Here is a 72089-nt window from a genome sequence, read left to right on the forward strand (position 1 = left end):
ACCCTCCCCTGTCCCAGACTGACCCAGATTTCCCTCACCGTCCCCTGTCTCAGACTGACCCAGACCCCCCTCACTCTCCCCTCTCCCAGACAGACCCACACTCCCCCTCCCCTGTCCCAGACTGGCCCAGACGCCCCTCTCCCTCCCCTCTCAATTACTGACCCAGACCCCGCTCACCCTCCCCTGTCCCAGACTGACCCAGGCCCCTCTCACCCTCCCCTGTCCCAGACTGACACAGACCCCCTCACCCTCCCCTGTCCCAAACTGACCCAGACCCCCTCACACTCCCCTGTCAATTACTGAACAGACCCCGCTCACCCTCCCCTGTCCCAAACTGACCCAGACCCCTCCCACCCTCCCCTGTCCCAGACTCCCCCACCCCCTCACCCACCCCTGTCCCAGACTGACCCAGACCCCCTCACACTCCCCTGTCCCAGACTGACCCAACCCCCCTCTCCCTCTCCTGTCCCAGACTGATCCAGACCCCCCCTGTCTCAGACTGAACAACCTCCTCACACTACCCTGTCCCAGACTGACCCAGAACCCCCTCACCCTCCCCTGTCCCAGACTGACCCAGACACCCCTCACCATCCCCTGTCCCAGACTGACCCAGACCCACATCACCCTTCCCTGACCCAGACTGACCCAGAACCCCCTCACCCTCCCCTGATCCAGACCCACTTCACCCTCTGCTGACCCAGACTGACCCAGACCCCCCTCACCCTTATCTGTCGCAGACTGACCCAGAACCCCCTCACCCTCCCCTGTCGCAGACTGACCCAGAACCCCCTCACCCTCCCCTGTCCCATACTGACCCAGACCCCCTCTCCCTCCCCAGTCCCAGACTGACCCAGACCCCCCTCACCCTCCCCTGTCCCAGACTGACCCAAATCCCCTCAAACTCCCCTGTCCCAGACTGAAGCAGACCCCACCCTCCCCCATCCCAGCTGACCCGGATCTCCCTCACCCTCCACTGTCCCAAACTGACCCAGAACCCCCTCACCCTCCGCTGTCCCAGACTGACTTACACTCCCCCTCCCCTGTCCCAGATTGGTCCAGACCCCCGTCACCCTTCTCTGACCCAGACCACCCTCACCCTCCCCTGTCCCAGATTGACCCAGACCCCCCTTAACCTCCCCTGTCCCAGACTGACCCAGACCCCCCTCACCCTTCCCTGTCCCAGACCCAGACCCCCTCACCCACCCCTGTCACAGATTGACCCAGACCCCCCCTTACCCTCCCCTGTCCCAGACTGACCCAGACCCCCGCTCACCTCCCCTGTCCCAAACTGACCCAGACCCCTCTCACCCTCCCCTGTCCCAAACTCACCCACCCCGGTCCCGGACTGACCCAGACCCCCCTCATACTCCCCTGTCCCAGACTGACCCAGACCCCACTCACCCTCCACTGTCACAGACTGACCCAGACACCCTCACCCTCCCCTGTCTCAGACCCCGCTCACCCTCCCCTGTCCCAGACTGACCCAGACCCCCCCTCCCGCTCCACTGTCCAGACTGATCCAGACCCCCCTCACCCTCCCCTGTCCCAGAGTGACCCAGACCCCCTCACTCCCCTGTCCCAGACTGACCCAGACCCCCTCACTCCCCTGTCCCAGACTGATCCAGACTCCCTCATACTCCCCTGTCTCAGACTGAAGCAGACCATCCCCCCACCCTCCCCTGTCCGAAACTGACCCAGATCACCCTCACCCTCCCCTGTCCAAGACTGACCCAGATCCCCCTCACCCTCCCCTGTCCCAGACTGATCCAAACCGCCTCACACTCCCCTGTCTCAGACTGAAGCAGACCCCCCTCACCCTCTGCTGTCCCAGAATGACTCAGACCCCCCTCACCCTCCCCTCTCCGAGACTGACCCAGACCCCACTCACCTTCCCCTGTCCCAGACTGACCCAGACCACCCTCAACCTCACTGACGCAGACACCCCTCCCCTGTCTCAGACTGACCCAGACCCCCTCACCCTCCCCTGTCCCAGACTGATCCAGACCCCCTCACCCTCCCCTGTCCCAGACTGACCCAGACCACCCTCCCCTGTCTCAGACTGACCCAGACCACCTCACACTACCCTGTCCCAGACTGATACAGACCCCCTCACCCTCCCCTGTCCCAGACTGACCCAGACCACCCTCCCCTGTCTCAGACTGACCCAGACCACCTCACACTACCCTGTCCCAGACTGACCCAGACCCCCTCACCCTCCCCTGTCCGAGACTGATACAGACCGCCTCATCCTCCCCTGTCCCAAACTGACCCAGACCCCCTCACACTCCCCTGTCAATTACTGACCAGACCCCGCTCACCCTCCCCTGTCCCAAACTGACCCAGACCCCTCCCACCCTCCCCTGTCCCAGACTCCCCCACCCCCTCACCCACCCCTGTCCCAGACTGACCCAGACCCCCTCACACTCCCCTGTCTCAGACTGACCAACCCCCTCACATTCCCCTGTCCCAGACTGAAGCAGACCCCCCCCTACCCTCCCCTGTCCCAGACTGACACAGACCCCCTCACCCTCCCCTGTCCCAAACTGACCCAGACCCCCTCACACTCCCCTGTCAATTACTGACCAGAACCCGCTCACCCTCACCTGTCCAAAACTGACCCAGACCCCCCTCACACTCCCCTGTCCCAGACTGACCCAGACCCCCCTCACCCTCCCCTGTCCCAGACTGACCCAGACCCCCCTCACCCTCCGCTGTCCCAGACTGACCCAGACACCCCTCACCCTCCCCTGTCCCAGACTAATCCAGACCCCCTCACCCTCCCCTGTCCCAGACTGACCCATACCCACCTCACCCTCCCCTGTCCCAGACTGACCCAGAACCCCCCTCACCCTCCCCTCTCCCAGACTGACCCAGACCCCCCTCACCCTCCCCTGTCCCATACTGACCCAGACCCCCTCTCCCTCCCCAGTCCCAGACTGACCCAGACCCCCCTCACCCTCCCCTGTCCCAGACTGACCCAGACCCCCCTCACCCTCCCCTGTCCCATACTGACCCAGACCCCCTCTCCCTCCCCAGTCCCAGACTGACCCAGACCCCCCCTTACCCTCCCCTGTCCCAGACTGACCCAGACCCCCGCTCGCCTCCCCTGTCCCAAACTGACCCAGACCCCTCTCACCCTCCCCTGTCCCAAACTCATCCACCCCTGTCCCGGACTGACCCAGACCCCCCTCATACTCCCCTGTCCCAGACTGACCCAGACCCCACTCAACCTCCACTGTCACAGACTGACCCAGACCCCCTCACCCTCCCCTGTCTCAGACCCCCCTCACCCTCCCCTGGCCCAGACCCCCCTCACCCTCACCTGTCCCAGACTGACCCAGACCCCCCTCACCCTCTGCTGACCCAGACTGACCCAGACCCCCCTCACCCTTATCTGTCGTAGACTGACCCAGAACCCCCTCACCCTCCCCTGTCCCATACTGACCCAGACCCCCTCTCTCTCCCCAGTCCCAGACTGACCCAGACCCCCCTCACCCTCCCCTGTCCCAGACTGACCCAAATCCCCTCAAACTCCCCTGTCCCAGACTGAAGCAGACCCCACCCTCCCCCATCCCAGCTGACCCGGATCTCCCTCACCCTCCACTGTCCCAAACTGACCCAGACCCCCTCACACTCCCCTGTCAATTACTGACCAGAACCCGCTCACCCTCACCTGTCCAAAACTGACCCAGACCCCTCCCACCCTCCCCTGTCCCAGACTGACCCAGACCCCCCTCACACTCCCCTGTCCCAGACTGACCCAGACCCCCCTCACCCTCCCCTGTCCCAGACTGACCCAGACACCCATCACCCTCCCCTGTCCCAGACTAACCCAGACCCCCTCACCCTCCCCTGTCCCAGACTGACCCATACCCACCTCACCCTCCCCTGTCCCAGACTGACCCAGAACGCCCCTCACCCTCCCCTGTCCCAGACTGACCCAGACCCCCCTCACCCTCCCCTGTCCTAGACTGACCCAGACCCCCCTCACCCTCCCCTGTCCCAGACTGAAGCAGACCCACCCTCCCCCATCCCAGCTGACCCGGATCTCCCTCACCCTCCACTGTCCCAAACTGACCCAGAACCCCCTCACCCTCCGCTGTCCCAGACTGACTTACACTCCCCCTCCCCTGTCCCAGATTGATCCAGACCCCCGTCACTCTCCTCTGACCCAGACCACCCTCACCCTCCCCTGTCCCAGACTGACCGAGACCCCTTTCACCCTCCCCTGTCCCAGACTGACCAAGACACCCCTCACCCTCCACTGTCTCAGAGTGACCCAGACCCTCTCACACTTCCCTGTCGCAGAATGACCCAGACCCCCCTCCCCCTATCCTGTCCCAGACAGACCCAGACCCTCTCACACTCCCCTGTCGCAGACTGAAGCAGACCGACCCCCCATCCTCCCCTGTCCCAGACTGACCCAGATCTCCCTGACCCTCCCCTGTCCCAGACTGACCAAGACCCCCCTCACTCTCCCCTGTCCTGGACTGACCCACACCTCCCCTCCACTGTCCCAGCCTGGCCCAGAACCCCCTCCCCCTCCCCTGTCAATTACTGACCCAGACCCCGCTCACCCTCACCTGTCCAAAACTGACCCAGACCCCTCCCACCCTCCCCTGTCCCAGACTGACCCAGACCCCCCTCACACTCCCCTGTCCCAGACTGACCCAGACCCCCCTCACCCTCCCCTGTCCCAGACTGACCCAGACCCCCCTCACCCTCCGCTGTCCCAGACTGACCCAGACACCCCTCACCCTCCCCTGTCCCAGACTAATCCAGACCCCCTCACCCTCCCCTGTCCCAGACTGACCCATACCCACCTCACCCTCCCCTGTCCCAGACTGACCCAGAACCCCCCTCACCCTCCCCTGTCCCAGACTGACCCAGACCCCCCTCTCCCTCCCCAGTCCCAGACTGACCCAGACCCCCCTCACCCTCCCCTGTCCCAGACTGACCCAGATCCCCCTCACCCTCCCCTGTCCCATACTGACCCAGACCCCCTCTCCCTCCCCAGTCCCAGACTGACCCAGACCCCCCCTTACCCTCCCCTGTCCCAGACTGACCCAGACCCCCGCTCGCCTCCCCTGTCCCAAACTGACCCAGACCCCTCTCACCCTCCCCTGTCCCAAACTCATCCACCCCTGTCCCGGACTGACCCAGACCCCCCTCATACTCCCCTGTCCCAGACTGACCCAGACCCCACTCAACCTCCACTGTCACAGACTGACCCAGACCCCCTCACCCTCCCCTGTCTCAGACCCCCCTCACCCTCCCCTGGCCCAGACCCCCCTCACCCTCACCTGTCCCAGACTGACCCAGACCCCCCTCACCCTCTGCTGACCCAGACTGACCCAGACCCCCCTCACCCTTATCTGTCGTAGACTGACCCAGAACCCCCTCACCCTCCCCTGTCCCATACTGACCCAGACCCCCTCTCCCTCCCCAGTCCCAGACTGACCCAGACCCCCCTCACCCTCCCCTGTCCCAGACTGACCCAAATCCCCTCAAACTCCCCTGTCCCAGACTGAAGCAGACCCCACCCTCCCCCATCCCAGCTGACCCGGATCTCCCTCACCCTCCACTGTCCCAAACTGACCCAGACCCCCTCACACTCCCCTGTCAATTACTGACCAGAACCCGCTCACCCTCACCTGTCCAAAACTGACCCAGACCCCTCCCACCCTCCCCTGTCCCAGACTGACCCAGACCCCCCTCACACTCCCCTGTCCCAGACTGACCCAGACCCCCCTCACCCTCCCCTGTCCCAGACTGACCCAGACACCCATCACCCTCCCCTGTCCCAGACTAACCCAGACCCCCTCACCCTCCCCTGTCCCAGACTGACCCATACCCACCTCACCCTCCCCTGTCCCAGACTGACCCAGAACCCCCCTCACCCTCCCCTGTCCCAGACTGACCCAGACCCCCCTCACCCTCCCCTGTCCCAAACTGACCTAGACCCCTCCCACCCTCCCCTGTCCCAGACTCCCCCACCCCCTCACCCACCCCTGTCCCAGACTGACCCAGACCCCCTCACACTCCCCTGTCCCAGACTGACCCAACCCCCCTCTCCCTCTCCTGTCCCAGACTGATCCAGACCCCCCCTGTCTCAGACTGAACAACCTCCTCATACTACCCTGTCCCAGACTGACCCAGAACCCCCTCACCCTCCCCTGTCCCAGACTGACCCAGACACCCCTCACCATCCACTGTCCCAGACTGGCCCACACCCCCCGCACCCTCCCATGTCCCAGACTGACCCAGACCCCCCTCCCCTGTCTTAGACTGACCAACCCCTCACACTCCCCTGTCCCAGACTGACCCAGACCCCACTCCCCCTCCCCTGTCTTAGACTGACCCAGACCGCTCTCACCGTCCCCTGTCCCAGACTGAACCAGACCCCCTCACACTCCAATGTCCCAGACTGAAGCAGACCCCGCCCTACCCTCCCCTGTCCCAGACTGACCCAGATTTCCCTCACCGTCCCCTGTCTCAGACTGACCCAGACCCCCCTCACTCTCCCCTGTCCCAGACAGACCCACACTCCCCCTCCCCTGTCAATTACTGACCCAGACCCCACTCACCTTCCCCTGTCCCAAACTGACCCAGACCCCTCCCACCCTCCCCTGACCCAGACCCCTCCCACCCTCCCCTGTCCCAGACTCCCCCACCCCCTCACCCACCCCTGTCCCTGACTGACCCAGATCCTCTCACACTCCCCTGTCCCAGACTGACCCAAACCCCCTCTCCCTCTCCTGTCACAGACTGATCCAGACCCCCATCCCCTGTCCCAGATTGACCCAGACCACATCACCCTCCCCTGTCCCAGATTGACCCAGACCACATCACCCTCCCCTGTCCCAGACTGGCCCACACCCCCCGCACCCTCCCATGTCCCAGACTGACCCAGACCCTCCTCCCCTGTCTTAGACTGACCAACCCCCTCACACTACCCTGTCCCAGACTGACCCAGACCCCCCTCACCATCCCCTGTCCCAGACTGACCCAGACTCCCTCACCCTCCCCTGTCCCAGACCGTCCCATATTGCCCTCACCCTCCCCTGTCCGAGACCGACCCAGACCCCCCCTCACCCTCCCCTGTCCCAGACTGACCAGACACTACCCCTCCCGCTCCCCTGTCCCAGACTGACCCAGACCCCCCTCACCCTCCCCTGTCCCAGACTGACCCAGACCACCCTCCCCTCTCTCAGACTGACCCAGACCCCCTCACACTACCCTGTCCCAGACTGACCCATAATCCCCTCCCCCTCCCCTGTCTCAGACTGACACAGACCCCCGTCACCCTCCCCTGTCCCAGACTGACCCAGACCTCCCTCACCCTCCCCTGTCTCAGACTGACCCAGAACACCCTCACCCTCCCCTGACCCAGACTGACCCAGAAGCACCTCACCCTCCCCTGACCCAAACAAGCCCAGTCACCCCTCACCATCCCCTGTTCCAGACTGACACAGAACCCAATCACCCTCCCCTGTCCCAGACTGACCCAGACCCCACTCCCCTGTCTCAGACTGACCCAAACCCCCTCACCCTCCCCTGTCCCAGACTGTCACAGGCCGCCCTCACCCTCCCCTGTCCCAGACTGACCCAGACACCCCTCACACTCCCCTGTCCCAGACTGACCCAGACCCCCCTCACCCTCCCCTGTCCCAGACTGACCCAGATCCCCCACATCCCATCCCCTGTCCCAGACTGACCCAGACCCCCCTCACCCTCCCCTGTCCCAGACTGATCCAGACCTCCTGACACTCCCCTGTCTCAGACTAAAGCAGACCATCCCCCCACCCTCCCCTGTCCCAAACTGGCCTAGTCACCCCTCACCCTCCTCTGTCTCAGACTGACACAGAACCCAATCACCATCCCCTGTCCCAGACTGACACAGACACCTCTCACCCTCCCCTGTCCCAGACTGACCCAGATCCCCCTCACCCTCCCCTGTCCCAGACTGACCCAGACCTCTCCCCGTCTCCCATGTCCCAGACTGACCCAGACCACCCTCAACATCAATGTCCCAGACTGACGCAGACCCCCTCACCCTCCCCTGTCCCAGACTGACCCAGACCCCCCTTCTCTGTCTCAGACTGACCCAGACCCTCTCGCCCTCCCCTGTCCCAGACTGACCCAGACCCCTCTTCCCTGTCTCAGACTGACTCAGACCCCCTCAACCTCCCATGTCCCAGACTGACCCAGACTCCCTCACTCTCCCCGGTCCCAGACTGACACAATCCCCCCTCCCCTGTCTCAGACTGAACCAGACCCCCTCACACTCCCCTCTCCCAAACTGACCCATACCCCGCTCCCACTCCGCTGTCTCAGACTGACCCAGACCCCACTCACCCTTCCCTTTCCCAGACTGACTCAGACCCCCCTCACCATACCCTGTCCCAGACTGACTCAGACCCCCTCACCCTCCCCTGTCCCAGACCGATCCATATCCCCCTCACCCTCCCCTGTCCCAGACTGACCCAGACCCCCCCCTCCCGTTCCCCTGTCCCAGACTGACCAGACCCTACCCCTCCCGTTCCCCTGTCCCAGACTGACCCAGACCCCCCTCAACCATCCCTTTTCCAGACTGACCCAGACCCCCCTCCCCTCTCTCAGACTGACCCAGACCCCCTCAAACTACCCTGTCCCAGACTGACCCATAAACCCCTCCCCCTCCCCTGTCTCAGACTGACACAGGCCCCCGTCACCCTCCCCTGTCCCAGACTGACCCAGACCTCCCTCACCCTCCCCTGTCTCAGAGTGACCCAGAACACCCTCCCGCTCCGCTGTCTCAGACTGACCCAGACCTCACTCACCCTCCCCTGTCCCAGACTGACCCAGACCCCCTCACCCTACCCTGTCCCAGACTGAGCCAGAACACCCTCACCCTCCCTTGACCCAGACTGACCCAGACCCACCTCACCCTCCCTGACCCACACTGACCTAGACCCCCATCACCCTCCCCTGTCCAAGACTGACCCAGAGCCCCCATCACCCTCTCCTGTCCCAAACTGGCCCAGACACCCCTCACCCTCCCCTGTCCCAGACTGACACAGAACTCAATCACCCTCCCTGTCCCAGACTGACCCAGAACCCTCTCCCCTGTCTAAGACTGACCCAAACCCCCTCACACTCCTCTGTCCAAGACTGACCCAAACCCCCCTCCCCCTCCGCTGTCTCAGAATGACCCAGACCGCCCTCACCCTCCCCTGTCCCAGACTGACCCAGACCCCCTCACGCTCCCCTGTCCAGACAGACCCAGACCCCCACACCCTCCCCTGTCTCAGACTGACCCAGACCCCCCTCACCCTCCCCTGTCCCAGACTGACCCAGACCACCCTCCCCTCTCTCAGACTGACCCAGAACACCCTCACCCTCCCCTGACCCAGACTGACCCAGAAGCACCTCACCCTCCCCTGACCCACACTGACCTAGACCCCCGTCACCCTCCCCTGCAAGACTGACCCAGAGCCCCCATCACCCTCCCCTGTCCCAAACAGGCCCAGTCACCCCTCACCCTCCCCTGTTCCAGACTGACACAGAACCCAATCACCCTCCCCTGTCCCAGACTGACCCAGACCCCCCTCCCCTGTCTCAGACTGACCCAAACCCCCTCACCCTCCCCTGTCCCGGACTGACCCAGAACACCCTCACCCTCCCCTGACCCAGACTGACCCAGAAGCACCTCACCCTCCCCTGACCCACACTGACCTAGACCCCCGTCACCCTCCCCTGCAAGACTGACCCAGAGCCCCCATCACCCTCCCCTGTCCCAAACAGGCCCAGTCACCCCTCACCCTCCCCTGTTCCAGACTGACACAGAACCCAATCACCCTCCCCTGTCCCAGACTGACCCAGACCCCCCTCCCCTGTCTCAGACTGACCCAAACCCCCTCACCCTCCCCTGTCCCAGACTGTCCCAGGCCGCCCTCACCCTCCCTTGTCCCAGACTGACCCAGACACCCCTCACACTCCCCTGTCCCAGACTGACCCAGACCTCCCTCACCCTCCCCTGTCCCAGAATGACCCAGATCCCCCACCTCCCATCCCCTGTCCCAGACTGACCCAGACCCCCCTCACCCTCCCCTGTCCCAGACTGATCCAGACCTCCTGACACTCCCCTGTCTCAGACTAAAGCAGACCATCCCCCCACCCTCCCCTGTCCCAAACTGGCCCAGTCACCCCTCACCCTCCTCTGTCTCAGATTGACACAGAACACAATCACCATCCCCTGTCCCAGACTGACACAGACACCTCTCACCCTCCCCTGTCCCAGACTGACCCAGACCTCTCCCCCTCTCCCATGTCCCAGACTGACCCAGACCACCCTCAACATCAATGTCCCAGACTGACGCAGACCCCCTCACCCTCCCCTGTCCCAGACTGACCCAGACCCTCTCGCCCTCCCCTGTCCCAGACTGACCCAGACCCCTCTTCCCTGTCTCAGACTGACTCAGACCCCTTCAACCTCCCATGTCCCAGACTGACCCAGACTCCCTCACTCTCCCCGGTCCCAGACTGACACAATCCCCCCTCCCCTGTCTCAGACTGAACCAGACCCCCTCACACTCCCCTCTCCCAAACTGACCCATACCCCGCTCCCACTCCGCTGTCTCAGACTGACCCAGACCCCACTCACCCTTCCCTTTCCCAGACTGACTCAGACCCCCCTCACCATACCCTGTCCCAGACTGACTCAGACCCCCTCACCCTCCCCTGTCCCAGACCGATCCATATCCCCCTCACCCTCCCCTGTCCCAGACTGACCCAGACCCCCCCCTCACCCTCCCCTGTCCCAGACTGACCCAGACCCCCCTCAACCACCCCTTTTCCAGACTGACCCAGACCCCCCTCCCCTCTCTGACTGACCCAGACCCCCTCAAACTACCCTGTCCCAGACTGACCCATAAACCCCTCCCCCTCCCCTGTCTCAGACTGACACAGGCCCCCGTCACCCTCCCCTGTCCCAGACTGACCCAGACCTCCCTCACCCTCCCCTGTCTCAGAGTGACCCAGAACACCCTCCCGCTCCGCTGTCTCAGACTGACCCAGACCTCACTCACCCTCCCCTGTCCCAGACTGACCCAGACCCCCTCACCCTACCCTGTCCCAGACTGACCCAGACCCCCCTCACCCTCCCCTGTCCCATACTGACCCAGACCCCCTCTCCCTCCCCAGTCCCAGACTGACCCAGACCCCCCCTTACCCTCCCCTGTCCCAGACTGACCCAGACCCCCGCTCGCCTCCCCTGTCCCAAACTGACCCAGACCCCTCTCACCCTCCCCTGTCCCAAACTCATCTACCCCTGTCCCGGACTGACCCAGACCCCCCTCATACTCCCCTGTCCCAGACTGACCCAGACCCCACTCAACCTCCACTGTCACAGACTGACCCAGACCCCCTCACCCTCCCCTGTCTCAGACCCCCCTCACCCTCCCCTGGCCCAGACCCCCCTCACCCTCACCTGTCCCAGACTGACCCAGACCCCCCTCACCCTCTGCTGACCCAGACTGACCCAGACCCCCCTCACCCTTATCTGTCGTAGACTGACCCAGAACCCCCTCACCCTCCCCTGTCCCATACTGACCCAGACCCCCTCTCCCTCCCCAGTCCCAGACTGACCCAGACCCCCCTCACCCTCCCCTGTCCCAGACTGACCCAAATCCCCTCAAACTCCCCTGTCCCAGACTGAAGCAGACCCCACCCTCCCCCATCCCAGCTGACCCGGATCTCCCTCACCCTCCACTGTCCCAAACTGACCCAGACCCCCTCACACTCCCCTGTCAATTACTGACCAGAACCCGCTCACCCTCACCTGTCCAAAACTGACCCAGACCCCTCCCACCCTCCCCTGTCCCAGACTGACCCAGACCCCCCTCACACTCCCCTGTCCCAGACTGACCCAGACCCCCCTCACCCTCCCCTGTCCCAGACTGACCCAGACACCCATCACCCTCCCCTGTCCCAGACTAACCCAGACCCCCTCACCCTCCCCTGTCCCAGACTGACCCATACCCACCTCACCCTCCCCTGTCCCAGACTGACCCAGAACCCCCCTCACCCTCCCCTGTCCCAGACTGACCCAGACCCCCCTCACCCTCCCCTGTCCTAGACTGACCCAGACCCCCCTCACCCTCCCCTGTCCCAGACTGACCCAAATCCCCTCAAACTCCCCTGTCCCAGACTGAAGCAGACCCACCCTCCCCCATCCCAGCTGACCCGGATCTCCCTCACCCTCCACTGTCCCAAACTGACCCAGAACCCCCTCACCCTCCGCTGTCCCAGACTGACTTACACTCCCCCTCCCCTGTCCCAGATTGATCCAGACCCCCGTCACTCTCCTCTGACCCAGACCACCCTCACCCTCCCCTGTCCCAGACTGACCGAGACCCCTTTCACCCTCCCCTGTCCCAGACTGACCAAGACACCCCTCACCCTCCACTGTCTCAGAGTGACCCAGACCCTCTCACACTTCCCTGTCGCAGAATGACCCAGACCCCCCTCCCCCTCTCCTGTCCCAGACAGACCCAGACCCTCTCACACTCCCCTGTCGCAGACTGAAGCAGACCGACCCCCCATCCTCCCCTGTCCCAGACTGACCCAGATCTCCCTGACCCTCCCCTGTCCCAGACTGACCAAGACCCCCCTCACTCTCCCCTGTCCTGGACTGACCCACACCTCCCCTCCACTGTCCCAGCCTGGCCCAGAACCCCCTCCCCCTCCCCTGTCAATTACTGACCCAGACCCCGCTCACCCTCACCTGTCCAAAACTGACCCAGACCCCTCCCACCCTCCCCTGTCCCAGACTGACCCAGACCCCCCACACACTCCCCTGTCCCAGACTGACCCACACCCCCCTCACCCTCCCCTGTCCCAGACTGACCCAGACACCCCTCACCCTCCCCTGTCCCAGACTAACCCAGACCCCCCTCACCCTCCCCTGTCCCAGACTGACCCAGAACCCCCTTCACCCTGCCCTGTGCCAGACTGACCCAGACCCCCCTCACCCTTCCCTGTCCCAGACTGACCCAGACCCGCCTCACCCTTCCCTGTCCCAGACTGACCCAGACCCCCCTCACCCTTCCCTGTCCCAGACTGATCCAAACCCCCTCACACTCCCCTGTCTCAGACTGAAGCAGACCCCCCTCATGCTCTGCTGTCCCAGACTGACTCAGACCCCCCTCACCCTCCCCTCTCCCAGACTGACCCAGACCCCACTCACCTTCCCCTGTCCCAGACTGACCCAGAACCCCTCACACTCTCCTGTCCCAGACTGACCCAACCCCCCTCTCCCTCTCCTGTCCCAGACTGATCCAGACACCCCCCCTGTCTCAGACTGAACAACCCCCTCAGACTACCCTGTCCCAGACTGACCCAGACTCCCTCACTCTCCCCTGTCCCAGACTGACACAGACCCCCTCATCCTCCCCTGTCCCAGACTGAACCAGACCCCCCTCACCCTCCCCTGTCCCAGACTGGCCCGCACCCTCCCATGTCCCAGACTGACCCAGACCCCCCTCCCCTGTCTTAGACTCCCCCACCCACTCACCCACCCCTGTCCCAGACTGACCAAGACCCTCTCACCCTCCCCTGTGCCAGACTGAGCCAGAACACCCTCATGCTCCCCTGTCCCAGACTGACCCACACCCCCCTCACCCTCCCCTGTCCCAGACTGACCCAGACACCCCTCACCCTCCCCTGTCCCAGACTAACCCAGACCCCCCTCACCCTCTCCTGTCCCAGACTGACCCAGAACCCCCTTCACCCTGCCCTGTCCCAGACTGACCCAGACCCCCCTCACCCTTCTATGTCCCAGACTGACCCAGACCCGCCTCACCCTTCCCTGTCCCAGACTGACCCAGACTCCCTCACTCTCCCCTGTCCCAGACTGACACAGACCCCCTCATCCTCCCCTGTCCCAGACTGAACCAGACCCCCCTCACCCTCCCCTGTCCCAGACTGGCCCGCACCCTCCCATGTCCCAGACTGACCCAGACCCCCCTCCCCTGTCTTAGACTCCCCCACCCACTCACCCACCCCTGTCCCAGACTGACCAAGACCCTCTCAGCCTCCCCTGTGCCAGACTGAGCCAGAACACCCTCATGCTCCCCTGTCCCAGACTGACCCAGAGCCTGCATCACCCTCCCCTGTCCCAAACTGACCCAGACCCCTCCCACCCTCCCCTGTCCCAGACTCCCCCACCCCCTCACCCACCCCTGTCCCTGACTGACCCAGACCCTCTCACACTCCCCTCTCCCAGACTGACCCAAACCCCCTCTCCCTCTCCTGTCCCAGACTGATCCAGACCCCCATCCCCTGTCCCAGATTGACCCAGACCACATCACCCTCCCCTGTCCCAGACTGGCCCACACCCCCCGCACCCTCCCATGTCCCAGACTGACCCAGACCCTCCTCCCCTGTCTTAGACTGACCAACCCCCTCACACTACCCTGTCCCAGACTGACCCAGACCCCCCTCCTCTTCCCCCTCCCCTGTCTCAGACTGACCCAGACCGCTCTCATCCTCCCCTGTCCCAGACTGACCCAGACCCCCTCACCCTCCCCGTCCCAGACTGACCCAGATTTCCCTCACCCTCCCCTGTCTCAGACTGACCCAGACCCCCCTCACTCTCCCCTGTCCCAGACAGACCCACACTCCCCCTCCCCTGTCCCAGACTGGCCCAGACGCCCCTCTCCCTCCCCTCTCAATTACTGACCCAGACCCCGCTCACCCTCCCCTGTCCCAGACTGACCCAGGCCCCTCTCACCCTCCCCTGTCCCAGACTGACACAGACCCCCTCACCCTCCCCTGTCCCAAACTGACCCAGACCCCCTCACACTCCCCTGTCAATTACTGACCAGACCCCGCTCACCCTCCCCTGTCCCAAACTGACCCAGACCCCTCCCACCCTCCCCTGTCCCAGACTCCCCCACCCCCTCACCCACCCCTGTCCCAGACTGACCCAGACCCCCTCACACTCCCCTGTCCCAGACTGACCCAACCCCCCTCTCCCTCTCCTGTCCCAGACTGATCCAGACCCCCCCTGTCTCAGACTGAACAACCTCCTCATACTACCCTGTCCCAGACTGACCCAGAACCCCCTCACCCTCCCCTGTCCCAGACTGACCCAGACACCCCTCACCATCCACTGTCCCAGACTGGCCCACACCCCCCGCACCCTCCCATGTCCCAGACTGACCCAGACCCCCCTCCCCTGTCTTAGACTGACCAACCCCTCACACTCCCCTGTCCCAGACTGACCCAGACCCCACTCCCCCTCCCCTGTCTTAGACTGACCCAGACCGCTCTCACCGTCCCCTGTCCCAGACTGAACCAGACCCCCTCACACTCCAATGTCCCAGACTGAAGCAGACCCCGCCCTACCCTCCCCTGTCCCAGACTGACCCAGATTTCCCTCACCGTCCCCTGTCTCAGACTGACCCAGACCCCCCTCACTCTCCCCTGTCCCAGACAGACCCACACTCCCCCTCCCCTGTCAATTACTGACCCAGACCCCACTCACCTTCCCCTGTCCCAAACTGACCCAGACCCCTCCCACCCTCCCCTGACCCAGACCCCTCCCACCCTCCCCTGTCCCAGACTCCCCCACCCCCTCACCCACACCTGTCCCTGACTGACCCAGATCCTCTCACACTCCCCTGTCCCAGACTGACCCAAACCCCCTCTCCCTCTCCTGTCCCAGACTGATCCAGACCCCCATCCCCTGTCCCAGATTGACCCAGACCACATCACCCTCCCCTGTCCCAGACTGGCCCACACCCCCCGCACCCTCCCATGTCCCAGACTGACCCAGACCCTCCTCCCCTGTCTTAGACTGACCAACCCCCTCACACTACCCTGTCCCAGACTGACCCAGACCCCCCTCACCATCCCCTGTCCCAGACTGACCCAGACTCCCTCACCCTCCCCTGTCCCAGACCGTCCCATATTGCCCTCACCCTCCCCTGTCCGAGACCGACCCAGACCCCCCCTCACCCTCCCCTGTCCCAGACTGACCAGACACTACCCCTCCCGCTCCCCTGTCCCAGACTGACCCAGACCCCCCTCACCCTCCCCTGTCCCAGACTGACCCAGACCACCCTCCCCTCTCTCAGACTGACCCAGACCCCCTCACACTACCCTGTCCCAGACTGACCCATAATCCCCTCCCCCTCCCCTGTCTCAGACTGACACAGACCCCCGTCACCCTCCCCTGTCCCAGACTGACCCAGACCTCCCTCACCCTCCCCTGTCTCAGACTGACCCAGAACACCCTCACCCTCCCCTGACCCAGACTGACCCAGAAGCACCTCACCCTCCCCTGACCCAAACAAGCCCAGTCACCCCTCACCATCCCCTGTTCCAGACTGACACAGAACCCAATCACCCTCCCCTGTCCCAGACTGACCCAGACCCCACTCCCCTGTCTCAGACTGACCCAAACCCCCTCACCCTCCCCTGTCCCAGACTGTCACAGGCCGCCCTCACCCTCCCCTGTCCCAGACTGACCCAGACACCCCTCACACTCCCCTGTCCCAGACTGACCCAGACCCCCCTCACCCTCCCCTGTCCCAGACTGACCCAGATCCCCCACATCCCATCCCCTGTCCCAGACTGACCCAGACCCCCCTCACCCTCCCCTGTCCCAGACTGATCCAGACCTCCTGACACTCCCCTGTCTCAGACTAAAGCAGACCATCCCCCCACCCTCCCCTGTCCCAAACTGGCCTAGTCACCCCTCACCCTCCTCTGTCTCAGACTGACACAGAACCCAATCACCATCCCCTGTCCCAGACTGACACAGACACCTCTCACCCTCCCCTGTCCCAGACTGACCCAGATCCCCCTCACCCTCCCCTGTCCCAGACTGACCCAGACCTCTCCCCGTCTCCCATGTCCCAGACTGACCCAGACCACCCTCAACATCAATGTCCCAGACTGACGCAGACCCCCTCACCCTCCCCTGTCCCAGACTGACCCAGACCCCCCTTCTCTGTCTCAGACTGACCCAGACCCTCTCGCCCTCCCCTGTCCCAGACTGACCCAGACCCCTCTTCCCTGTCTCAGACTGACTCAGACCCCCTCAACCTCCCATGTCCCAGACTGACCCAGACTCCCTCACTCTCCCCGGTCCCAGACTGACACAATCCCCCCTCCCCTGTCTCAGACTGAACCAGACCCCCTCACACTCCCCTCTCCCAAACTGACCCATACCCCGCTCCCACTCCGCTGTCTCAGACTGACCCAGACCCCACTCACCCTTCCCTTTCCCAGACTGACTCAGACCCCCCTCACCATACCCTGTCCCAGACTGACTCAGACCCCCTCACCCTCCCCTGTCCCAGACCGATCCATATCCCCCTCACCCTCCCCTGTCCCAGACTGACCCAGACCCCCCCCTCCCGTTCCCCTGTCCCAGACTGACCAGACCCTACCCCTCCCGTTCCCCTGTCCCAGACTGACCCAGACCCCCCTCAACCATCCCTTTTCCAGACTGACCCAGACCACCCTCCCCTCTCTCAGACTGACCCAGACCCCCTCAAACTACCCTGTCCCAGACTGACCCATAAACCCATCCCCCTCCCCTGTCTCAGACTGACACAGGCCCCCGTCACCCTCCCCTGTCCCAGACTGACCCAGACCTCCCTCACCCTCCCCTGTCTCAGAGTGACCCAGAACACCCTCCCGCTCCGCTGTCTCAGACTGACCCAGACCTCACTCACCCTCCCCTGTCCCAGACTGACCCAGACCCCCTCATCCCTACCCTGTCCCAGACTGAGCCAGAACACCCTCACCCTCCCTTGACCCAGACTGACCCAGACCCACCTCACCCTCCCTGACCCACACTGACCTAGACCCCCATCACCCTCCCCTGTCCAAGACTGACCCAGAGCCCCCATCACCCTCTCCTGTCCCAAACTGGCCCAGACACCCCTCACCCTCCCCTGTCCCAGACTGACACAGAACTCAATCACCCTCCCTGTCCCAGACTGACCCAGAACCCTCTCCCCTGTCTAAGACTGACCCAAACCCCCTCACACTCCTCTGTCCAAGACTGACCCAAACCCCCCTCCCCCTCCGCTGTCTCAGAATGACCCAGACCGCCCTCACCCTCCCCTGTCCCAGACTGACCCAGACCCCCTCACGCTCCCCTGTCCAGACAGACCCAGACCCCCACACCCTCCCCTGTCTCAGACTGACCCAGACCCCCCTCACCCTCCCCTGTCCCAGACTGACCCAGACCACCCTCCCCTCTCTCAGACTGACCCAGAACACCCTCACCCTCCCCTGACCCAGACTGACCCAGAAGCACCTCACCCTCCCCTGACCCACACTGACCTAGACCCCCGTCACCCTCCCCTGCAAGACTGACCCAGAGCCCCCATCACCCTCCCCTGTCCCAAACAGGCCCAGTCACCCCTCACCCTCCCCTGTTCCAGACTGACACAGAACCCAATCACCCTCCCCTGTCCCAGACTGACCCAGACCCCCCTCCCCTGTCTCAGACTGACCCAAACCCCCTCACCCTCCCCTGTCCCAGACTGACCCAGAACACCCTCACCCTCCCCTGACCCAGACTGACCCAGAAGCACCTCACCCTCCCCTGACCCACACTGACCTAGACCCCCGTCACCCTCCCCTGCAAGACTGACCCAGAGCCCCCATCACCCTCCCCTGTCCCAAACAGGCCCAGTCACCCCTCACCCTCCCCTGTTCCAGACTGACACAGAACCCAATCACCCTCCCCTGTCCCAGACTGACCCAGACCCCCCTCCCCTGTCTCAGACTGACCCAAACCCCCTCACCCTCCCCTGTCCCAGACTGTCCCAGGCCGCCCTCACCCTCCCTTGTCCCAGACTGACCCAGACACCCCTCACACTCCCCTGTCCCAGACTGACCCAGACCTCCCTCACCCTCCCCTGTCCCAGAATGACCCAGATCCCCCACCTCCCATCCCCTGTCCCAGACTGACCCAGACCCCCCTCACCCTCCCCTGTCCCAGACTGATCCAGACCTCCTGACACTCCCCTGTCTCAGACTAAAGCAGACCATCCCCCCACCCTCCCCTGTCCCAAACTGGCCCAGTCACCCCTCACCCTCCTCTGTCTCAGATTGACACAGAACACAATCACCATCCCCTGTCCCAGACTGACACAGACACCTCTCACCCTCCCCTGTCCCAGACTGACCCAGACCTCTCCCCCTCTCCCATGTCCCAGACTGACCCAGACCACCCTCAACATCAATGTCCCAGACTGACGCAGACCCCCTCACCCTCCCCTGTCCCAGACTGACCCAGACCCTCTCGCCCTCCCCTGTCCCAGACTGACCCAGACCCCTCTTCCCTGTCTCAGACTGACTCAGACCCCTTCAACCTCCCATGTCCCAGACTGACCCAGACTCCCTCACTCTCCCCGGTCCCAGACTGACACAATCCCCCCTCCCCTGTCTCAGACTGAACCAGACCCCCTCACACTCCCCTCTCCCAAACTGACCCATACCCCGCTCCCACTCCGCTGTCTCAGACTGACCCAGACCCCACTCACCCTTCCCTTTCCCAGACTGACTCAGACCCCCCTCACCATACCCTGTCCCAGACTGACTCAGACCCCCTCACCCTCCCCTGTCCCAGACCGATCCATATCCCCCTCACCCTCCCCTGTCCCAGACTGACCCAGACCCCCCCCTCACCCTCCCCTGTCCCAGACTGACCCAGACCCCCCTCAACCACCCCTTTTCCAGACTGACCCAGACCCCCCTCCCCTCTCTGACTGACCCAGACCCCCTCAAACTACCCTGTCCCAGACTGACCCATAAACCCCTCCCCCTCCCCTGTCTCAGACTGACACAGGCCCCCGTCACCCTCCCCTGTCCCAGACTGACCCAGACCTCCCTCACCCTCCCCTGTCTCAGAGTGACCCAGAACACCCTCCCGCTCCGCTGTCTCAGACTGACCCAGACCTCACTCACCCTCCCCTGTCCCAGACTGACCCAGACCCCCTCACCCTCCCCTGTCCCAGACTGACCCAGACCCCCTCACCCTACCCTGTCCCAGACTGACCCAGACCCCCCTCACCCTCCCCTGTCCCATACTGACCCAGACCCCCTCTCCCTCCCCAGTCCCAGACTGACCCAGACCCCCCCTTACCCTCCCCTGTCCCAGACTGACCCAGACCCCCGCTCGCCTCCCCTGTCCCAAACTGACCCAGACCCCTCTCACCCTCCCCTGTCCCAAACTCATCCACCCCTGTCCCGGACTGACCCAGACCCCCCTCATACTCCCCTGTCCCAGACTGACCCAGACCCCACTCAACCTCCACTGTCACAGACTGACCCAGACCCCCTCACCCTCCCCTGTCTCAGACCCCCCTCACCCTCCCCTGGCCCAGACCCCCCTCACCCTCACCTGTCCCAGACTGACCCAGACCCCCCTCACCCTCTGCTGACCCAGACTGACCCAGACCACCCTCACCCTTATCTGTCGTAGACTGACCCAGAACCCCCTCACCCTCCCCTGTCCCATACTGACCCAGACCCCCTCTCCCTCCCCAGTCCCAGACTGACCCAGACCCCCCTCACCCTCCCCTGTCCCAGACTGACCCAAATCCCCTCAAACTCCCCTGTCCCAGACTGAAGCAGACCCCACCCTCCCCCATCCCAGCTGACCCGGATCTCCCTCACCCTCCACTGTCCCAAACTGACCCAGACCCCCTCACACTCCCCTGTCAATTACTGACCAGAACCCGCTCACCCTCACCTGTCCAAAAACTGACCCAGACCCCTCCCACCCTCCCCTGTCCCAGACTGACCCAGACCCCCCTCACACTCCCCTGTCCCAGACTGACCCAGACCCCCCTCACCCTCCCCTGTCCCAGACTGACCCAGACACCCATCACCCTCCCCTGTCCCAGACTAACCCAGACCCCCTCACCCTCCCCTGTCCCAGACTGACCCATACCCACCTCACCCTCCCCTGTCCCAGACTGACCCAGAACCCCCCTCACCCTCCCCTGTCCCAGACTGACCCAGACCCCCCTCACCCTCCCCTGTCCTAGACTGACCCAGACCCCCCTCACCCTCCCCTGTCCCAGACTGACCCAAATCCCCTCAAACTCCCCTGTCCCAGACTGAAGCAGACCCACCCTCCCCCATCCCAGCTGACCCGGATCTCCCTCACCCTCCACTGTCCCAAACTGACCCAGAACCCCCTCACCCTCCGCTGTCCCAGACTGACTTACACTCCCCCTCCCCTGTCCCAGATTGATCCAGACCCCCGTCACTCTCCTCTGACCCAGACCCTCACCCTCCCCTGTCCCAGACTGACCGAGACCCCTTTCACCCTCCCCTGTCCCAGACAGACCCAGATCCTCTCACACTCCCCTGTCGCAGACTGAAGCAGACCGACCCCCCATCCTCCCCTGTCCCAGACTGACCCAGATCTCCCTGACCCTCCCCTGTCCCAGACTGACCAAGACCCCCCTCACTCTCCCCTGTCCTGGACTGACCCACACCTCCCCTCCACTGTCCCAGCCTGGCCCAGAACCCCCTCCCCCTCCCCTGTCAATTACTGACCCAGACCCCGCTCACCCTCACCTGTCCAAAACTGACCCAGACCCCTCCCACCCTCCCCTGTCCCAGACTGACCCAGACCCCCCACACACTCCCCTGTCCCAGACTGACCCACACCCCCCTCACCCTCCCCTGTCCCAGACTGACCCAGACACCCCTCACCCTCCCCTGTCCCAGACTAACCCAGACCCCCCTCACCCTCCCCTGTCCCAGACTGACCCAGAACCCCCTTCACCCTGCCCTGTCCCAGACTGACCCAGACCCCCCTCACCCTTCCCTGTCCCAGACTGACCCAGACCCGCCTCACCCTTCCCTGTCCCAGACTGACCCAGACCCCCCTCACCCTCCCCTGTCCCAGACTGATCCAAACCCCCTCACACTCCCCTGTCTCAGACTGAAGCAGACCCCCCTCATGCTCTGGTGTCCCAGACTGACTCAGACCCCCCTCACCCTCCCCTCTCCCAGACTGACCCAGACCCCACTCACCTTCCCCTGTCCCAGACTGACCCAGAACCCCTCACACTCTCCTGTCCCAGACTGACCCAACCCCCCTCTCCCTCTCCTGTCCCAGACTGATCCAGACACCCCCCCTGTCTCAGACTGAACAACCCCCTCAGACTACCCTGTCCCAGACTGACCCAGACTCCCTCACTCTCCCCTGTCCCAGACTGACACAGACCCCCTCATCCTCCCCTGTCCCAGACTGAACCAGACCCCCCTCACCCTCCCCTGTCCCAGACTGGCCCGCACCCTCCCATGTCCCAGACTGACCCAGACCCCCCTCCCCTGTCTTAGACACCCCCACCCACTCACCCACCCCTGTCCCAGACTGACCAAGACCCTCTCACCCTCCCCTGTGCCAGACTGAGCCAGAACACCCTCATGCTCCCCTGTCCCAGACTGACCCACACCCCCCTCACCCTCCCCTGTCCCAGACTGACCCAGACACCCCTCACCCTCCCCTGTCCCAGACTAACCCAGACCCCCCTCACCCTCCCCTGTCCCAGACTGACCTAGAACCCCCTTCACCCTGCCCTGTCCCAGACTGACCCAGACCCCCCTCACCCTTCTATGTCCCAGACTGACCCAGACCCGCCTCACCCTTCCCTGTCCCAGACTGACCCAGACTCCCTCACTCTCCCCTGTCCCAGACTGACACAGACCCCCTCATCCTCCCCTGTCCCAGACTGAACCAGAACCCCCTCCCCTGTCTTAGACTCCCCCACCCACTCACCCACCCCTGTCCCAGACTGACCAAGACCCTCTCACCCTCCCCTGTGCCAGACTGAGCCAGAACACCCTCATGCTCCCCTGTCCCAGACTGACCCAGAGCCTGCATCACCCTCCCCTGTCCCAAACTGACCCAGACCCCTCCCACCCTCCCCTGTCCCAGACTCCCCCACCCCCTCACCCACCCCTGTCCCTGACTGACCCAGACCCTCTCACACTCCCCTCTCCCAGACTGACCCAAACCCCCTCTCCCTCTCCTGTCCCAGACTGATCCAGACCCCCATCCCCTGTCCCAGATTGACCCAGACCACATCACCCTCCCCTGTCCCAGACTGGCCCACACCCCCCGCACCCTCCCATGTCCCAGACTGACCCAGACCCTCCTCCCCTGTCTTAGACTGACCAACCCCCTCACACTACCCTGTCCCAGACTGACCCAGACCCCCCTCCTCTTCCCCCTCCCCTGTCTCAGACTGACCCAGACCGCTCTCATCCTCCCCTGTCCCAGACTGACCCAGACCCCCTCACCCTCCCCGTCCCAGACTGACCCAGATTTCCCTCACCCTCCCCTGTCTCAGACTGACCCAGACCCCCCTCACTCTCCCCTGTCCCAGACAGACCCACACTCCCCCTCCCCTGTCCCAGACTGGCCCAGACGCCCCTCTCCCTCCCCTCTCAATTACTGACCCAGACCCCGCTCACCCTCCCCTGTCCCAGACTGACCCAGGCCCCTCTCACCCTCCCCTGTCCCAGACTGACACAGACCCCCTCACCCTCCCCTGTCCCAAACTGACCCAGACCCCCTCACACTCCCCTGTCAATTACTGACCAGACCCCGCTCACCCTCCCCTGTCCCAAACTGACCCAGACCCCTCCCACCCTCCCCTGTCCCAGACTCCCCCACCCCCTCACCCACCCCTGTCCCAGACTGACCCAGACCCCCTCACACTCCCCTGTCCCAGACTGACCCAACCCCCCTCTCCCTCTCCTGTCCCAGACTGATCCAGACCCCCCCTGTCTCAGACTGAACAACCTCCTCATACTACCCTGTCCCAGACTGACCCAGAACCCCCTCACCCTCCCCTGTCCCAGACTGACCCAGACACCCCTCACCATCCACTGTCCCAGACTGGCCCACACCCCCCGCACCCTCCCATGTCCCAGACTGACCCAGACCGCTCTCACCGTCCCCTGTCCCAGACTGAACCAGACCCCCTCACACTCCAATGTCCCAGACTGAAGCAGACCCCGCCCTACCCTCCCCTGTCCCAGACTGACCCAGATTTCCCTCACCGTCCCCTGTCTCAGACTGACCCAGACCCCCCTCACTCTCCCCTGTCCCAGACAGACCCACACTCCCCCTCCCCTGTCAATTACTGACCCAGACCCCACTCACCTTCCCCTGTCCCAAACTGACCCAGACCCCTCCCACCCTCCCCTGACCCAGACCCCTCCCACCCTCCCCTGTCCCAGACTCCCCCACCCCCTCACCCACACCTGTCCCTGACTGACCCAGATCCTCTCACACTCCCCTGTCCCAGACTGACCCAAACCCCCTCTCCCTCTCCTGTCCCAGACTGATCCAGACCCCCATCCCCTGTCCCAGATTGACCCAGACCACATCACCCTCCCCTGTCCCAGACTGGCCCACACCCCCCGCACCCTCCCATGTCCCAGACTGACCCAGACCCTCCTCCCCTGTCTTAGACTGACCAACCCCCTCACACTACCCTGTCCCAGACTGACCCAGACCCCCCTCACCATCCCCTGTCCCAGACTGACCCAGACTCCCTCACCCTCCCCTGTCCCAGACCGTCCCATATTGCCCTCACCCTCCCCTGTCCGAGACCGACCCAGACCCCCCCTCACCCTCCCCTGTCCCAGACTGACCAGACACTACCCCTCCCGCTCCCCTGTCCCAGACTGACCCAGACCCCCCTCACCCTCCCCTGTCCCAGACTGACCCAGACCACCCTCCCCTCTCTCAGACTGACCCAGACCCCCTCACACTACCCTGTCCCAGACTGACCCATAATCCCCTCCCCCTCCCCTGTCTCAGACTGACACAGACCCCCGTCACCCTCCCCTGTCCCAGACTGACCCAGACCTCCCTCACCCTCCCCTGTCTCAGACTGACCCAGAACACCCTCACCCTCCCCTGACCCAGACTGACCCAGAAGCACCTCACCCTCCCCTGACCCAAACAAGCCCAGTCACCCCTCACCATCCCCTGTTCCAGACTGACACAGAACCCAATCACCCTCCCCTGTCCCAGACTGACCCAGACCCCACTCCCCTGTCTCAGACTGACCCAAACCCCCTCACCCTCCCCTGTCCCAGACTGTCACAGGCCGCCCTCACCCTCCCCTGTCCCAGACTGACCCAGACACCCCTCACACTCCCCTGTCCCAGACTGACCCAGACCCCCCTCACCCTCCCCTGTCCCAGACTGACCCAGATCCCCCACATCCCATCCCCTGTCCCAGACTGACCCAGACCCCCCTCACCCTCCCCTGTCCCAGACTGATCCAGACCTCCTGACACTCCCCTGTCTCAGACTAAAGCAGACCATCCCCCCACCCTCCCCTGTCCCAAACTGGCCTAGTCACCCCTCACCCTCCTCTGTCTCAGACTGACACAGAACCCAATCACCATCCCCTGTCCCAGACTGACACAGACACCTCTCACCCTCCCCTGTCCCAGACTGACCCAGATCCCCCTCACCCTCCCCTGTCCCAGACTGACCCAGACCTCTCCCCGTCTCCCATGTCCCAGACTGACCCAGACCACCCTCAACATCAATGTCCCAGACTGACGCAGACCCCCTCACCCTCCCCTGTCCCAGACTGACCCAGACCCCCCTTCTCTGTCTCAGACTGACCCAGACCCTCTTGCCCTCCCCTGTCCCAGACTGACCCAGACCCCTCTTCCCTGTCTCAGACTGACTCAGACCCCCTCAACCTCCCATGTCCCAGACTGACCCAGACTCCCTCACTCTCCCCGGTCCCAGACTGACACAATCCCCCCTCCCCTGTCTCAGACTGAACCAGACCCCCTCACACTCCCCTCTCCCAAACTGACCCATACCCTGCTCCCACTCCGCTGTCTCAGACTGACCCAGACCCCACTCACCCTTCCCTTTCCCAGACTGACTCAGACCCCCCTCACCATACCCTGTCCCAGACTGACTCAGACCCCCTCACCCTCCCCTGTCCCAGACCGATCCATATCCCCCTCACCCTCCCCTGTCCCAGACTGACCCAGACCCCCCCCTCCCGTTCCCCTGTCCCAGACTGACCAGACCCTACCCCTCCCGTTCCCCTGTCCCAGACTGACCCAGACCCCCCTCAACCATCCCTTTTCCAGACTGACCCAGACCCCCCTCCCCTCTCTCAGACTGACCCAGACCCCCTCAAACTACCCTGTCCCAGACTGACCCATAAACCCCTCCCCCTCCCCTGTCTCAGACTGACATAGGCCCCCGTCACCCTCCCCTGTCCCAGACTGACCCAGACCTCCCTCACCCTCCCCTGTCTCAGAGTGACCCAGAACACCCTCCCGCTCCGCTGTCTCAGACTGACCCAGACCTCACTCACCCTCCCCTGTCCCAGACTGACCCAGACCCCCTCACCCTACCCTGTCCCAGACTGAGCCAGAACACCCTCACCCTCCCTTGACCCAGACTGACCCAGACCCACCTCACCCTCCCTGACCCACACTGACCTAGACCCCCATCACCCTCCCCTGTCCAAGACTGACCCAGAGCCCCCATCACTCTCTCCTGTCCCAAACTGGCCCAGACACCCCTCACCCTCCCCTGTCCCAGACTGACACAGAACTCAATCACCCTCCCTGTCCCAGACTGACCCAGAACCCTCTCCCCTGTCTAAGACTGACCCAAACCCCCTCACACTCCTCTGTCCAAGACTGACCCAAACCCCCCTCCCCCTCCGCTGTCTCAGAATGACCCAGACCGCTCTCACCCTCCCCTGTCCCAGACTGACCCAGACCCCCTCACGCTCCCCTGTCCAGACAGACCCAGACCCCCACACCCTCCCCTGTCTCAGACTGACCCAGACCCCCCTCACCCTCCCCTGTCCCAGACTGACCCAGACCACCCTCCCCTCTCTCAGACTGACCCAGAACACCCTCACCCTCCCCTGACCCAGACTGACCCAGAAGCACCTCACCCTCCCCTGACCCACACTGACCTAGACCCCCGTCACCCTCCCCTGCAAGACTGACCCAGAGCCCCATCACCCTCCCCTGTCCCAAACAGGCCCAGTCACCCCTCACCCTCCCCTGTTCCAGACTGACACAGAACCCAATCACCCTCCCCTGTCCCAGACTGACCCAGACCCCCCTCCCCTGTCTCAGACTGACCCAAACCCCCTCACCCTCCCCTGTCCCGGACTGACCCAGAACACCCTCACCCTCCCCTGACCCAGACTGACCCAGAAGCACCTCACCCTCCCCTGACCCACACTGACCTAGACCCCCGTCACCCTCCCCTGCAAGACTGACCCAGAGCCCCCATCACCCTCCCCTGTCCCAAACAGGCCCAGTCACCCCTCACCCTCCCCTGTTCCAGACTGACACAGAACCCAATCACCCTCCCCTGTCCCAGACTGACCCAGACCCCCCTCCCCTGTCTCAGACTGACCCAAACCCCCTCACCCTCCCCTGTCCCAGACTGTCCCAGGCCGCCCTCACCCTCCCTTGTCCCAGACTGACCCAGACACCCCTCACACTCCCCTGTCCCAGACTGACCCAGACCTCCCTCACCCTCCCCTGTCCCAGAATGACCCAGATCCCCCACCTCCCATCCCCTGTCCCAGACTGACCCAGACCCCCCTCACCCTCCCCTGTCCCAGACTGATCCAGACCTCCTGACACTCCCCTGTCTCAGACTAAAGCAGACCATCCCCCCACCCTCCCCTGTCCCAAACTGGCCCAGTCACCCCTCACCCTCCTCTGTCTCAGATTGACACAGAACACAATCACCATCCCCTGTCCCAGACTGACACAGACACCTCTCACCCTCCCCTGTCCCAGACTGACCCAGACCTCTCCCCCTCTCCCATGTCCCAGACTGACCCAGACCACCCTCAACATCAATGTCCCAGACTGACGCAGACCCCCTCACCCTCCCCTGTCCCAGACTGACCCAGACCCTCTCGCCCTCCCCTGTCCCAGACTGACCCAGACCCCTCTTCCCTGTCTCAGACTGACTCAGACCCCTTCAACCTCCCATGTCCCAGACTGACCCAGACTCCCTCACTCTCCCCGGTCCCAGACTGACACAATCCCCCCTCCCCTGTCTCAGACTGAACCAGACCCCCTCACACTCCCCTCTCCCAAACTGACCCATACCCCGCTCCCACTCCGCTGTCTCAGACTGACCCAGACCCCACTCACCCTTCCCTTTCCCAGACTGACTCAGACCCCCCTCACCATACCCTGTCCCAGACTGACTCAGACCCCCTCACCCTCCCCTGTCCCAGACCGATCCATATCCCCCTCACCCTCCCCTGTCCCAGACTGACCCAGACCCCCCCCTCACCCTCCCCTGTCCCAGACTGACCCAGACCCCCCTCAACCACCCCTTTTCCAGACTGACCCAGACCCCCCTCCCCTCTCTGACTGACCCAGACCCCCTCAAACTACCCTGTCCCAGACTGACCCATAAACCCCTCCCCCTCCCCTGTCTCAGACTGACACAGGCCCCCGTCACCCTCCCCTGTCCCAGACTGACCCAGACCTCCCTCACCCTCCCCTGTCTCAGAGTGACCCAGAACACCCTCCCGCTCCGCTGTCTCAGACTGACCCAGACCTCACTCACCCTCCCCTGTCCCAGACTGACCCAGACCCCCTCACCCTACCCTGTCCCAGACTGAGCCAGAACACCCTCACCCTCCCCTGACCCAGACTGACCCAGACCCACCTCACCCTCCCCTGACCCACACTGACCTAGACCCCCATCACCCTCCCCTGTCCAAGACTGACCCAGATCCCCCTTCACCCTCTCCTGTCCCAAACTGGCCCAGACACCCCTCACCCTCCCCTGTCCCAGACTGACACAGAACTCAATCACCCTCCCTGTCCCAGACTGACCCAAACCCCCTCACACTCCTCTGTCCAAGACTGACCCAAACCCCCCTCCCCCTCCGCTATCTCAGAATGACCCAGACCGCCCTCACCCTCCCCTGTCCCAGACTGACCCAGACCCCCTCACGCTCCCCTGTCCAGACAGACCAGACCCCCACACCCTCCCCTGTCTCAGACTGACCCAGACCCCCCGCACACTCCCCTGTCCCAGACTGACCCAGACCGCCCTCACCCTCCCCTGTTCCTGACTGACCCAGACCACCTCACCCTCCCCTGTCCCAGACTGACCCAGACCCCCCTCCCCTGTCTCAGACTGACTAACCCCCTCACACTCCCCTGTCCCAGACTGACCCAGAACACCCTCACCCTCCCCTGTCCCAGACTGACCCAGAACACCCTCACCCTCCCCTGTCTCAGACGCACCTGGATTCCCCTCACCCTCGCCTGTCCCAGACTGACCCAGACCCCACTGCCCTGTCTCAGACTGACCAACCCCCTCACACTCCCCTGTCCCAGACTGACCCAGAGCCCCCTTTCCCTCCCCTGTCTCAGACTGACCCAGACCGCTCTCACCCTCTCCTGTTCCAGACTGACCAAGACCCCCCTCACACTCCCCTGTCCCAGACTGAAGCAGACACCCTCCACCCTCCCCTGTCCCACACTGACCCAGACCCCCCTCACTCTCCCCTGTACCAGATTGACCCACACTCCCACTCCCCCTCCCCCTCCTCTGTCAATTACTGACCCAGACCCCGCTTTACCCTTCCCTGTTCCAAACTGACCCAGACCCCTCCCACCCTCCCCTGTCCCAGACTCCCCCACCCCTTCACCCACGCCTGTCCCAGACTGACCCAGATCCCCCTCACCCTCCCCTGTCCCAGACTGACCCAGACCTCCCTCACCCTCCTTTGTCCCAGACTGACCCAGACACCCCTCACCCTCCCCTGCCCCAGAATGAACCAGACCACCCTCACCCTCCCCTGTCCCAGACTGACCCAGACAACCCATACCCTCCCCTGTCCCAGACTGAGCCAGACCCCCCCCTCACCCTCCGCTGTCCCACACTGACCCAGACCCCCCTCACCCTCCCCTGTCCCAGACTGACCCAGACACACCCTCAACCTCCCCTGTCCCAGACTGACCCAGATCCCCCCTCACCCTCCCCTGTCCCAGACTGACACAGACCCCCCTCACCCTCCCCTGTCCCAGACTGACCCAGGACACCCTCACACTGCCCTGTCCCAGACTGACCCAGACCCCCCTTAACATTCCCTGTCCCAGACTGACCAGACCCCGCCTCACACTCCCCTGTCCCAGACTGACCCAGACCCCCCTCACCCTCCCCTGTCCCAGACTGACCCAGACCCCGCTCACCCTACGCTGCATCAGACTGACCCAGATCCCCCCTCACTCGCACCAGTCACAGACTGACCCAGATCCCCTCTCACCCTCCCCTGTCCCAGACCGACCCAGATCCCCCCTCACCCTCCCCTGTCCCAGACTGACCCAGACACCCTCACCCTCCCCTGTCCCAGACTGAGCCAGAACACCCTCACCTGTCCCAGACTGAGCCAGAACACCCTCACCCTCCCCTGACCCACACTGACCTAGACCCCCGTCACCCTCCCTTGTCCCAGACCCCCGTCACCCTCCCCTGTTCCTGACTGACCCAGACCCCCTCACCCTCCCCTGTCCCAGACTCACCCAGACCAACTCTCACCCTCACCTGTCCCAGAATGACCCAGACTGCCCTCAAACTCCCCTGTCCCAGACTGACCCAGATCCCCCCTCACCCTCCCCTGTCCCAGACTGACCCAGACCTCCCTCACCCTCCCTTATCCCAGACTGACACAGACCCCCCTTACCCACTCCTGTCCCAGACTGACACAGACACCGCTCGCCCTCCCCTGTCCAAGACTGACCCAGACCCCCGTCACCCTCCCCTGTCCAAGACTGACCCAGACCCCCCTCACCCTCCCCTCCCCTGTCCCAGACTGACCCAAACCTCCCTCACCCTCCCCTGTCCAAGACTGACCCAGATCCCCCGTCACCCTCCCCTGTCCCAGACTGACCCAGACCCCCTCACCCTCCCCTGCCCCAGAATGAACCAGACCACACTCACCCTCCCCTGTCCCAGACTGACCAGACCCTACCCCTCCTGCTTCCCTGTCCCAGACTGACCCAGACCCCCCTCAACCACCCCTTTTCCAGACTGACCCAGACCCCCCTCCCCTCTCTCAGACTGACCCAGACCCCCTCAAACTACCCTGTCCCAGACTGACCCATAAACCCCTCCCCCTCCCCTGTCTCAGAGTGACCCAGAACACCCTCCCGCTCCGCTGTCCCAGACTGACCCAGACCCCCTCACCCTACCCTGTCCCAGACTGAGCCAGAACACCCTCACCCTCCCCTGACCCAGACTGACCCAGACCCACCTCACCCTCCCCTGACCCACACTGACCTAGACCCCCGTCACCCTTCCCTGTCCAAGACTGACCCAGAGCCCCCATCACCCTCTCCTGTCCCAAACTGGCCCAGACACCCCTCACCCTCCCTGTCCCAGACTGACCCAGAACCCCCTCACACTCCTCTGTCCAAGACTGACCCAAACCCCCCTCCCCCTCCGCTGTCTCAGAATGACCCAGACCGCCCTCACCCTCCCCTGTCCCAGACTGACCCAGACCCCCTCACGCTCCCCTGTCCAGACAGACCCAGACCCCCACACCCTCCCCTGTCTCAGACTGACCCAGACCCCCCGCACACTCCCCTGTCCCAGACTGACCCAGACCGGCGTCACCCTCCCCTGTCCCAGACTGACCCAGACCCCCCTCCCCTGTCTCAGACTGACTAACCCCCTCACACTCCCCTGTCCCAGACTGACCCAGGACACCCTCACACTGTCCTGTCCCAGACTGACCCAGACCCCCCTTAACCGCCCCTGTCCCAGACTGACCAGACCCCGCCTCACACTCCCCTGTCCCAGACTGACCCAGACCCCCCTCACCCTCCCCTGTCCCAGACTGACCCAGACCCCGCTCACCCTCCGCTGCATCAGACTGACCCAGATCCCCCCTCACTCGCACCAGTCACAGACTGACCCAGATCCCCTCTCACCCTCCCCTGTCCCAGACCGACCCAGATCCCCCCTCACCCTCCCCTGTCCCAGACTGACCCAGACCCCCTCACCCTCCCCTGTCCCAGACTGAGCCAGAACACCCTCACCTGTCCCAGACTGAGCCAGAACACCCTCACCCTCCCCTGACCCACACTGACCTAGACCTCCGTCACCCTCCCTTGTCCCAGACCCCCGTCACCCTCCCCTGTTCCTGACTGACCCAGACCCCCTCACCCTCCCCTGTCCCAGACTCACCCAGACCAACTCTCACCCTCACCTGTCCCAGAATGACCCAGACTGCCCTCAAACTCCCCTGTCCCAGACTGACCCAGATCCCCCCTCACCCTCCCCTGTCCCAGACTGACCCAGACCTCCCTCACCCTCCCTTATCCCAGACTGACACAGACCCCCCTTACCCACTCCTGTCCCAGACTGACACAGACACCGCTCGCCCTCCCCTGTCCAAGACTGACCCAGACCCCCGTCACCCTCCCCTGTCCAAGACTGACCCAGACCCCCCTCACCCTCCCCTCCCCTGTCCCAGACTGACCCAAACCTCCCTCACCCTCCCCTGTCCAAGACTGACCCAGATCCCCCGTCACCCTCCCCTGTCCCAGACTGACCCAGACCCCCTCACCCTCCCCTGCCCCAGAATGAACCAGACCACCCTCACCCTCCCCTGTCCCAGACTGACCAGACCCTACCCCTCCTGCTTCCCTGTCCCAGACTGACCCAGACCCCCCTCAACCACCCCTTTTCCAGACTGACCCAGACCCCCCTCCCCTCTCTCAGACTGACCCAGACCCCCTCAAACTACCCTGTCCCAGACTGACCCATAAACCCCTCCCCCTCCCCTGTCTCAGAGTGACCCAGAACACCCTCCCGCTCCGCTGTCCCAGACTGACCCAGACCCCCTCACCCTACCCTGTCCCAGACTGAGCCAGAACACCCTCACCCTCCCCTGACCCAGACTGACCCAGACCCACCTCACCCTCCCCTGACCCACACTGACCTAGACCCCCGTCACCCTTCCCTGTCCAAGACTGACCCAGAGCCCCCATCACCCTCTCCTGTCCCAAACTGGCCCAGACACCCCTCACCCTCCCCTGTCCCAGACTGACACAGAACCCCCTCCCCTGTCTCAGACTGACCCAAACCCCCTCACACTCCTCTGTCCAAGACTGACCCAAACCCCCCTCCCCCTCCGCTGTCTCAGAATGACCCAGACCGCCCTCACCCTCCCCTGTCCCAGACTGACCCAGACCCCCTCACGCTCCCCTGTCCAGACAGACCCAGACCCCCACACCCTCCCCTGTCTCAGACTGACCCAGACCCCCCGCACACTCCCCTGTCCCAGACTGACCCAGACCGCCCTCACCCTCCCCTGTTCCTGACTGACCCAGACCCCCTCACCCTCCCCTGTCCCAGACTGACCCAGACCCCCCTCCCCTGTCTCAGACTGACTAACCCCCTCACACTCCCCTGTCCCAGACTGACCCAGAACACCCTCACCCTCCCCTGTCCCAGACTGACCCAGAACACACTCACCCTCCCCTGTCTCAGACGCACCTGGACTCCCCTCACCCTCGCCTGTCCCAGACTGACCCAGACCCCACTGCCCTGTCTCAGACTGACCAACCCCCTCACACTCCCCTGTCCCAGACTGACCCAGAGCCCCCTTCCCCTCCCCTGTCTCAGACTGACCCAGACTGCTCTCACCCTCTCCTGTTCCAGACTGACCAAGACCCCCCTCACACTCCCCTGTCCCAGACTGAAGCAGACCCCCTCCACCCTCCCCTGTCCCACACTGACCCAGATCTCCCTCACCCTCCCCTGTCTCAGACTGACCCAGACCCCCCTCGCTCTCCCCTGTACCAGATTGACCCACACTCCCACTCCGCCTCCCCCTCCCCCTCCCCCTCCCCTGTCAATTACTGACCCAGACCCCGCTTTACCCTTCCCTGTTCCAAACTGACCCAGACCCCTCCCACCCTCCCCTGTCCCAGACTCCCCCACCCCTTCACCCACGCCTGTCCCAGACTGACCCAGATCCCCCTCACCCTTCTCTGTCCCAGACTGACCCAGACCCCCCTCACCCTCCCCTGTCCCAGACTGGCCCAAACCTCCCTCACCCTCCTTTGTCCCAGACTGACACAGACCCCCCTTACCCACTCCTGTCACAGACTGACCCAGACCCCCCTCACCCTCCCCTGCCCCAGAATGAACCAGACCACCCTCATCCTCTCCTGTCCCAGACTGACCCAGACAACCCATACCCTCCCCTGTCCCAGACTGAGCCAGACCCCCCCCTCACCCTCCGCTGTCCCACACTGACCCAGACCCCCCTCACCCTCCCCTGTCCCAGACTGACCCAGATCCCCCCTCACCCTCCCCTGTCCCAGACTGACACAGACCCCCCTCACCCTCCCCTGTCCCAGACTGACCCAGGACACCCTCACACTGCCCTATCCCAGACTGACCCAGACCCCCCTTAACCTCCCCTGTCCCAGACTGACCAGACCCCGCCTCACACTCCCCTGTCCCAGACTGACCCAGACCCCGCTCACCCTCCGCTGCATCAGACTGACCTAGATCACTCTCACCCTCCCCTGCCCCAGACTGACCCAGACCCCCTCACCCTCCCCTGTCCCAGAATGACCCAGACTGCCCTCAAACTCCCCTGTCCCAGACTGACCCAGATCCCCCCTCACCCTCCCCTGTCCCAGACTGACACAGACCCCCCTTACCCACTCCTGTCCCAGACTGACACAGACACCGCTCGCCCTCCCCTGTCCAAGACTGACCCAGATCCCCCGTCACCCTCCCCTGTCCCAGACTGACCCAGACCCCCCTCACCCTCCCCTGCCCCAGAATGAACCAGACCACCCTCACCCTCCCCTGTCCCAGACTGACCCAGACAACCCATACCCTCCCCTGTCCCAGACTGAGCCAGACTCCCCCTCACCCTCCCCTGTCCGAGACTGACCCAGACACACCCTCAACCTCCCCTGTCCCAGACTGACCAAGAGCCCCTTCACCCTCCCCTGTCCCAAACTGACCCACACCCCTCCCACCCTACCCTGTCCCAGACTCCCCCACCCCCTCACCCACCCCTGTCCCTGACTGACCCAGATCTTCTCACACTCCCCTGTCCCAGATTGACCCAGACCACATCACCCTCCCCTGTCCCAGACTGGCCCGCACCCTCCCATGTCCCAGACTGACCCAGACCCTCCTCCCCTGTCTTAGACTGACCAACCCCCTCACACTACCCTGTCCCAGACTGACCCAGACCTCCCTCACTCTCCCCTGTCCCAGACGGACCCAGACCCCCCTCACCATCCCCTGTCCCAGACTGACCCAGACCCCCTCACCCTCCCCTGTCCCAGACCGTCCCATATTCCCCTCACCCTCCCCTGTCCCAGACCGACCCAGACCCCCCCTCACCCTCCCCTGTCCCAGACTGACCAGACCCTACCCCTCCCGCTCCCCTGTCCCAGACTGACCCAGAACCCCCTCACCCTCCCCTGTCCCAGACTAACCCAGACCACCCTCCCCTCTCTCAGACTGACCCAGACCCCCTCACACTACCCGGTCCCAGACTGACCCATAATCCCCTCCCCCTCCCCTGTCTCAGAGTGACCCAGAACACCCTCACCCTCCCCTGACCCAGACTGACCCAGAAGCACCTCACCCTCCCCTGACCCACACTGACCTAGACCCCCGTCACCCTCCCCTGTCCCAGACTGACACAGAACCCAATCACCCTCCCCTGTCCCAGACCGACCCAGACCCCCCTCCCGTCTCAGACTGACCCAAACCCCCTCACACTCTACTGTCCCAGATTGTCCCAGGCCGCCCTCACCCTTCCCCGTCCCAGACTGACCCAGACCCCCCTCACCCTCCCGGGTCCCAGACTGACCCAGACCCCCCTCACCCTCCCCTGTCCCAGACTGACCCAGACACCCCTCACACTCCCCTGTCCCAGACTGACCCAGACCCCCCTCACCCTCCCCTGTCCCAGACTGACCCAGACCCCCCTCACCCTCCCCTGTCCCAGACTGATCCAGACCTCCTGACACTCCCCTGTCTCAGACTAAAGCAGACCATCCCCCCACCCTCCCCTGTCCGAGTCTGCCCAGATCTCCCTCACCCTCCTCTGTCTCAGACTGACACAGAACCCAATCACCATCCCCTGTCCCAGACTGACACAGACCCCTCTCACCCTCCCCTGTCCCAGACTGACCCAGATCGCCCTCACCCTCCCCTGTCCCAGACTGACCCAGACCTCTCCCCCTCTCCCATGTCCCAGACTGACCCAGACCACCCTCAACCTCACTGTCCCAGACTGACGCAGACCCCCTCACCCTCCCCTGTCCCAGACTGACCCAGACCTCCCTTCTCTGTCTCAGACTGACCCAGACCCTCTCGCCCTCCCCTGTCCCAGACTGACCCAGACCCCTCTTCCCTGTCTCAGACTGACTCAGACCCCCTCAACCTCCCATGTCCCAGACTGACCCAGACTCCCTCACTCTCCCCGGTCCCAGACTGACACAATCCCCCCTCCCCTGTCTCAGACTGAACCAGACCCCCTCACACTCCCCTCTCCCAAACTGACCCATACCCCGCTCCCGCTCCGCTGTCTCAGACTGACCCAGACCCCACTCACCCTTCCCTTTCCCAGACTGACTCAGACCCCCCTCACCATACCATCCCAGACTGACCCAGACCCCCTCACCCTCCCCTGTCCCAGACCGATCCATATCCCCCTCACCCTCCCCTGTCCCAGACTGACCAGACCCTACCCCTCCCGCTCCCCTGTCCCAGACTGACGCAGACTCCCCTCACCATCCCCTTTTCCAGACTGACCCAGACCCCCCTCCCCTCTCTCAGACTGACCCAGACCCCCTCAAACTACCCTGTCCCAGACTGACCCATAAACCCCTCCCCCTCCCCTGTCTCAGAGTGACCCAGAACACCCTCCCGCTCCGCTGTCTCAGACTGACCCAGACCCCACTCACACTCCCCTGTCCCAGACTGAACCAGACCCCCTCACCCTCCCCTGTCCCAGACTGAGCCAGAACACCCTCACCCTCCCCTGACCCAGACCCACCTCACCCTCCCCTGACCCACACTGACCGAGACCCCCGTCACCCTCCCCTGTCCAAGACTGACCCAGAGCCCCCATCACCCTCTCCTGTCCCAAACTGGCCCAGACACCCCTCACCCTCCCCTGTCCCAGACTGACACAGAACCCAATCACCCTCCCTGTCCCAGACTGACCCAGAACCCCCTCCCCTGTCTCAGACTGACCCAAACCCCCTCACACTCCTCTGTCCAAGACTGACCCAAACCCCCCTCCCCCTCCGCTGTCTCAGAATGACCCAGACCGCCCTCACCCTCCCCTGTCCCAGACTGACCCAGAACCCCTCACGCTCCCCTGTCCAGACAGACCCAGACCCCCACACCCACCCCTGTCCCAGACTGACCCAGAACCCCACACACTCCCCTGTCCCAGACTGACCCAGACCGCCCTCACCCTCCCCTGTTCCTGACTGACCCAGACCCCCTCACCCTCACCCTCCCCTGTCCCAGACTGACCCAGACCCCCCTCCCCTGTCTCAGACTGACTAACCCCCTCACCCTCCCCAGTCCCAGACTGACCCAGAACACCCTCACCCTCCCCTGTCCCAGACTGATCAGAACACCCTCACACTCCCCTGTCCCAGACTGACACAGAACACCCTCACCCTCCCCTGTCTCCGACGCACTTAGACTCCCCTCACCCTCCCCTGTCCCAGACTGACCCACACCCCACTCCCCTGTCTCAGACTGACCAACCCCCTCACACTCCCCTGTCCCAGACTGACCCAGAGCCCCCTTCCCCTCCCCTGTCGCAGACTGACCCAGACCGCTCTCACCATCTCCTGTTCCAGACTGACCAAGACCCCCCTCACACTCCCCTGTCCCAGACTGACCCAGACCCCCTCACACTCCCATGTCCCAGACTGAAGCAGACCCCCTCCACCCTTCCCTGTCCCACACTGACCCAGATCACCCTCACCCTCCCCTGTCTCAGACTGACCCACACCCCCCTCACTCTCCCCTGTACCAGATTGACCCACACTCCCACTCCCCCTCCCCCTTCCCTGTCAATTACTGACCCAGACCCCGCTTTACCCTTCCCTGTTCCAAACTGACCCAGACCCCTCCCACACTCCCCTGTCCCAGACTCCCCCACCCCCTCACCCACGCCTGTCCCAGAATGACTCAGATCTCCCCTCACCCTTCTCTGTCCCAGACTGACCCAGACCCCCCTCACCCTCCCCTGTCCCAGACTGACCCAGACCTCCCTCACCCTCCCTTGTCCCAGACTGACACAGACCCCCCTTACCCACTCCTGTCCCAGACTGACACAGACACCGTTCACCCTCCCCTGTCCGAGACTGACCCAGACCCCGCTCACCCTCCCCTGCCCCAGAATGAACCAGACCACCCTCACCCTCCCCTGTCCCAGACTGAGCCAGACCCCCCCTCACCCGCCCCAGTCACATACTGACACAGATCCCCCCTCACCCTCCCCTGTCCCAGACTGACCCAGACCCCCCTCTCCCTTCTCTGTCCCAGACTGACCCAGACCTCCCTCACCCTCCCTTGTCCCAGACTGACACAGACCCCCCTTACCCACTCCTGTCCCAGACTGACACAGACACCGTTCACCCTCCCCTGTCCCAGACTGACCCAGACCCCCCTCACCCTCCCCTGTCCCAGACTGACCCAGACCTCCCTCACCCTCCCTTGTCCCAGACTGACACAGACCCCCCTTACCCACTCCTGTCCCAGACTGACACAGACACCGTTCACCCTCCCCTGTCCCAGACTGACCCAGACCCCCCTCACCCTCCCTGTCCCAGACTGACCCAGACAACCCATACCCTCCTCTGCCCCAGACTGAGCCAGACCCCCCCTCAACCTCCGCTGTCCCACACTGACCCAGACCCCCCTCACCCTCCCCTGTCCCAGACTGACCCAGACACACCCTCAACCTCCCCTGTCCCCGACTGACACAGATCCCCCCTCACCCTCCCCTGTCCCAGACTGACCCAGATTCCCCCTCACCCTCCCCTGTCCCAGACTGACCCAGACCCCCCTCACCCGCCCCTGTCCCAGACTGACCCAGGCAACCCTCACACTGCCCTGTCCCAGACTGACCCAGACCCACCTTAACCTCCCCTGTCCCAGACTGACCAGACCCCGCCTCACCCGCCCCTGTCCCAGACTGACCCAGACCCCCCTCACCCTCCCCTGTCCCAGACTGACCCAGACCCCGCTCACCCTCCGCTGTATCAGACTGACCCAGATGCCTCTCACCCTCCCCTGCCCCAGACTGACCCAGACCCCCTCACCCTCCCCTGTCCCAGACTCACCCAGACCACCCCTCACCCTCCCCTTTCCCAGAATGACCCAGACTGCCCTCAAACTCCCCTGTCCCAGATTGACCCAGACACCTGATACCCACCCCGGTCCCAGACTGACCCAGACAGCGCCTCACCTTCCCCTGTCCCAGACTGACCCAGACTCCCCTCTCAACCACCTCTGTCCCAGACTGACCCAGATCCCTCCTCGCCCTCCCCTGTCCACGACTGACCTTGACTCCCCTCACCCTCCCCTGTCCAAGACTGACACAGACCCCCCTTACCCTCCCCTGTACTAGACACCCCTCACATTCCCCTGTCCCAGACTGAACCAGATCCCCCTCACCCGCCCCTGTACCAGACTGACCCAGACCCCCCTCACCCTCCCCCTGCCCCAGAATGAACCAGACCCACCCTCACCCTCCCCTGCCCTAGAATGAACCAGACCCACCCTCACCCTCCCCTGTCCCAGACTGACCCAGTCCCCCCCATCATCCTCCCCTGTCCCAGACTGACCCAGACCCCCACCTCACACTCCCCTGTCCCAGACTGACCCAGACCCCCACCTCACACTCCCCTGTCCCAGACTGACCCAGACCCCCCTCAACCTCCCCTGTCCCAGACTGACCCAGACCCCCACCTCACACTCCCCTGTCCCAGACTGACCCAGACCGCCCTCACCCTCCCAAGTCCAAGACTCACCCAGAACCCCACTCACCTTCCCCTGTCCCAGACTGACCAAGACATTCCCTCACCCTCCCCTGTCCCAGACTGACCCAGATTCCCCCCTCACCCTCCCTTGTTCCAGACTGACCCAGACCCCCCTCACCCTCCTATGTCCCAGACTTACCCAGACCCCCCTCACCCTCCCCTGTCCCAGACTCACCCAGACCCCCCTCACCCTCCCCTGTCCCAGACTCACCCAGACCACCACTCACCCTCCCCTGTCCCAGACTGACCCAGACTGTCCTCAAACTCCCCTGTCCCAGATTGACCCAGACACCTGATACCCACCCCGTTCCCAGACTGACCCAGACACCCTCTCACCCTCCCCTGTCCCAGACTTACCGAGACTCCCCTCTCACCCTCCCCTGTCCCAGACTGACCCAGATCCCCCCTCACCCTCCCCTGTTCCAGACTGACCCAGACCCCGCCTCACACTCCCCTGACCTAGACTCCCCTCGCCCTCCCCTGTCCCAGACTGACCCAGACCCCGCCTCACACTCCCCTGACCCAGACTCCCCTCGCCCTCCCCTGTCCCAGACTGACCCAGACCCCGCTCACCCTCCGCTGCATCAGACTGACCCAGATCCCTCTCACCCACCCCGGCCCCAGACTGATCCAGACCCCCTCACCCTCCCGTGTCCCAGACCACCCCTCACCCTCCCCTGTCCCAGAATGACCCAGACTGCCCTCAAACTCCCCTGTCCCAGACTGACCCAGACCCCCCTCACCCTCCCCTGTCCCAGATTGACCCAGGCCACCCTCACACTGACCTGTCCCAGACTGACCCAGACCCCCCTTAACCTCCCCTGTCCCAGATTGACCAGACCCCGCCTCACACTTCCCTGACCCAGACTGACCCAGACCCCCCTCACCCTCCCCTGTCCCAGACTGACCCAGACCCCGCTCACCCTCCGATGTATCAGACTGACCCAGATCCCTCTCACCCTCCCCTGCCCCAGACTGACCCAGACCCCCTCACCCTCCCCTGTCCCAGACTCACCCAGACCACCCCTCACCCTCCCCTGTCCCAGACTGACCCAGACCCCCCTCACCCTCCCCTGTCCCAGACTGACCCAGACCCCGCTCACCCTCCGATGTATCAGACTGACCCAGATCCCTCTCACCCTCCCCTGCCCCAGACTGACCCAGACCCCCTCACCCTCCCCTGTCCCAGACTCACCCAGACCACCCCTCACCCTCCCCTGTCCCAGAATGACCCAGACACCTGTTACCCACCCCGGTCCCAGACTGACCCAGACACCGCCTCACCTTCCCCTGTCCCAGACTGACCCAGACTCCCCTCTCACACACCCCTGTCCCAGACTGACCCAGATCCCCCCTCGCCCTCCCCTATCCCAGACTGACCCAGACACCCCCTCACCATCCCCTGTCCCAGACTGACCTAGACTCCCCTCACCCTCCCCTGTCCAAGACTGACCCAGACCCCCCTTACCCTCCCCTGTACTAGACACCCCTCACATTCCCCTGTCCCAGACTGAACCAGATCCCCCTCACCCGCCCCTGTACCAGACTGACCCAGACCCCCATCACCCTCCCCTGCCCCAGAATGAACCAGACCCACCCTCACCCTCCCCTGTCCCAGACTGACTCAGTCCCCCCATCATCCTCCCCTGTCCCAGACTCACCCAGACCCCCCGTCACCCTCCCCTGTCCCAGACTGACCCAGACCCCCCCTCACACTCCCCTGTCCCAGACTGACCCAGACCTCCCCTCAACCTTCCCTGTCGCAGACTGACCCAGACCCCCCTCACCCTCCCATGTTCAAGACTCACCCAGAACCCCCCTCACCTTCCCCTGTCCCAGACTGACCCAGACATTCCCTCACCCTCCCCTGTCCCAGACTGACCGAGGCATACCACCCTCACCCTCCCCTGTCCCAGACTGACCCAGACCGCCCTCATACTAATCCTGTCCCAGATTGACCCAGACCACCCTCACACTAATCCTGTCCCAGATTGACCCAGACCCCCCTCACCCTCCCCTGTTCCAGACTGACCCAGGCCCCCTCACCCTCACCTGTCCCAGACTCACCCAGATCCCCCCCTCACCCTCACATGTCCCAGACTGACCCAGACCCCCCTCACCCTCCTATGTCCCAGACTGACCCAGGCCCCCCTCACACTGCCCTGTCCCAGACTGACACAGACCCCCGTTAACCTCCCCTGTCCCAGACTGACAAGACCCCCCCTCACACTCCCCTGTCCCAACTGACCCACACCCCCCTCACCCTCCCCTGTCCCAACTGACCCACACCCCCCTCACCCTCCCCTGTCCCAGACTTACCCAGACCCCCCTCACCCTCCCCTGTCCCAGACTCACCCAGACCACCCCTCACCCTCCCCTGTCCCAGACTGACCCAGACCCCCTCACCCTCCCCTGTCCCAGACTGACCCAGATCCCTCTCACCCTCCCCTGCCCCAGACTGACCCAGACCCCCTCACCCTCCCCTGTCCCAGACTCACCCAGACCACCCCTCACCCTCCCCTGTCCCAGACTGACCCAGACCCCCCTCACCCTCCCCTGTCCCAGACTGACCCAGACCCCGCTCACCCTCCGATGTATCAGACTGACCCAGATCCCTCTCACCCTCCCCTGCCCCAGACTGACCCAGACCCCCTCACCCTCCCCTGTCCCAGACTCACCCAGACCACCCCTCACCCTCCCCTGTCCCAGAATGACCCAGACACCTGTTACCCACCCCGGTCCCAGACTGACCCAGACACCGCCTCACTTTCCCCTGTCCCAGACTGACCCAGACTCCCCTCTCACACACCCCTGTCCCAGACTGACCCAGATCCCCCCTCGCCCTCCCCTATCCCAGACTGACCCAGACACCCCCTCACCATCCCCTGTCCCAGACTGACCTAGACTCCCCTCACCCTCCCCTGTCCAAGACTGACCCAGACCCCCCTTACCCTCCCCTGTACTAGACACCCCTCACATTCCCCTGTCCCAGACTGAACCAGATCCCCCTCACCCGCCCCTGTACCAGACTGACCCAGACCCCCCTCACCCTCCCCTGCCCCAGAATGAACCAGACCCACCCTCACCCTCCCCTGTCCCAGACTGACTCAGTCCCCCCATCATCCTCCCCTGTCCCAGACTCGCCCAGACCCCCCGTCACCCTCCCCTGTCCCAGACTGACCCAGACCCCCCCTCACACTCCCCTGTCCCAGACTGACCCAGACCTCCCCTCAACCTTCCCTGTCGCAGACTGACCCAGACCCCCCTCACCCTCCCATGTTCAAGACTCACCCAGAACCCCCCTCACCTTCCCCTGTCCCAGACTGACCCAGACATTCCCTCACCCTCCCCTGTCCCAGACTGACCGAGGCATACCACCCTCACCCTCCCCTGTCCCAGACTGACCCAGACCGCCCTCATACTAATCCTGTCCCAGATTGACCCAGACCCCCCTCACACTAATCCTGTCCCAGATTGACCCAGACCCCCCTCACCCTCCCCTGTTCCAGACTGACCCAGGCCCCCTCACCCTCACCTGTCCCAGACTCACCCAGATCCCCCCCTCACCCTCACATGTCCCAGACTGACCCAGACCCCCCTCACCCTCCTATGTCCCAGACTGACCCAGGCCCCCCTCACACTGCCCTGTCCCAGACTGACACAGACCCCCGTTAACCTCCCCTGTCCAAGACTGACAAGACCCCCCCTCACACTCCCCTGTCCCAACTGACCCACACCCCCCTCACCCTCCCCTGTCCCAACTGACCCACACCCCCCTCACCCTCCCCTGTCCCAGACTTACCCAGACCCCCCTCACCCTCCCCTGTCCCAGACTCACCCAGACCACCCCTCACCCTCCCCTGTCCCAGACTGACCCAGACTGCCCTCAAACTCCCCTGTCCCAGATTGACCCAGACACCTGATACCCACCCCTTTCCCAGACTGACCCAGACACCCCCTCACACTCCCCTGTCCCAGATTTACCGAGACTCCCCTCTCACACTCCCCTGTTCCAGACTGACCCAGAACCCCTCACCCTCACCTGAGCCAGACTCACCCAGACCCCCTCACCCTCCGCTGTCCCACACTGACCCAGACCCCCCTCACACTCCCCTGTCCCAGACTGACCCAGACACACCCTCAACCTCCCCTGTCCCAGACTGATCCAGATCCCCCCTCACCCTCCCCTGTTCCAGACTGACCCAGACACCCCTCACCCTCCCTTGTCCCAGACTGACCAAGGCCACGCTCACACTGCCCTGTCCCAGACTGACCCAGACCCCCTTTAACCTCCCCTGTCCCAGACTGACCCAGACCCCGCTCACCCTCCGCTGCATCAGACTGACCCAGATCCCTCTCACCCTCCCCGGCCCCAGACTGACCCAGACCCCCTCACCCTCCCCTGTCCCAGACCACCCCTCACCCTCCCCTGTCCCAGAATGACCCAGACTGCCCTCAAACTCCCCTGTCCCAGACTGACCCAGATCCCCCCTCACCCTCCCCTGTCCCAGACCACCCCACACCCTCCCCTGTCCCAGAATGACCCAGACACCTGTTACGCACCCCGGTCCCAGACTGACCCAGACACCGCCTCACCTTCCCCTGTCCCAGACTGACCCAGACTCCCCTCTCACCCACCCCTGTCCCAGACTGACCCAGATCCCCCCTCGCCCTCCCCTATCCCAGACTGACCCAGACACCCCCTCACCCTCCCCTGTCCCAGACTGACCGAGACTCCCCTCACCCTCCCCTGTCCAAGACTGACCCAGACCCCCCTTACCCTCCCCTGTACTAGACACCCCTCACATTTCCCTGTCCCAGACTGAACCAGATCCCCCTCACCCGCCCCTGTCCCAGACTGACCCAGATCCCCCTTTCACTCCCCTGTCCCAGACTGACCCAGACCCCCCCCTCAACCTTCCCTGTCGCAGACTGACCCAGACCCCCCTCACCTTCCCCTGTCCCAGACTGACCCAGACATTCCCTCACCCTCCCCTGTCCCAGACTGACCGAGGCATACCACCCTCACCCTCCCCTGTCCCAGACTGACCCAGACCGCCCTCATACTAATCCTGTCCCAGATTGACCCAGACCCCCCTCACCCTCCCCTGTCCCAGACTGACACAGACCCCTCCTCACCCTCCCCTGTCCCAGACTGACCCAGATCCCCCCCTCACCCTCCCTTGTCCCAGACTGACCCAGACCCCCCCTCACCCTCCCATGTCCCAGACTGACCCAGGCCCCCCTCACACTGCCCTGTCACAGACTGACCCAGACCCCCGTTAACCTCCCCTGTCCCAGACTGACAAGACTCCCCCTCACACTCCCCTGTCCCAACTGACCCAGACCCCCCTCACCCTCCCCTGTCCCAGACTGACCCTGACCCCTCTCACCCTCCCCTGCCCCAGACTGACCCAGATCCCCTCACCCTCCCCTGTCCCAGACTCACCCAGACCACCCCGCACCCTCCCCTGTCCCAGACTGACCCAGACTGCCCTCAAACTCCCCTGTCCCAGATTGACCCAGACACCTGATACCCACCCCGTTCCCAGACTGACCCAGACACCCCCTCACACTCCCCTGTCCCAGACTTACCCAGACTCCCCTCTCACCCTCCCCTGTCCCAGACTGACCCAGATCCCCCCTCACCCTCCCCTATCCCAGACTGACCCATACACCCCCTCACACTCCCCTGTTCCAGACTGACCCAGAACCCCTCACCCTCACCTGAGCCAGACTCACCCAGACCCCCCTCACCCTTCCCTGTCCCAAACTGACACAGACCCTCCTCACGCTTCCCTGTCCCAGACTGACCCAGATCCCCCCTCAGCCTCCCCTGTCCCAGAGTTACCCAGATCCCCATCTCACCCTCACCTGTCCCTGACTTACCCAGACCCACCTCCTCACCCTCCCCTGTCCCAGACTGACCCAGACCCCCCTCACCCCCCCCGTCCCAGACTGACCCAGAACCCCCCTCTCCCTTCCCTGTTCCTGACTGACCCAGACCCCCCTCCTCACACTCCCCTGTCCCAGACTGACCCAGACCCCCTCACCCACGACTGACCCAAACTGACCCAGACCACACTCACTCTCCCCTGTCCCAGACTGACCCAGATCCCCCACTCACCCTCCCCTGTCCCAGACTGAGCCAGAGCCCACCACCCTCACCCGTCTCTGTAGCACACTGACCCAGACCCCCTCAACCTCACCTGACCCAGACTGACCCAGAACCCCCCACCCTCCCCTGTCCCAGACTGACCAAGAGCCCCTCTCACCCTCACCTGTCCCAGACAGATCCAGACACCCCTCACCCTCCCCTGTCCCAGACTGACCCAGACGCCCATCACCCTCCCCTGTCCCAGAATGAACCAGACCCCCCTCACCCACCCCTGGACCAGACTGACCCAGAACCCGCTCACCCTCCCCTGTCCCAGACTGATCCAGATCCCCCTCACCCTCCCGTGTCCCCGACTGCCCCAGACCCCCCTCACACTCTCCTGTCCCAGACTGACCCAGACACCCCTCACCGTCCCCTGTTCCAGACTGACCCAGACACCCCTCACCGTCCCCTGTTCCAGACTGACCCAGACCCCCTCACCATCCCCTGTCCCAGACTAACCCAGACGCCCCCTCACCCTATCCTGTCCCAGACTGACAAAGACTGCCCTCAATCTTCCCTGTCCAAGACTGACCCAGACCACCCTCACCCTCCCCTGTTCCAGACTGACCCACAACCCCTCAACCTCACCTGCCCCAGACTCACCCAAACACCCCTCACCCTCCCCTGTCCCAGACTGAACCAGACTCCCTTCACCCTCCCCTCTCCCAGACTGACCCAGATACCCCACGCCCCTCATCATTCCCTGTCCCAGACTAACCCAGAACCCCCTCACCCTACCCTGTCCCAGACTGACCCAGAACCCTCCTCACCCTCTCCTGTCCCAAACTGACCTAGACACCGCTCTCCCTCCCCTGTCCCAAACTGACTCAGACACCGCTCAGCCTCCCCTGTCCCAGACTGACCCAAACCCCCCTTACCCTCCCCTGTACTAGAACCCCCTCATATTCCCATGTCCCAGACCGATCCAGACCCCCCTCACCCTCCCCTGTCCCAGACTGACCCAGACCCGCCTCACCCTCCCCTGCCCCAAAATGAACCAGACCCCCCTCACCCTCACCTGTCCTAGACTGACCCAGATCCCCTCTCACCATCCCCTATCCCAGACTGACCCACAACCACTCACCCTCACCTGTCCCAGACTCACCCAAACCCCCCTCACCCAGCCCTGTCCCAGACTGACCCAGAACCCCCTCACCCTCCCCTGTCCCAGACTGACCCAGAACCCCGCAACCTCCCCTGTCCCAGACTGACCCAGAACCCCCCAACCTCCCCTGTCCCAGTCTGACCCAGACCACCATCACCCTCCCCTGTCCCAGTATGAACCAGACAACCCTCACCCACCTCTGTACCAGACTCACACAGACCCCCTCACCCTCGCCTGACCCAGACTGACTCAGACTCCCCTCACCCTCCCCTGTCCCAGACTGACCCAGACCCCCCTCACACACCCCTGTCCCAGACTGGCACAGACCCCCCTTACCCTCCCCTGTCCCAGACTGACCCAGATCCCCCTCACCCACCCCTGTCCCAGACCCCACTCACCCACACCTGTCCCAGAATGATCCAGACCCCACTCACCCTCCCCTGTCCCAGACTGACCCAGAACCCCCTCACCCTCCCCTGTTCCAGACTGACCCACAACCCATCACCCTCACCTGTCCCAGACTCGCCCAAACCCCCCCTCACACTCCCCTGTCCCAGAATGACCCAGAACCCCCTCACCCTCCCCTGTCCCAGACTGATCCAGACTCCCCTCACCCTCCCCTCTTCCAGACTGACCCAGACACCGCTCACCCTCCCCTGTCCCAGACTGACCCAGACCCACCTCATCCTCCTTTGTCCCAGACTGACCCAGACTCCCCTCACCCTCCCATGTGCCAGACTGAGCCAGAACCCCCTCACCCTCCCCTGTCCCGGACTGACCGAGAGCCCCCTCACCCTCCGCTGTCCCAGACTGACCCAGACCCCCCTCACCCACCCCTGTACCAGACTGACACAGACCCCCTCACCCTCGCCTGACCCAGACTGACTCAGACTCCCCTCGCCCTCCCCTGTCCCAGATTGACCCAGACCCCCCTCACCCACCCCTGTCCCAGACTGAACCAGACCCCCCTCACCATCCCCTGTCCTAGACTGACCCACCCTCACCCACCCCTGTCCCAGACTGACCCAGACCCCACTCACCCTCCCCTGTCCCAGACTGACCCAGACCCCCCTCACCCTCCCCTGTCCCAGACTGACCCAGACCCCCCTCACCCTCCCCTGTCCCAGACGAACCCAGACACCCCCTCACCCTCCCCTGTCCCAGACTGACCCAGACCCCCCTCAGCCTCCTCTGTCCCAGACTGACCCAGATCCCCCTCATCCTCACCTGTCCCTGACTGACCCAGACCCGCCTCTTCACCCTCCCCTGTCACAGACTGACCCAGACTCTCCTCACCCTCCCCTGTCCCAGACTGACCCAGACCCCCCTCACCCTCCCCTGTCCCAGACTGACCCAGACACCCCTCACCGTCCCCTGTTCCGGACTGACCCAGACACCACTCACCCTCCCCTGTCCCAGACTGACCCAGGCCCCCTCACCCTCCCCTGTCCCAGACTGACCCAGACCCCCCCTCAGCCTCCTCTGTCCCAGACTAACCCAGACACCCCCTCACCCTCCCCTGTCCCAGACTGACCCAGATCCCCATCTCACCCTCACCTGTCCCTGACTGACCCAGACCCGCCTCTTCACCCTCCCCTGTCACAGACTGACCCAGACACCCCCTCACCCTCCCCTGTCCCAGACTGACCCAGACCCGCCTCTTCACCCTCCCCTGTCACAGACTGACCCAGACCCTCCTCACCCTCCCCTGTCCCAGACTGACCCAGACCCCCCTCACCCTCCCCTGTCCCAGACTGATCCAGACCCTCCTCACCCTCCCCTGTCCCAGACTGACCCAGACCCTCCTCACCCTCCCCTGTCCCAGACTGACCCAGACCCCCCTCACCCTCCCCTGTCCCAGACTGATCCAGACCCTCCTCACCCTCCCCTGTCCCAGACTGACCCAGACCCTCCTCACCCTCCCCTGTCCCAGACTGACCCAGACCCCCCTCACCCTCCCCTGTCCCAGACTGATCCAGACCCCCCTCACCCTCCCCTGTCCCAGACTGACCCAGACCCCCCTCACCCTCCCCTGTCCCAGACTGATCCAGACCCCCCTCACCCTCCCTTGTCCCAGACTGATCCAGACCCCCCTCACCCTCCCCTGTCCCAGACTGACCCAGACCCTCCTCACCCTCCCCTATCCCAGACTGACCCAGACCCCCCTCACCCTCCACTGTCCCAGACTGACCCAGACCACCCTCACCCTCCCCTGTTCCAGACTGACCCACAACCCCTCAACATCACCTGCCCCAGACTCACCCAAACACCCTTACCCTCCCCTGTCCCAGACTGACCCAGACTCCCCTCACCCTCCCCTCTCCCAGACTGACCCAGATCCCCACACCCCTCATCATTCCCTGTCCCAGACTAACCCAGAACCCCCTCACCCTACCCTGTCCCAAACTGACCTAGACACCGCTCTCCCTCCCCTGTCCCAGACAGAACCAGAACCCTCCTCAACCTCCCCTGTCCCAAACTGACTCAGACACCGCTCAGCCTCCCCTGTCCCAGACTGACCCAGACCCCCCTTACCCTCCCCTGTACTAGAACCCCCTCATATTCCCATGTCCCAGACTGACCCAGACCCCTCTCACCCTCCCCTGTCCCAGACTGACCCAGACCCGCCTCACCCTCCCCTGTCCCAGACTGACCCAGACCCTCCTCATCCTCCCCTGTCCTAGACTGACCCAGATCCACTCTCACCATCCCCTATCCCAGACTGACCCACAACCCCTCACCCTCACCTGTCCCAGACTCACCCAAATCCCCCTCACCCAGCCCTGTCCCAGACTGACCCAGAACCCCCTCACCCTCCCCTGTCCCAGACTGACCCAGAACCCCGCAACCTCCCCTGTACCAGACTGACCCAGAACCCCCCAACCTCCCCTGTCCCAGTCTGACCCAGACCACCATCACCCTCCCCTGTCCCAGTATGAACCAGACACCCCTCACCCACCTCTGTACCAGACTCTCACAGACCCCCTCACCCTCGCCTGACCCAGACTGACTCAGACTCCCCTCACCCTCCCCTGTCCCAGACTGACCCAGACCCCCCTCACACACCCCTGTCCCAGACTGACACAGACCCCCCTCACCATCCCCTGTCCCAGACTGACCCAGATCCCCCTCACCCACCCCTGTCCCAGACTGACCCAGACCCCGCTCACCCACACCTGTCCCAGAATGATCCAGACCCCACTCATCCTCCCCTGTCCCAGACTGACCCAGACCCCCCTCACCCTCCCCTGTCCCAGACTGACCCAGAAACCCATCACCCTCCCCTGTCCCAGACTAACCCAGACACCCCCTCATCCTCCCCTGTCCCAGACTGACCCAGAACCCTCCTCACCCTCTCCTGTCCCAAACTGACCTAGACACCGCTCTCCCTCCCCTGTCCCAGACTGAACCAGAACCCTCCTCACCCTCCCCTGTCCCAAACTGACTCAGACACTGCTCAGCCTCCCCTGTCCCAGACTGACCCAGACCCCCCTTACCCTCCCCTGTACTAGAACCCCCTCATATTCCCATGTCCCAGACTGATCCAGACCCCCCTCACCCTCCCCTGTCCCAGACTGACCCAGAACCCCCTCACCCTCCCCTGTCCCAGACTGACGCAGAACCCCCCAACCTCCCCTGTCCCAGTCTGACCCAGACCACCATCACCCTCCCCTGTCCCAGTATGCACCAGACACACCTCACCCACCTCTGTACCAGACTCACACAGACCCTCTCACCCTCGCCTGACCCACACTGACTCAGACTCTCCTCACCCTCCCCTGTCCCAGACTGACCCAGACCCCCCTCAGCCTCCTCTGTCCCAGACTGACCCAGATCCCCCTCACCCTCCCCTGTCCCAGACTGACCCAGACCCTCCTCACCCTCCCCTGTCCCAGACTGACCCAGACCCCCTTCACGCTCCCTTGTCCCCGACTGCCCCAGACCCCCCTCACACTCTCCTGTCCCAGACTGACCTAGAACCCCCTCACCCTCCCTTGTCCCAGACTAACCCAGATCCCCCTCACCCTCTCCTGTCCCAGACTGACCCAGACACCCCTCAGCCTCCCCTGTCTCAGACTGACCCAGACCCTCCTCACCCTCCCCTGTCCCAGAATGAACCAGACCCTCCTCACCCTCCCCTGTCCCAGAATGACACTGAACCCCCTCACCCTCCCCTGCCGCAGACTGACCCAGACATCCCACATCCTCCCCTGTCCCAGATTGATCCAGACCGCCCTCACCCTCCCCTGTCCAAGACTGACCCAGACCGCCCTCACCCTCCCCTGTCCCAGATTCACCCAGGCACCCTTCACCCTACTCTGTCCCAGAGTGACCCAGAACTCTCCGCCCTCCCCTGTCCCAGACTGACCCAGAGCCCCCTCACCCCCACCCCTGTACCAGACTGACCCAGAACCCGCTCATCCTCCCCTGTCCCAGACTGACCCAGACCCCCCTCACCCTCCCCTGTCCCAGACTGACTCAGACGCTTCACCCCCACCCCCTGTCCCAGACTGACGCAGAAACCCCCTCTCCCTCCCCTGTCCCAGACTGACCCAGACACTCCTCATCCTCCCCTGTCCAAGACTGACCCAGACCACCCACACTGACCCAGACCCCCTCACCCTCTCCTGTCCCAGACTGACCCAGACCTCCCTCACCCTCCCCTGTCCCAGACTGACCCAGACCGCCCTCATATTAATCCTGTCCCAGATTGACCCAGACCCCCCTCACCCTCCCCTGTCCCAGACGGACCCAGGCCCCCTCACCCTCACCTGTCCCAGAATCACCCAGATCCCCACTACCCTCATCCTCCCCTGTCCCAGACTGACACAGACCCCTCCTCACCCTCCCCTGTCCCAGACTGACCCAGATCCCCCCCTCACCCTCCCTTGTCCCAGACTGACCCAGACCCCCCCTCACCCTCCCATGTCCCAGACTGACCCAGGCCCCCCTCACACTGCCCTGTCACAGACTGACCCAGACCCCCGTTAACCTCCCCTGTCCCAGACTGACAAGACTCCTCCTCACACTCCCCTGTCCCAACTGACCCAGACCCCCCTCACCCTCCCCTGTCCCAGACTGACCCTGACCCCTCTCACCCTCCCCTGCCCCAGACTGACCCATTTCCCCTCACCCTCCCCTGTCCCAGACTCACCCAGACCACCCCGCACCCTCCCCTGTCCCAGACTGACCCAGACTGCCCTCAAACTCCCCTGTCCCAGATTGACCCAGACACCTGATACCCACCCCGTTCCCAGACTGACCCAGACACCCCCTCACACTCCCCTGTCCCAGACTTACCCAGACTCCCCTCTCACCCTCCCCTGTCCCAGACTGACCCAGATCCCGCCTCACCCTCCCCTATCCCAGACTGACCCATACACCCCCTCACACTCCCCTGTTCCAGACTGACCCAGAACCCCTCACCCTCACCTGAGCCAGACTCACCCAGACCCCCCTCACCCTTCGCTGTCCCAAACTGACACAGACCCTCCTCACGCTTCCCTGTCCCAGACTGACCCAGACTCCCCTCTCACCCTCCCCTGTCCCAGACTGACCCAGATCCCCCCTCAGCCTCCCCTGTCCCAGAGTTACCCAGATCCCCATCTCACCCTCACCTGTCCCTGACTTACCCAGACCCACCTCCTCACCCTCCCCTGTCCCAGACTGACCCAGAACCCCCCTCTCCCTTCCCTGTTCCTGACTGACCCAGACCCCCCTCCTCACACTCCCCTGTCCCAGACTGACCCAGACCCCCTCACCCACGCCTGACCCAGACTGACCCAGACCACCCTCACCCTCCCCTGTCCCAGACTGACCCAGATCCCCCACTCACCCTCCCCTGTCCCAGACTGAGCCAGATCCCACCACCCTCACCTGTCTCTGTAGCACACTGACCCAGACCCCCTCAACCTCACCTGACCCAGACTGACCCAGAACCCCCCACCCTCCCCTGTCCCAGACTGACCAAGAGCCCCTCTCACCCTCACCTGTCCCAGACAGATCCAGACACCCCTCACCCTCCCCTGTCCCAGACTGAACCAGACTCCCTTCACCCTCCCCTCTCCCAGACTGACCCAGATCCCCACGCCCCTCATCATTCCCTGTCCCAGACTAACCCAGAACCCCCTCACCCTACCCTGTCCCAGACTGACCCAGAACCCTCCTCACCCTCTCCTATCCCAAACTGACCTAGACACCGCTATCCCTCCCCTGTCCCAAACTGACTCAGACACCGCTCAGCCTCCCCTGTCCCAGACTGACCCAAACCCCCCTTACCCTCCCCTGTACTAGAACCCCCTCATATTCCCATGTCCCAGACTGATCCAGACCCCCCTCACCCTCCCCTGTCCCAGACTGACACAGACCCGCCTCACCCTCCCCTGCCCCAAAATGAACCAGACCCCCCTCACCCTCACCTGTCCTAGACTGACCCAGATCCCCTCTCACCATCCCCTATCCCAGACTGACCCACAACCACTCACCCTCACCTGTCCCAGACTCACCCAAACCCCCCTCACCCAGCCCTGTCCCAGACTGACCCAGAACCCCCTCACCCTCCCCTGTCCCAGAATGACCCAGACCCCCCTCACCCTCCCCTGTCCCAGATTGATCCAGACTCCCCTCATCCTCCCCTCTCCCAGACTGACCCAGACCCCTCCTCACCCTCCCCTGTCCCAAGCTGACCCAGACACCGCTCACCCTCCCCTGTCCCAGACTGACCCAGACCCCCCTCACCCTCCCCTGTCCCAGACTGACCCAGACCCACCTCACCCTCCTTTGTCCCAGACTGACCAAGACTCCCCTCACCCTCCCCTGTGCCAGACTGAGCCAGAACCCCCTCACCCTCCCCTGTCCCGGACTGACCTAGAGCCCCCTCACCCTCCGCTGTCCCAGACTGACCCAGACCCCCCTCACCCACCCCTGTACCAGACTGACACAGACCCCCTCACCCTCGCCTGACCCAGACTGACTCAGACTCCCCTCGCCCTCCCCTGTCCCAGATTGACCCAGACCCCCCTCACCCACCCCTGTCCCAGACTGAACCAGACCCCCCTCACCATCCCCTGTCCCAGACTGACCCACCCTCACCCACCCCTGTCCCAGACTGACCCAGACCCCACTCACCCTCCCCTGTCCCAGACTGACCCAGACCCCCCTCACCCTCCCCTGTCCCAGACTGACCCAGACCCCCCTCACCCTTCCCTGTCCCAGACTAACCCAGACACCCCCTCACCCTCCCCTGTCCCAGACTGACCCAGGCCCCCCTCAGCCTCCTCTGTCCCAGACTGACCCAGATCCCCCTCACCCTCACCTGTCCCTGACTGACCCAGACCCGCCTCTTCACCCTCCCCTGTCACAGACTGACCCAGACCCTCCTCACCCTCCCCTGTCCCAGACTGACCCAGACCCTCCTCACCCTCCCCTGTCCCAGACTGATCCAGACCCCCCTCACCCTCCCTTGTTCCCGACTGCCCCAGACCCCCCTCACACTCTCCTGTCCCAGACTGACCTAGAACCCCCTCACCCTCCCTTGTCCCAGACTAACCCAGATCCCCCTCACCCTCTCCTGTCCCAGACTGACCCAGACACCCCTCAGCCTCCCCTGTCTCAGACTGACCCAGACCCTTCTCACCCTCCCCTGTCCCAGACTAACCCAGAACCTCCTCACCCTACCCTGTCCCAGACTGACCCAGAACCCTCCTCACCCTCTCCTGTCCCAAACTGACCTAGACACCGCTCTCCCTCCCCTGCCGCAGACTGACCCAGACATCCCACATCCTCCCCTGTCCCAGATTGATCCAGACCGCCCTCACCCTCCCCTGTCCAAGACTGGCCCAGACCGCCCTCACCCTCCCCTGTCCCAGATTGACACAGACCCGCTTCACCCTCCCCTGTCCCAGACTGATCCAGACCTCCCTCACCCTCCCCTGTCCCAGACTGACCCAGATCCCCCTCTCACCCTCCCCTGTCCCAGACTGACCCAGACCTTCCTCATCCTCCCCTGTCCCAGACTGACCCAGACCCACCTCACCCTCCCCTGTTCCTGACTGACCCAGACCCCCTCACTCTCCCCTGTCCCAGATTCACCCAGACCCCCTCACTCTCCCCTGTCCCAGACTGACCCAGGCACCCTTCACCCTACTCTGTCCCAGAGTGACCCAGAACTCTCCGCCCTCCCCTGTCCCAGACTGACCCAGAGCCCCCTCACCCACCCCTGTACCAGACTGACCCAGAACCCGCTCATCCACCCCTGTCCCAGACTGACCCAGACCCCCCTCACCCTCCCCTGTCCCAGACTGACTCAGACGCTTCACCCCCACCCCCTGTCCCAGACTGACGCAGAAACCCCCTCTCCCTCCCCTGTCCCAGACTGACCCAGACACTCCTCATCCTCCCCTGTCCAAGACTGACCCAGACCACCCACACTGACCCAGACCCCCTCACCCTCTCCTGTCCCAGACTGACCCAGACACCCCTCACCCTCTCCTGTCCCAGACTGACCCAGACTCCCCTCACCCTCCCCTGCCCCAGAATGAACCAGACCTCCCTCACCCTCAACTGTCCCAGACTGACCCAGATCCCCTCACCCTCCCCTGTCCCAGACTGACCCAGAACCCCCCAACCTCACCTGTCCCAGTCTGACCCAGAGCCCCCTCACCCTCCCCTGTACCAGACTCACACAGACCCCCTCATCCTCGCCTGACCCAGACTGTTCAGACTCCCCTCACCCTCACTTGTCCTAGACTGACCCAGACCCCCCTCACCCACCCCTGACCCAGACTGACCCAGACCCCCCTCACCATCCCCTGTCCCAGACTGACCCAGATCCCCCTCACCCTCCCCTGTCCCAGACTGACCCAGACCCCCCTCACCCTCCCCTGTCCCAGACTGACCCAGACCCCACTTACCCTCCCTTGTCCCAGACTGATCCAGACCCCCCTCGCCCTCCCCTGTCCCAGACTGACCCAGATCCCCATCTCACACTCACCTGTCCCTGACTGACCCAGACCCACCTCCTCACCCTCCCCTGTCCGAGACTGACCCAGACCCCCTCACCCTCCTCTGTCCCAGAGTGACCCAGACCCTCCTCACCCTCCCCTGTCCCAGACTGATCCAGACCCCCCTCACCCTCCCCTGTCCCAGACTGACCCAGACCCGGCTCCTCACCCTCCCCTGTCCCAGACTGACCCAGATCCCCATCTCACACTCACCTGTCCCTGACTGACCCAGACCCACCTCCTCACCCTCCCCTGTCCCAGACTGACCCAGACCCCCTCACCCTCCTCTGTCCCAGAGTGACCCAGACCCTTCTCACCCTCCCCTGTCCCAGACTGACCCAGATCCCCCTCACCCTCCCCTGTCCCAGACTGATCCAGACCCCCCACAACCTCCCTTGTTCCCGACTGCCCCAGACCCCCCTCACACTCTCCTGTCCCAGACTGACCCAGACACCCCTCACCCTCCCCTGCCTCAAAATGAACCAGACCCCTCTCACCCTTCCCTGTCCCAGACTGACCCAGAACCCCCTCACCTACCCTTGTCCCAGACTAACCCAGATCCCCCTCACCCTCTTCTGTCCCAGACTGACCCAGACACCCCTCACCCTCCCCTGTCTCAGACTGACCCAGACCCTCCTCACCCTCCCCTGTCCCAGAATGAACCAGACACCCCTCACCCATCCCTGTCCCAGACTGACCCAGACATCCCACATGCTCCCCTGTCCAAGACTGACCCAAACGCCCTCACCCTCCCCTGTCCAAGACTGACCAAGACCGCCCTCACCCTCCCCTGTCCCAGATTGACCCAGACCCGCTTTACCCTCCCCTGTCCCAGACTGACCTAGACCTTCCTCATCCTCCCCTGTCCCAGACTGACCCAGATCCCCCTCTCACCCTCCCGTGTCCCAGACTGTCCCAGGCACCCTTCACCCTACTCTGTCCCAGAGTGACCCAGAACTCCCCACACTCCCCTGTCCCAGACTGACTCAGACCTCCCTCACCCTCCCCTGTCCCAGAATGACCCAGACCCCCTTCACCCTCCCCTGTCCCAGACTGACCCAGACCCCCTTCACCCTCCCCTGTCCCAGACTGACCCAGACCCCCCTCAGCCTCCTCTGTCCCAGACGGACCCAGATCCCCCTCACCCTCCCCTGTCCCAGACTGACCCAGATCCCCATCTCACCCTCACCTGTCCCTGACTGACCCAGACCCGCCTCTTCACCCTCCCCTGTCACAGACTGACCCAGACCCCCCTCACCCTCCCCTGTCCCAGACTGATCCAGACCCCCCTCACCCTCCCTTGTCCCCGACTGCCCCAGACCCCCCTCACACTCTCCTGTCCCAGACACCCCTCACCGTCCCCTGTTCCAGACTGACCCAGATCCCCTCACCGTCCCCTGTCCCAGCCTAACCCAGACGCCTCCTCACCCTATCCTGTCCCAGACTGACAAAGACTGCCCTCACCCTTCCCTGTCCCAGACTGACCCAGATCCACCCTCACGCTCCCCTATCCCAGACTGACCCGGACCCCCCTCACCCTCCACTGTCCCAGACTGACCCAGACCACCCTCACCCTCCCCTGTTCCAGACTGACCCACAACCCCTCAACCTCACCTGCCCAAGGCTCACCCAAACACCCCTCACCCTCCCCTGTCCCAGACTGACCCAGACTCCCCTCACCCTCCCCTCTCCCAGACTGACCCAGATCCCCACGCCCCTCATCATTCCCTGTCCCAGACTAACCCAGAACCTCCTCACCCTACCCTGTCCCAGACTGACCCAGAACCCTCCTCACCCTCTCCTGTCCCAAACTGACCTAGACACCGCTCTCCCTCCCCTGTCCCAGACTGAACCAGAACCCACCTCACCCTCCCCTGTCCCAAACTGACTCAGACACCGCTCAGGCTCCCCTGTCCCAGACTGACCCAGACCCCCCTTACCCTCCCCTGTACTAGAACCCCCTCATATTCCCATGTCCCAGACTGACCCAGACCCCCCTCACCCTCCCCTGTCCCAGACTGACCCAGACCCGCCTCACCCTCCCCTGTCCCAGACTGACCCAGACCCTCCTCATCCTCCCCTGTCCCAGACTGACCCAGACCACCCTCACCCTCCCCAGTCCAAGACTGACCAAGACTCCCCTGACCCTCCCTTGTCCCAGACTGACCCAGACACCCCTCACCCTCTCCTGTCCCAGACTGACCCAGACTCCCCTCACCCTCCTCTGTCCCAGACTGACCCAGACACCCCTCACCCTCCCCAGAATGAACCAGACCCCCACTCACCCTCACCTGTCCTAGACTGACCGAGATCCCCTCTCACCATCCCCTATCCCAGACTGACCCACAACCCCTCACCCTCACCTGTCCCAGACTCGCCTAAATCCCCCTCACCCAGCCCTGTCCCAGACTGACCCAGAACCCCGCAACCTCCCCTGTACCAGAGTAACCCAGAACACCCCAACCTCCCCTGTCCCAGTCTGACCCAGACGACCATCACCCTCCCCTGTCCCAGTATGAACCAGACACCCCTCACCCACCTCTGTACCAGACTCACACAGACCACCTCACCCTTGCCTGACTCAGACTCCCCTCACCCTCCCCTGTCCCAGACTGACCCAGACCCCCCTCACACATCCCTGTCCCAGACTGACACAGACCCCCCTCACCATCCCCTGTCCCAGACTGACCCAGATCCCCCTCACCCACCCCTGTCCCAGACTGACCCAGACCCCGCTCATCCACACCTGTCCCAGAATGATCCAGACCCCACTCACCCTCCCCTGTCCCAGACTGACCCAGATTCCCCTCACCCTCCCCTGTCCCAGACTGACCCAGACACCCCTCACCCTCCCCTGTCCCAGACTAACCCAGACACCCCCTCACCCTCCCCTGTCCCAGACTGACCCAGAACCCTCCTCACCCTCTCCTGTCCCAAACTGACCTAGACACCGCTCTCCCTCCCCTGTCCCAGACTGAACCAGAACCCTCCTCACCCTCCCCTGTCCCAAACTGACCTAGACACCGCTCAGCCTCCCCTGTCCCAGACTGACCCAGACCCCCCTTACCCTCCCCTGTACTAGAACCCCCTCATATTCCCATGTCACAGACTGATCCAGACCCCCCTCACCATCCCCTGTCCCAGACTGACCCAGACCCGCCTCACCCTCCCCTGTCCCAGACTGACCCAGACCCTCCTCATCCTCCCCAGTCCAAGACTGACCAAGACCCCCCTCACCCTCTCCTGCCCCAGAATGAACCAGACCCCCCCTCACCCTCACCTGTCCGAGACTGACCCAGATCCCCTCTCACCATCCCCTATCCCAGACTGACCCACAACCCCTCACCCTCACCTGTCCCAGACTCACACAAACCCCGCTCACCCAGCCCTGTCCCAGACTGAACCAGAACCCTCCTCACCCTCCCCTGTCCCAAACTGACTCAGACACCGCTCAGCCTCCCCTGTCCCAGACTGACCCAGACCCCCCTTACCCTCCCCTGTACTAGAACCCCCTCATATTCCCATGTCCCAGACTGACCCAGACCCCCCTCACCCTCCCCTGTCCCAGACTGACCCAGGCCCGCCTCACCCACCCCTGTCCCAGACTGACCCAGACCCTCCTCATCCTCCCCTGTCCCAGACTGACCCAGACCACCCTCACCCTCCCCAGTCCAAGACTGACCAAGACTCCCCTCACCCTCCCTTGTCCCAGACTGACCCAGACACCCCTCACCCTCTCCTGTCCCAGACTGACCCAGACTCCCCTCACCCTCCTCTGTCCCAGACTGACCCAGACACCCATCACCCTCCCCAGAATGAACCAGACCCCCACTCACCCTCACCTGTCCTAGACTGACCCAGATCCCCTCTCACCATCCCCTATCCCAGACTGACACACAACCCCTCAACCTCACCTGTCCCAGACTCACCTAAATCCCCCTCACCCAGCCCTGTCCCAGACTGACCCAGAACCCCGCAACCTCCCCTGTACCAGAGTGACCCAGAACCCCCCAACCTCCCCTGTCCCAGTCTGACCCAGACGACCATCATCCTCCCCTGACCCAGTATGAACCAGACACCCCTCACCCACCTCTGTACCAGACTCACACAGACCACCTCACCCTTGCCTGACTCAGACTGACTCAGACTCCCCTCACCCTCCCCTGTCCCAGACTGACCCAGACCCCCCTCACACATCCCTGTCCCAGACTGACCCAGACTCCCCTCGCCCTCCCCTGTCCCAGACTGACCCAGACACCCCTCACCCTCCCCTGTCCCAGACTAACCCAGACACCCCCTCACCCTCCCCTGTCCCAGACTGACCCAGAACCCTCCTCACCCTCTCCTGTCCCAAACTGACCTAGACACCGCTCTCCCTCCCCTGCCGCAGACTGACCCAGACCCCCCTTACCCTCCCCTGTACTAGAACCCCCTCATATTCCCATGTCACAGATGCACCTAGACCACCCTCACCCTCCCTTGTCCCACACTGACCCAGGCACCCTTCACCCTACCCTGTCCCAGACTGACCCAGAACCCCCTCACCCTCACCTGTCCCAGACTGACCCAGACCCCCCTCACCCACCCCTGTCCCAGACTGACCCAGACCCCCCTCACCCTCACCTGTCCGAGACTGACCCAGATCCCCTCTCACCATCCCCTATCCCAGACTGACCCACAACCCCTCACCCTCACCTGTCCCAGACTCACACAAACCACCCTCGCCCAGCCCTGTCCCAGACTGACCCAGAACCCCCTCACCCTCCCCTGTCCCAGACTGACCCAGAACCCCGCAACCTCCCCTGTCCCAGACTGACCCAGAACCCCCCAACCTCCCCTGTCCCAGTCTGACCCAGACCACCATCACCCTCCCCTGTCCCAGTATGAACCAGACACCCCTCACCCACCTCTGTACCAGACTCACACAGACCCCCTCACCCTCGCCTGACCCAGACTGACTCAGACTCTCCTCACCCTCCCCTGTCCCAGACTGACCCAAACCCCCCTCACACACCCCTGTTCCAGACTGACACAGACCCCCCTCACCATCGCCTGTCCCAGACTGACCCAGATCGCCCTCACCCACCACTGTCCCAGACTGACCCAGACCCCCCTCACCCTCCCCTGTCCCAGACTGACCCAGAACCCCCTCACCCTCCCCTGTCCCAGACTAACCCAGACAGCCCCTCACCCTCCCCTGTCCCAGACTGACCCAGACCCCCCTCACCCTCCCCTGTCCCAGACTGACCCAGACCCTCCTCACTCTCCCCTGTCCCAGACTGACCCAGACCCCCTTCACGCTCCCTTGTCCCCGACTGCCCCAGACCCCCCTCACACTCTCCTGTCCCAGACTGACCTAGAACCCCCTCACCCTCCCTTGTCCCAGACTAACCCAGATCCCCCTCACCCTCTCCTGTCCCAGACTGACCCAGACACCCCTCAGCCTCCCCTTTCTCAGACTGACCCAGACCCTCCTCACCCTCCCCTGTCCCAGAATGAACCAGACACCCCTCACCCATCCCTGTCCCAGAATGACACTGAACCCGCTCACCCACCCCTGTTGCAGACTGACCCAGAACCCCCTCACCCTCCCCTGTCCCAGACTGACCCAGATCCCCCTCTCACCCTCCCCTGTTCCAGACTGACCCAGACCTTCCTCATCCTCCCCTGTCCCAGACTGACCCAGACCCACCTCACCCTCCCCTGTTCCTGACTGACCCAGACCCCCTCACTCTCCCCTGTCCCAGATTCACCCAGACCCCCCTCACCCTCCCCTGTCCCAGACTGACCCAGACCCACCTCACCCTCCCCTGTTCCTGACTGACCCAGACCCCCTCACTCTCCCCTGTCCCAGATTCACCCAGACCCCCCTAGACCCCCCTCACTCTCCCCTGTCCCAGACTGACCCAGGCACCCTTCACCCTACTCTGTCCCAGAGTGACCCAGAACTCTCCACCCTCCCCTGTCCCAGACTGACCCAGACACTCCTCATCCTCCCCTGTCCAAGACAGACCCAGACCACCCACACACTCCCCAGTCCCAGACTGACCCAGACCCCCATCACCCTCTCCTGTCCCAGACTGACCCAGACACCCCTCACCCTCTCGTGTCCCAGACTGACCCAGACTCCCCTCACCCTCCCCTGTCCCAGACTAACCCAGACACCCCTCACCCTCCCCTGCCCCAGAATGAACCAGACCCTCCTCACCCTCAACTGTCCCAGACTGACCCAGATCCCCCCTCACGCTCCCCTATCCCAGACTGACCCAGAACCCCCTCACCCTCCCCTGTCCCAGACTGACCCAGAACCCCCCAACCTCACCTGTCCCAGTCTGACCCAGAGCCCCCTCACCCTCCCCTGTCCCAGATTGACCCCAGACCCCCATCACCCTCCCCTGTCCCAGTATGAACCAGTTCCCCCTCACCCACCCCTGTACCAGACTCACACAGACCCCCTCATCCTCGCCTGACCCAGACTGTTCAGACTCCCCTCACCCTCACTTGTCCTAGACTGACCCAGACCCCCCTCACCCACCCCAGTCCCAGACTGACCCAGACCCCCCTCACCATCCCCTGTCCCAGACTGACCCAGATCCCCCTCACCCACCCCTGTCCCAGACTGACCCAGACCCCCCTCACCCTCCCCTGTCCCAGACTGACCCAGACCCCACTCACCCTCCCTTGTCCCAGACTGATCCAGACCCCCCTCACCCTCCCCTGTCCCAGACTGACCCAGACCCCCATCTCACACTCACCTGTCCCTGACTGACCCAGACCCGGCTCCTCACCCTCCCCTGTCCCAGACTGACCCAGATCCACATCTCACACTCACCTGTCCCTGACTGACCCAGACCCGCCTCCTCACCCTCCCCTGGCCCAGACTGACCCAGACCCCCTCACCCTCCTCTGTCCCAGAGTGACCCAGACCCTCCTCACCCTCCCCTGTCCCAGACTGACCCAGACCCCCCTCACCCTCCCCTGTTCCTGACTGACCCAGATCCCCTCACTCTCCCCTGTCCCAGATTCACCCAGACCAGCCTCACCCTCCCCTGTCCCAGACTGACCCAGACCCCCCTCACCATCCCCTGTCCCAGACTGACCCAGATCCCCCTCACCCACCCGTGTCCCAGACTGACCCAGACCCCCCTCACCCTCCCCTGTCCCAGACTGACCCAGACCCCACTCACCCTCCCTTGTCCCAGACTGATCCAGATCCCCCTCACCCTCCCCTGTCCCAGACTGACCCAGACCCGGCTCCTCACCCTCCCCTGTCCCAGACTGACCCAGATCCCCATCTCACACTCACCTGTCCCTGACTGACCCAGACCCGGCTCCTCACCCTCCCCTGTCCCAGACTGACCCAGATCCACATCTCACACTCACCTGTCCCTGACTGACCCAGACCCGCCTCCTCACCCTCCCCTGGCCCAGACTGACCCAGACCCCCTCACCCTCCTCTGTCCCAGAGTGACCCAGACCCTCCTCACCCTCCCCTGTCCCAGACTGACCCAGACCCCCCTCACCCTCCCCTGTTCCTGACTGACCCAGATCCCCTCACTCTCCCCTGTCCCAGATTCACCCAGACCAGCCTCACCCTCCCCTGTCCCAGACTGACCCAGACCCCCCTCACCATCCCCTGTCCCAGACTGACCCAGATCCCCCTCACCCACCCGTGTCCCAGACTGACCCAGACCCCCCTCACCCTCCCCTGTCCCAGACTGACCCAGACCCCACTCACCCTCCCTTGTCCCAGACTGATCCAGACCCCCCTCACCCTCCCCTGTCCCAGACTGACCCAGACCCGGCTCCTCACCCTCCCCTGTCCCAGACTGACCCAGATCCCCATCTCACACTCACCTGTCCCTGACTGACCCAGGCCTGCCACCTCACCCTCCCCTGTCCCAGACTGACCCAGACACCCTCACGCTCCTCTGTCCCAGAGTGACCCAGACCCTCCTCTCCCTCCCCTGTCCCAGACTGACCCAGACCCCCCTCACCCTCCCCTGTCCCAGACTGATCCAGACCCCCCACAACCTCCCTTGTTCCCGACTGCCCCATACCCACCTCACTCTCTCCTGTCCCAGACTGACCCAGACACCCCTCACCCTCCCCTGCCTCAAAATGAACCAGACCCCCCTCACCCTCCCCTGTCCCAGACTGACCCAGAACTCCCTCACCCTCCCTTGTCCCAGACTAACCCAGATCCCCCTCACCCTCTTCTGTCCCAGACTGACCCAGACACCCCTCACCCTCCCCTGTCTCAGACTGACCCAGACCCTCCTCACCCTCCCCTGTCCCAGAATGAACCAGACACCCCTCACCCATCCCTGTCCCAGACTGACACTGAACCCCATCACCCTCCCCTGCCCCAGACTGACCCAGACATCCCACATGCTCCCCTGTCCCAGACTGACCCAACCGCCCTCACCCTCCCCTGTCCAAGCCTGACCAAGACCGCCCTCACCCTCCCCTGTCCCAGATTATCCCAGACCTTCCTCATCCTCCCCTGTCCCAGACTGACCCAGATCCCCCTCTCACCCTCCCCTGTCCCAGACTGACGCAGGCACCCTTCACCCTACTCTGTCCCAGAGTGACCCAGAACTCCCCACCCTCCGCTGTCCCAGACTGACCCAAAACCAGCTCACCCTCCCCTGTCCCAGACTGACTCAGATCCCCCTCACCCTCCCCTGTCCCAGAATGACCCAGACCCCCCTCACCCTCCCCTGTCCCAGACTGACCCAGACCCCCCTCGCCCTCCTCTGTCCCAGACTGACCCAGACGCCTCACACCCTCCCCTGTCCCAGACTGACCCGGATCCACTCACCCTCACCTGACCCAGACCCCCCTGACCCCCACCCCCTGTCCCACTCTGATCCAGAACCCCCCTCTCCCTTCCCTGTCCCAGACTGACCCAGACCCCCCTCACCCTCCCCTGTTCCTGACTGACCCATACCCCCTCACCCTCCCCTGACCCAGACTGACCCAGTCCCCCCATCACCCTCCCCTGTCCCAGACTGACCCAGACCCCCCTCACCCTCCCCTGTCCCAGACTGACCCAGATCCCCCTCACCTTCCCTTGTCCCAGACTGACCCAGTCTGCCCTCACCCTCCCCTGTCCCCGACTGACCCAGATCACACCGCCCTCATCCTCTCCTGTCCCAGACTGAGCCAGAACCCCCTCACACTACCCTGTCCCAGACTGATCCAGACACACCTCACCATCCCCTGTACTAGACACCACTCACCCTCCCCTGTCCCAGACTGACCCAGACCCCCCTTACCCTCCCCTGTACTAGACACCACGCACATTCCCCTATCCCAGGCTGACCCAGACCCGCCTCACCCTCCCTGTCCCAGACTGACCCAGATCCCCCTCACCTTCCCTTGTCCCAGACTGACCCAGTCCGCCCTCACCCTCCCCTGTCCCGGTCTGACCCAGGCCCCCCTCACCCTCCCCTGTCCCAGACTGACCCAGACCCCCCTCACCCTCCCCTGTCCCAGACTGACCCAGACACCCGACACCCTCCCCTGACCCAGACACCCCTCAGCCTCCCCTGACCCAGACCCCCCTCACCCTCCCCTGTCCCAGACTGACCCAGACCCCCCCTCACCCTGCCCTGTCCCAGACTGACCCAGAACCCCCCAAGCTCCACTGTCCCAGTCTCACCCAAACCCCCCTTACCCAGCCCTGTCCCAGACTCACCCAGAACTCCCTCACCCTCCCCTGTCCCAGACTGACCCAGAACCCCCCAACCTCACCTGTCCCAGTCTGACCCAGAGCCCCCTCACCCTCCTCTGTCCCAGACTGACCCAGACCCCCATCACCCTCCCCTGTCCCAGTATGAACCAGACCCCTCTCACCCAGCCCTGTACCAGACTCACACAGACCGCCCTCACCCTCCCCTGTCCCAGACTGATCCAGACCCCACTCACCCTCGCCTGTCCCAGACTGACCCAGACCCACCTCACCCTCCCCTGACCCAGACCCCCCTCACCCTCCCCTGTCCCAGACTAACCCAGACACCCCCTCACCCTCCCCTGTCCCAGACTGACCCAGACTCCCCTCAGCCTCCCCTGTCCCAGACTGACGCAGATCCCCCTCACCCTCCCCCGTCCCAGACTGACCCAGATCCCCATCTCACCCTCACCTGTCCCTGACTGAACCAGACCCGCCTCCTCACCCTCCCCTGTCCCAGACTGACCCAGACCCTCCTCACCCTCCCCTGTCCCAGACTGACACAGACCCTCCTCACCCTCCCCTGTCCCAGACTGACCCAGACCCTCCTCACCCTCCCCTGTCCCAGATTGACCCAGACCCGCTTCACCCTCCCCTGTCCCAGACTGACCCAGACCTTCCTCATCCTCGACTGACCCAGATCACCATCTCACCCTCACCTGTCCCTGACTGACCAAGACCCCCCTCCTCACCCTCGCCTGACCCAGACTGACCCAGATCCCGCTCACCCCCCCCCTGTCCCAGACTGACCCAGAACCCCCCTCTCCCTACCCTGTCCCAGACTCACCCAAATCACCTCACGCTCCCCAGTCCCAACATCATCCTCGACTGTCCCAGACTGACCCAGTCCCCACTCACCCTTCCCTGTCCCAGACTGACCCAGAACCCCCTCATCCTCCCCTGTCCCAGAAAGACCCAGACATCCCTCACCCTCCCCTATCCCAGACTGACCCAGACCCCCCTCATCCTCCCCTGTCCCAGACTGACCCAGACCCTCCTCACCCTCCCCTGTCCCAGACTGACACAGACCCTCCTCACCCTCCCCTGTCCCAGACTGACCCAGACCCTCCTCACCCTCCCCTGTCCCAGATTGACCCAGACCCGCTTCACCCTCCCCTGTCCCAGACTGACCCAGACCTTCCTCATCCTCGACTGACCCAGATCACCATCTCACCCTCACCTGTCCCTGACTGACCAAGACCCCCCTCCTCACCCTCGCCTGACCCAGACTGACCCAGATCCCGCTCACCCCCCCCCTGTCCCAGACTGACCCAGAACCCCCCTCTCCCTACCCTGTCCCAGACTCACCCAAATCACCTCACGCTCCCCAGTCCCAACATCATCCTCGACTGTCCCAGACTGACCCAGTCCCCACTCACCCTTCCCTGTCCCAGACTGACCCAGAACCCCCTCATCCTCCCCTGTCCCAGAAAGACCCAGACATCCCTCACCCTCCCCTATCCCAGACTGACCCAGACCCCCCTCATCCTCCCCTGTCCCAGAAAGACCCAGACTCCCCTCACCCTCCCCTCTCCCAGACTGACCCAGATCCCCGCCCCCGTCATCAATCCCTGTCCCAGACTGACCCAGAACACCCTGACCCTATCCTGTCCCAGACTGACCCAGACCGCTCCTTACCCTCCCCTGTCCCAAACTGACCCAGACACCGCTCACCCTCCCCTGTCCCAAACTGACCCAGACCCCCCTCATCCTCCCCTGTCCCAGACTGAACCATAACACCTCTCTCCCTCTCCTGTCCCAGACTGAGCCAGACCCCACCCCCCTCACCCGACTCTGTCGCACACTTACACAGACCCCCTCATTCTCCCCTGTCCCAGATGCACCTAGACCACCCTCACCCTCCCTTGTCCCACACTGACCCAGGCACCCTTCACCCTACCCTGTCCCAGACTGACCCAGAACCCCCTCACCCTCACCTGTCCCAGACTGACCCAGACCCCCCTCACCCACCCCTGTCCCAGACTGACCCAGACCCCCCTCACCCTCCCCTGTCCCAGACTGACCCAGACCCCGCCCCTCACCCTCCCCTGTCCCAGACTGACCCAGACCCCACCACAACCTCCCCTGTCCCAAACTGACCCAGATACCGCTCACCCACCCCTGGCCCAAACTGACTCAGACACCCACCACCCTCCATTGTCCCAGGCTGACACACACCGCCCCCCTTACCGTCCCCTGTACTAGACCCCCCTCACATTCCTCTGTCCCAGACTGACCCAGACCCCCCTCACCTTCCCTTGTCCCAGACTGACCCAGACCCCCCTCACCTTCCCTTGTCCCAGACTGACCCAGATCCGCCTCATCCTCCCCTGTCCCAGACTGACCCAGACCCCCCTCACCTTCCCTTGTCCCAGACTGACCCAGACTCCCCTCACCCTCCCCTGTCCCAGACTGACCCAGATCCCCCTCTCACCCTCCTCTGTCCCAGACTGACCCAGACACCCCACACCCTCCCCTGTCCCAGACTGACCCAGATCCCCCTCTCACCCTCCTCTGTCCCAGACTGACCCAGACACCCCACACCCTCCCCTGTCCCAGACTGACCCACACCGCCCTCACCCTCCCCTGTCCCAGACTGAGCCTGACCCCACCCCCCTCACCCGACTCTGTCGCACACTTACACAGACCCCCTCATTCTCCCCTGTCCCAGATTCACCCAGACCACCCTCACCCTCCCTTGTCCCACACTGACCCAGGCACCCTTCACCCTACCCTGTCCCAGATTGACCCAGAACCCGCTCACCCTCCCCTGTCCCAGACTGACTCAGATCCCCCTCTACCTCCCCTGTCCAAGACTGACCCAGACCCCCCTCACCCTCCCCTGTCCCAGACTGACCCAGACACCCCTCACCCACCCCTGTCCCAGACTGACCCAGACCCCCCTCACCCTCCCCTGTCCCAGACTGACCCAGACCCCCCTCACCCTCCCCTGTTCCAGACTAAAGCAGACACCCCCTCACCCTCCTCTGTCCCAGACTGACCCAGATCCCACAAACCCTCCCCTGTCCCAGACTGACCCAGAACCCCTCACCCTCCCCTGTCCCAGACTGACCCAGACCCCCCTCAGCCTCCCCTGTCCAAGACTGACCCAGATCCCCATCTCACCCTCACCTGTCCCTGACTGACCCAGACCCCGCTCCTCAACCTCGCCTGTCCCAGACTGACCCAGACCCCCCCTCACTCTCCCCTGTCCCAGACTGACCCAGACCCCCCTCACCCTCCCCTGTCCCAGACTGACCCAGACGCCCCCTCACCCTCCCCTGTCCCACACTGACCCAGACCCCCCTCACCCTCCCCTGTCCCAGACTGACCCAGACCCCCCTCACCCTCCCCTGTCCCAGACTGACCCAGACATCCCTCAACCTCCCCTGTCCCAGACTGATCCAGACACCCCTTACAATCACCTGTCACAGACTGACCCAGATACCCCCCTCACCTTCCCCTGTCCCAGACTGACCCAGACACTCCCCTCACCCTCCCCTGTCCCAGACTGACCCAGACCCCCCTCACCCTCCCATGTCCCAGACTGACCCAGATCCCCACCCCCCTCATCATTCCCTGTCCCAGTCTGACCCAGAACCCCCTCACCCTACCCTGTCCCAAACTGACCCAGACCCCCCTCACCCTCCTCTCTCCCAGACTGACCCAGATCCCCACCCCCCTCACCCTCCCCTGTCCCAGACTGACCCAGACCCCCCTCACCCTCCCCTGTCCCAGACTGACCCAGGCTCCCCTCACCCACCCATCTCCCAGACTGACCCAGATCCCCACCCCCCTCATCATTCCCTGTCCCAAACTGACCCAGACACCGCTCACCCTCCCTTGTCCCAGACTGACCCAGAACCCCCCTCTCCCTCCCCTGTCCCAGGCTGACACACACCGCCCCCCTCACCCTCTCCTGACCCAGACTCCCCTCACCCTCAACTGTCCCAGACTGACCCAGACTCCCCTCACCCTCCCCTGTCCCAGACTGACCCAGACACCCCTCACCCTCCCCTGCCCCAGGATGAAACAGACCCCCCTCACCATCCCCTGTCCCAGACTGACCCAGACCCCCCCTCACCCTCCCCTGTCCCAGACTGACCCAGACTCCCCTCATCCTACCCTGTCCCAGACTGACCCAGAACCCCACCCCCCTCATCATTCCCTGTCCCAAACTGACCCAGACACCGCTCACCCTCCCTTGTCCCAGACTGACCTAGAACCCCCCTCTCCCTCCCCTGTCCCAGGCTGACACACACCGCCCCCCTCACCCTCTCCTGACCCAGACTCCCCTCACCCTCAACTGTCCCAGACTGACCCAGACTCCCCTCACCCTCCCCTGTCCCAGACTGACCCAGACACCCCTCACCCTCCCCTGCCCCAGGATGAAACAGACCCCCCTCACCATCCCCTGTCCCAGACTGACCCAGACTCTCCTCATCCTACCCTGTCCCAGACTGACCCAGAACCCCCTCTCCCTGCCTGTCCCAGACTGACCCAGACTCCCCTCACCCTCCCCTCTCCAAGACTGACCCAGATCCCCACCCCCCTCACCCTCCCCTGTCCCAAACTGACCCAGACCACCCTCACCTTCCCTTGTCCCAGACTGACCCAGAACCCCCCTCTCCCTCCCCTGTCCCAGACTTACCCAGACCCCCCTCACCCTCCCCTGTCCCAGACTGACCCAGACATCCCACATCCTCCCCTGTCCAAGACTGACCCAGACCGCCCTCACCCTCCCCTGTCCCAGATTGACACAGACCCGCTTCACCCTCCCCTGTCCCAAACTGACCCAGACCACCCTCACCTTCCCTTGTCCCAGACTGACCCAGAACCCCCCTCTCCCTCCCCTGTCCCAGACTTACCCAGACCCCCCTCACCCTCCCCTGTCCCAGACTGATCCAGACCTTCCTCACCCTCCCCTGTCCCAGACTGACCCAGACACTCCTCATCCTCCCCTGTCCAAGACAGACCCAGACCACCCACACACTCCCCAGTCCCAGACTGACCCAGACCCCCATCACCCTCTCCTGTCCCAGACTGACCCAGACTCCCCTCACCCTCCCCTGTCCCAGACTAACCCAGACACCCCTCACCCTCCCCTGTCCCAGTCTGACCCAGAGCCCCCTCACCCTCCCCTGTCCCAGATTGACCCCAGACCCCCATCACCCTCCCCTGTCCCAGTATGAACCAGTTTCCCCTCACCCACCCCTGTACCAGACTCACACAGACCCCCTCATCCTCGCCTGACCCAGACTGTTCAGACTCCCCTCACCCTCACTTGTCCTAGACTGACCCAGACCCCCCTTACCATCCCCTGTCCCAGACTGACCCAGATCCCCCTCACCCACCCCTGTCCCAGACTGACCCAGACCCCCCTCACCCTCCCCTGTCCCAGACTGACCCAGACCCCACTCACCCTCCCTTGTCCCAGACTGATCCAGACCCCCCTCACCCTCCCCTGTCCCAGACTGACCCAGACCCCCATCTCACACTCACCTGTCCCTGACTGACCCAGACCCGGCTCCTCACCCTCCCCTGTCCCAGACTGACCCAGATCCACATCTCACACTCACCTGTCCCTGACTGACCCAGACCCGCCTCCTCACCCTCCCCTGGCCCAGACTGACCCAGACCCCTTCACCCTCCTCTGTCCCAGAGTGACCCAGACCCTCCTCACCCTCCCCTGTCCCAGACTGACCCAGACCCCCCTCACCCTCCCCTGTTCCTGACTGACCCAGATCCCCTCACTCTCCCCTGTCCCAGATTCACCCAGACCAGCCTCACCCTCCCCTGTCCCAGACTGACCCAGACCCCCCTCACCATCCCCTGTCCCAGACTGACCCAGATCCCCCTCACCCACCCGTGTCCCAGACTGACCCAGACCCCCCTCACCCTCCCCTGTCCCAGACTGACCCAGACCCCACT

This window comes from Pristiophorus japonicus, chromosome 9 (assembly GCF_044704955.1).
Source record: "Pristiophorus japonicus isolate sPriJap1 chromosome 9, sPriJap1.hap1, whole genome shotgun sequence".
Lineage (NCBI taxonomy): Eukaryota > Metazoa > Chordata > Chondrichthyes > Pristiophoridae > Pristiophorus > Pristiophorus japonicus.